Here is a 71,270-nt window from a genome sequence, read left to right as displayed (position 1 = left end):
CCCTTATTTAATCATAATCCGACATATATGTGCCCACGCTGAACCCGATTATCTGCACAGCCAATGGATCCCTCGACTTTTTCAACTTATGGGGATTTTGGTTTCTTCTTCGAATCTAATCTAATCTAATCTAATCTAATGATTTCTCACTTTTTTGCTTCTTTGTTGGCATATCATTTTCTATGCGGATTGACTCCACTGGACTTTGAGATTCAATTGTGGATCTCCGTTTTGGATCACATTATTTCTAAACGCATTGGAAGATTGGAAATGATCAATTATGACATTGCCCTGATGGGAAAGATGAATGATGCGGTGCATAGAAATTTCCATAAACACCATTTAAGTTCGTGATTCCGCGTGTGCATCCGAACATACCTACAGTACATGTACATATACATTTCAGGATTAACCGCCCCAGAATCCATAATATCGAAATCATGCGTGCTTCGTGACTTTCTTGCAGACAGCCAGCCCACCTTACACGCACATAGGTTTTGCCTTGATGTATTCTGTGTCGAACCCATACTGTTCGAGCAGACGTCCCTAGAGGTTTGAAAATACCCGGGTCGTCCGGATTCATGAGTCGGATTTGCATTTCAGTGTTCGTGCGTGTGATGAGACAGTGTAACAACGTGACATCAATCTAAGAGGGTTAAAGTTGGAGCAATTGGGCCACAACAACTTTGACTTCTGGGTGATATAATATGGAGTACGTGCGTGTGATGGGACGGACCCTTTTGCCTTTGGTGGTTGAAAGCGTTCTAAGCACCCAGTCCAAGACCCGTTCTTATCTCAAAATTTTTTTTTTTTTGGTCAGTAGATAGATAAAATTGTGAAAGTCGCTATTATCGTAATTCTGAAAAATTAAGCATTAAAAGTTATTTTTTCTCTCAATAAGCGCAATTTATAGGGTTAAAATTTTTATTTTTCTCCTTACAGGATTAGAGCTTCTCGCTAGTTAACCGACAATTTTTTCCCTAAATTTAATGTTGATTTGCACACCTTTTTTTCTTCAACATAATCATCACAAAAAGAGAGATTTTGCCCGAAATCCCGAAATCAAGGAAAATAATTGACTGAAGATAATGATTTGACTGACCCACTAATTAAATCAATAATCGTACTAGGGCTTACATCCCTAATTATTTATGAGAGCCTCCCTCTCCTTTTACTGGTGATCGTTCTTTCCGCGTTTGATTTTGATATACAATTGTTATATATGAGAGGTTTGGCCCGTGTCTTGAGATGATTGCAGGCGGCCAGTGCAGGCGCCTAGGGATCGATATGCTAGCTAGCTTCTTTATCGAATCCAAGCTAGGCTGGCCAGCCTTCCCGAAGCCTGAGGTTCAGATACTCTCGTCGAGTTCAGATACGTGCCCAGAAGCGTACATACGAATGGACATTAGGTAGTCCATAGACGTAAATGGTTCCTGTGCACGGCTTGATAATATAATAACACAAGTCCTGCAGGATTTGTAGAGAAAGAAATTACCCAAGGCCTATGTTTGGTCGCGCCAATTGAATAAGATTTATGGAAAGGATGGGATGGGAGATAAAATTCCAAGGATGTCGAATAGTTTGGGATTGGGATAAGAAAAGGAAACTACAAATAGGACAACAGTTTAATTATTTAAAATTTTTTCAGATAAAAATAAATTTCAAAAATAAATAAAAAGAGGGCAAATCAAAGTCGAAAGAATAGAGCTGAACGAAAAGGGCTGGTGGGAGCCAATGCCAGCGAACACTGCATCCGGCCAAGTCGCACGCAACACCATTGCTCCTTAGCGACCTAGATTGGATGATGGTGGCCAACGTTGGGCCTTTACTGCCCTGTAATCGAGCCCTTTCTACTATCTATCTCTCTCTCTCTTCGGGGAGAGGAGAGCTCGATTGCCGGCATGGACGGATCTAGGAATTTGATCCGAGTGGGGCGAAACTCGAGGAAATGGTCACTACAAAAAAGTTGGCTTTAGCCAACGTTTTGTCCTGACGCTTTGTAAAACGTTGAGATATATTGGCCCAGAGGGGCTTTTCCCAACTCTTTAGAAAGCGTGGGCATAGATCGGCTTTAGGCAACGTTTTCAAAAAAGTCGTCTTTTGTTTACCCTATTTCGATGTTTTTTGAGTTTTTCCAATCTTTTACAAAACGTCGGGCTAAAATTACTTATACCGACTTTAAACGTCGGCCCATGTCTTTTTAAAAAAAATCAAAAGTTGAGCGGGAAAAATTTCAAAAATTTTAGCCAACAGATTGTTATTTTACTATTAGATGTTGTCAAACATACCGTCAAGTGTCATTAAAATGCGTCAACAAATTATCATTTCACCGGCTGCATGTTGTCAAATGTGTTATCAAAGGGCAAATGTGTGAGAGTCAATTTGTTGTCATCTTATCACAATCTATTATCACTAATATTCGCGGCTCATAATAAAATGGGTGACATGTTGTCTCCTTATAAAAATTTGTTATCATGGATGTGAAATATTATTGATGATGATGTTGATGAAATAGATTTTTTGAGATTAATTTTACAATTGTCTTCAATAGTTGTCTCAAATTGAGAAGAGGGCAGCCTACCCCTATATGTTATCGATTGATTGACCCCAAATTTGTAGTAGCTCTTTATTAAAAGAACGATTCAAGAAAGCATTGTCCTTAAAAGTACAAGCTAGATGCATGAAGGGACTTAATTAGACCTGCAACTAGGATGGTTATATAAAACTCAAGAGTTAGACTGACCAATACACTACCTCCCAACTAGCTTTATGACCAATAGTTCACAGGGCTAGTAGTTTCGCATCAATGCTTGTGTATGTAGAGTTCTTACGGGTTTCCAACCCTTAGTTTATGACTCTAAAAACCACACAATGTATATATATAACTATATATATGACCAAGTAATGCAAAACAACTTTTGAATTCCTCATAGTCTAAACATCCACAAAATCGAAAGAAAACATCCTTTATAATCATGACCACATATTACGAGATCGAATGAATAATTAAAGGAGTACATATACTTATACCTCATAGGAACACATAAACTATAGGTTTATGAAACAGACTTAAACCTATTGAATTAATTACTTCTGGCTAATATAAATCCAACTAGGAATATTAGTTAATATTATGTTAATTGAATTAAACCTCAACAAGTACCTCAAGAAAAACACGTTGACGTTAAATTTATGGGAATGAGATGTCATAATAGTCTTCGACAAAACATTGTCACCTTATAACAATTTATTACCACTCGTATTTAAGCATCATAATATAAGGGGTAACAGATTGTCTCTATATAGGATAACATGTTGTCACTTGAGATTGACATGAGCCAATGTTTAAGCGTCGACCCAAGGCTGTTTGGGGTGACGTTACAAGAATATTGGCTAAAATTGTTTAAACCGACATTTCATAAACGTTGGCCAATGCCTTTAAAAAAATTCGAAGGCTGAGCATGAAACTTTCCCGCCCACTTGGAAATTTAAACCTTTTCTTCCCTCCTTTTTTTCTTCTTGAAATTTGTATAAAAATTCTCACGATTCCCTCCCTTGCCCTTTCCTCCCTCTCTCTTCTTTCTCTCTCATGGTGAGCGTTTCCCTCCGTCAGTCCTGAAGATGGGGTCCTGCGACACGAACCTCGTGAGCTTGGCACGGTTCGACTCGAGGGTGCCCAACTCAAAGTTGACGAGGTAGAAGCTGCCGAGGTGGTAGAGGGCCTGGAGGAGGTTGGTGAGCTTCACGAGGTCGCCCCAGGAGGCAGAGATGAGGTAGCCATCTCGCCTGTACTATTTATGCTCTTGTCGCCAACCACCCCCCCAACAATCAACCGACGCGTTTACCCCCGACCCATGCCATAGAAGTGATGCTCCCCAATCCCCTATCTCGTGGCTCATCCTCAACGAAGGTGATTGTCCGTCCCGTTCGATAAGCATTCAGTTCTTGCTCGATTCTCATCGATGATTATGTTTTCGATTGATTGTTTCTGCTATAGCTCTTCATCGTTCCTATTTTATATTCTCCCGGACTCTCAATTACATGTCTCTGACATTGTTTAGCTCCATAAGCTCAACTCGGTGTTCCCTTATGTAATTTAGAATTATTCTTCGATCACTGCTTAGGCGAATAGCTCTTCTTTGCGTATTCTCTCCAGCTTTTGGATTATATGTGATAGATTGAGTTAGGGTGCGCTGCTTATTCTAGTAGGCCACTTCTTTATGCTATGGTCTAGAGTTTCGTTGCTGACTATCAGGCTTATTACAGTTGTTGGCTTGGTGCATAATCAACTTATTCCTGATCGTTATGATGCTTTTTGCTACTATTCGGCCTCGTCTCGAGCTCCCCGTAGTGCCCTGTTGCTGCTACTTGATGTCATTCTTCCCTTTCTCAGCTCGCTACTGTTGTGCTGCCCTTCACCGAGCTGAGCTGCTTGAGGTTTCTAAGTTTGACAACAAATTGATAACTTCTTGTTAGTTTACACAACTGACAGCAAGTGTCAATTTGTTGTCTATTTTTTTTTTCATTTAATTGGCCTTAGCCGACGCTTTAAGCATCGTCTCAGGCCTTTTTTTTATTTAAAAAAAGGCTTAGGCCGACGTGCTTTGCGTCGACTTAGTCACGGTTTTTTGCGAATGCAATAAACGTCATCTTAGGTATGGTTTTAGCCGGCACAATAGACATTGGTTTATGCATTGTTTTAGCCAACTCACCAAACGTCGACTTAGGCTCAATTGTTGCCGACGTTTGCAATGTTAGCATAGACTTGGTTCTTAGCCGACGTCTTTGGAATGTTGGCCTAGGATGGTTTTTCCCAACCTTTCTCAACAAACGTCGGGAACCCTCTCGCAAAGGTGAAAAGGCCAACGTTATTTGAAATGTCGGGACAACATCAGAAGGGCTTTTCCCGACGTTTTTCATGTTGGCCAAGGTAAAAAAAAAATTGACGAAGACCGATTTTACTGTCGTAAAATTGAGGGGTGAAAAGAAATATAATTTCAAGAAAAATGACATATTGGACATAATTATATAAATAATTTTATAACTTTTTCCGACTCAAGGATCACCCTAATCCATCCTTGATTGCATGGTGATGGAGACCCGATACTAGCCACCACGTCCAGTCTAGGTCGCTGCTATCACCCCATCTCCATTGTTGCTCTACTGGGTGTCAAAGCAAGGGCAATAATGTCTTTTTGCATGAAATTATATCCTAACCCGGGATAACGCACTCCTGATTGAGATTAGTTTCTCAATTATTCCATCCCGGTGAAACTCATCAAAAATTTTATATTATATAATTACCAAATATGAATTTAGGATTTTAGAGATCATATCCTCCTCAATATTCGGTTAACCAAACATGGCCAATGAGAATGGAAATATCGGGCACTGACACCAAAGGAGCCAAAGCAAATAAAATAGAAAAGTGAAGAAAAGACCCAGCTAAGTTAAAATTAAATTAGCCCTTTTCATCAAAAGCATAAGGTAAATTCTTTTCCCTTTTCAGCAAAAGCCTAAAAGGTTAAAATGTAAAACCAAACAATGGAAAACTTTTGCCACTTCAGTCACTGACACGTTGCTAAGGCATCATAATTGTTTCGAAATTTATTTTGTAACAGTTGGATTCATTATGTATATAAATCTAAACAAGAATCAGTTCCTGACCAGTTTCAAGGTAATAGAAATATTAATTACCTTTTTATGGTGAAAGAGTTCTATTCTTTTTTTCTTTTTCTTTTTTATGTGCAACTTGATACATATTTAGAAGTCTGAAGAATTCATGATTAATTTGAATCAAATCGGCCTACTAAAGATAAATCCCTCCCAATAATATTTTTTTTTTCTATTTAAGAGAATGGAGAAAATAAAAATAAACATGACGAAAATAAATTGTGGGAACTGCAAGTACTATATATAGAATACATGCGGGAAATGGTGTATAAAAAAATATTAGAAGATAAGAAGACCTCGGCCCTCGCAAATGTCATAAATTACAAAAACCCAAGCTAATCATTATATCGCATGAAATGACATCTTTTGAAGCCATCTTACTTAACCTTCTGGTACATCGAGTGATTGTACACTTGATATCTAGGGAGGGAAAAGAAGTTCAGATATCAGTTTGGAGACATTTTCGATCGATTGAAAGAGTATATTTGCTGACTTATGCATCGAAGATATCGAGAAAAAAGCTATATTGATAAGAAAATTTTTGAATCGAATTACAAAATGGAAAAATTTGTACAAGTTATATCTTTCAGGTGATTTGAGAAACCAATCATGCTTCGGGAAAAAATATAATTGCTCGAAGAAGACTGACACATTCAGGAGTCAGAAATCACAAATCAAGTTGGAGAGATCTTGACAAATGACGGGGTCTTATCTAAAGGGAGACCCTAGCCAAGTTAACAATCAGGCCCTCCAATGACGTGTTTTGAATAAAACGGGTTAATTCGACAATTAATCAATTAATCACGACATCAAGAAGTGATGCAAAGGTGAATTATTGACTATGAAATGAGTCGACATGACATAAAATATTCAATCTATCAATGGATCTATCAACATTTGTAAGCTTAAGCACGTGCGCCCCAAGTAATTACAAGTAGAAAAAGGTTCCGTTATGGGTCAAGTGTGGACCATCCTACATCGATCCGCCTTTTTCTAGTCCACTCAAGATCTCGATCCCTCTCACCTTATTATTACCTCTTGCGCAAATTACAATTACGAGATACGGTGCACTTGACAAATTACACTTTTTATTTTTTTATATGTATCTTAAGATTTGAAAATCTAAGGCCTTATTTGGATTCAGGAACAAAAAATTTTAACTTTAACTTTAACTCAACATACTACACAATAAAAACACATATTTTCCAAGTCAAAAATTTTAACTTTGACTTTAACTCAACACACTACACAACAAAAACACACATTTTCCAAGTCAAATTTACAATCACATCTCATTTGTCCTTTTTCACAATCAAAATAAAAATAAAAATAAAAATTATTTTAACTCTGAATCCAAACGCACCTTAAGGATCCCAACTAGTCCAATTTAAGTAGGTTCAGTCGATAAAACTCTTTTATCATAAACTTTTCAATTTATTCACAAGCTAGTACTGCTTGAATCAATTCACCATTGGCTGACAAATTGCACTTTTAGAAGGGGAAATTGTGCTTGTGCAGGAGCTCAAATCCGGTGGGAGAACTGTATGCTAACGACAAGTCGATGCTTGAATAGGAATTAGTATCAACTGATAAATAGATGACATCTCGTGATTTCATAAGTGAAAAAAAAATACATATATGATTTTTTTTTCTTTTAAAGAGGTAGCTGTGACGTGGTGAACATATACAAAGCCAATAAAAAATTCGGATTCTTTTGAATTCATTTCTGTCAAAATTGACAAAATAAAAACAAAAATTATGCTAGTGATGATGGAGTTGGATTAAGTGTGAAAATCAATTAATTAGTAGACTCGGGCAATATTGTGTCATGTCATGTGCACTTTAATTTTATAACATATCCTAATTTAATTAAATTGAAATAATATTTTTGTCAAATTGATCTGATTCTCATCCAATCGTTCCCCTACAACATTTTCTTTTCCTTATCTAATATACTACCAAGATATTAAGATCGGATCATATTCATGTGATTAGATGTGTGTAATCTCAGACAAATTAAATAGAATTCTGGTTTGTTACACCATGAAATCTTTATAATAGTCGGACGTGTTATATTCTCCTTTGCACGATTGATTGTTAGAAAATTATTGCTACATTTTACAGCTAATTCACCTCCACACAGCCGAAATTCTACGCATTAATTAATTGCAATATGTTTTGGGGTTATATATTGCTTTTTCTTTTTGTTTAATCCCTTTGGAAGTTCTAACAAAAATTTATCAACTTCCTTATAAACAAAAAAATATATATATTATCTAATTTTAAATTTATAACCTGATTAAATCGTAATCTTGTCTGTATGCTCTTTGGAATTGGGATTGAACTGATAACGAACTACTACTCTCATATACTGCATCCATATTCATGGCCACTTTTCTAGCGGTTAGGGTTTCTTATTGAGTGTTAAGTTCGGTCTAATCCCTTGAAATCGGTTGAAACAAGTAATTTACACTAAACGTAATAACATATTAACATGAATTATTTTACGAATCCTCCCGATAAGTATCCTCTTTCATTTTGCAAACACGGATGATAATTTTCTGTTAAATCAGGTGCCTTTAGGCATTGGAAACATCCATCTATTGTCTGAGCAGGTGAACTTTGAAATTTTGGATGAGTGATAAAAGAAAGGATTCCTAGAGCGATGCATTCCAGGAATTATGAACCATGTAGGAATTTAAACGGATCAAGCCGTTTATATATATATATATATATATATAGCTAACTGGATCTAAGATCAACCCATAGATCTATATTTGAGATCTATAAGAATTGAAGTGGTCACCAGGATGTGCCACTGAGGACGAAGTGTCAGGTACCGTTTGGATTCAGAGTTAAAGTTACTTTGATTTTGATTTTGATTTTGATTGTGGAAAATGACAAATGAAATGTGATTATAAATTTGACTTGGGAAACGTGTGTTTTTGTTGTGTAGTGTGTTGAGTTAAAGTTAAAGTTAAAATTTTTGAATTGGGAAATGTGTATTTTTGTTGTGTAGTGTGTTGAGTTAAAGTTAAAGTTAAAATTAGATAACTCTCAATCCAATTCTCAGTTTCTCATTATCCGATTTCACGTTAATTAAGTACTTTAATTTACTACATATAAGTAATCTTGCAATAAAGATCGTTGTAAGCCATCTCAATCTCTTCATATTGTCTTTCTCTAGCTCTCGGGAACTGCTTGATAATTAAAAAATTAATTATTTATATTAGATATTTTATATTTTGTTACTTTCAATCTATCTATCTATAATATTTTTTCAAATTTTCTTTTTATAGTAAAATAATAAATATCAATAATTTTTTTTGGCTGAAATATCAATTACAATTAAAAATAAGTAAATCTAAACAAGATGTACTATTGTAAAATTGATAATAAGTATTGAGTAGATTATCACTGTCGTCCTCCACTTATTCATTAACAACCATTTTTGCCCCTAACATATTTTGCCACCAATTAGCCCCAAACGTTGGTATTCCGTTTAACATTTATATCCTTCCGTGACGGAAAAGTGACGGAAAACATAACGCCGTCAATGAATTTTTCGTCACGGAAGATAATGGAAGGGTATAAATATTAGACGGAATGCCAAAGTTTGAGACTAATTGGTGGCAAAAATATGTCATGGACAAAAACGGTTGCTAATGAATAAGTGAAGGGCGACAGTGATAGTCCACTCATAAGTATTCTATCATGATATTATATATAGACTCGGATTTTGATTAACTTGCTTAAAAAGCCACCAATACGAAATTATTTATTTGTAGAATCAAATAAAGTACGAATCAAAGTTCTTAATTTAAATGTTTCTCATCACCTTTCCAAAAATAATTTTAGAAACAACTCTAAAAAATCTAAACTGATGGTGAAAGTGCAAAAAAAAAAAAAGACAAATGTCAAAGTTCATGAAGTGACAAATTAATATCTATTAGGTTAAATATTAATTACAAAAGGAGTTTGCAATTCATCGCGTATATGCTTTTTTAAAATAAATGATTACTAAGAATTGTAGACATATAGAAAAATTGAATTTAAGAATTCCACATTTAAGAAAAAAAGTTATTTAATTTTTATACAAGAATATTAGAAAAGTATATAAAAATTAGGTATATCCCCACTTAAGAGTAGTTATTTTATTTTAATATAAGAAAAATTAGACAAGCATATAAAAATAGGTAGTTATTTTTTTTAACTTGCAAATATTATTCTACCTATGAATGTATTAAAATATATACTCTAACAATATAGTGTGAGAAATTATACTTTGAATAATTTATTCTTGAAATATTAATTTAGTATATCTTATTCGAATCCTTTTTTATAAAAGAAAAAAACTGTTTGTCTTTGGAGATAATTATTTTCTGTAAAATTATATAAATAAAATAATATGTTCTTTTTTATTCAACTATTAGGTCAGTAATTTTTTTTTAACTCTTGTTATCTTAACTATGGTATTTAAATATATGAATAATTTATTAATTTGTTAGTACCCCTATTATTATTTTTATATATAGAGAACTTTGTTTTAACTTATAATATTGAACTTGGTTTATTCGTACATAACATTTTTCATAAAATAACACATTCATTATTTATCATAAAATAACACATTTTGTAATATAAATAAATACATTAATAGTAACATGAATTTTATTAAATATAAATCAATTTTGATCAAATCAAAATATATGACAACCCATATATAAATGATGGTTGATATGATCCTAACAAGTCTTCAGCAAAGAATTTCATCAAAAAAATCAAAAATAAATTTCGCATAATGAACGGGTAATAGATTAGCTAGTTGATATAAAAATTGAATGTTCATGGAGCTTAAATGATGGTACGTGACTTGAACTTCCTTTTCATGATGTTTTTGTATTTCATAACTGTTTAATCATTGACCTGAAAACCTAAATTTTCAATGATTTATCTTGGAGAATTTATCATAATTTTTTAATGAATTGAATTAGTACGGAGGTAGAGCCCCCAAAAAATGTCCGAAGCATCCTACAAATCATTTCAAGAAGTTTTCAAGGTCTCACGTGATGATTATATATAGTCCCCTGCCCAATTAATTAATTTAGCACAGATTTGTAATTTTGCAAAGGAAATAATTAAAATATATTGTTTTAGATCAATCCCGTGACTTCATATTTTTAAAATTTTGGGGCACGACAGATCCATCATCTCTCCTGACCATTGGAAGAATTATATCTTGTTCCTTATGTTGGATTCTGACGATTTTAACGATAATAAATCGTGAAATTAGGAAAAAAAAAACCGAATCTATTTTCCTTTCTTCCCACTTTCCCCTTTTTTTTTGTCCCCTTTTATATTCGATTTAAAGGCCAAAAGTCACCCGACAGCAAGGCCAGATTTGCATATTATGATATTAATAATGTAAAAAAGAAATTGTTATACCCTAATTTAATTAATACATTAGCATATTCCTTTGCTCGCATGTGCACTTCACTTGTGTTATATAATAAGATAATTGGAGTGTTGTGTATCCTCGTAACAAAGCAATCGATCTAGATCCCCAGAAATGATATATTCATGCAACGGGCACGGAATATCGAAACCAAATTCGAGTTTTCAAACTTCAACCCATTGAACAAAAATGCAGTACCTTGAAGTTTACAATGGTGATTATTTATATTCAGAAATTCTACCATGTCATCATGTATTAAGTAAAATTTTCGTGCCCATTGTATATCAATCAATAACAAATCTAAATTTGATTGATCGAACGAACCAAAAAAAAAAAAGATCTCTTTTGAAAGATTGTCAAAGTGGTCGAACATATAATGTGGATTGACTCGAAGCTAACATATAAATTTTTGTGTGTGCATAACCCATAGATGACTTCTATTCGGAGACTTCCAAATTTTCTTTTTCATTTTCCTTCTTTTTTGGTGCTTTTTGCTATTTAAATTTCTTGTCAGAAAATAAGAAAATTGTTTTGTTAATTCAATATTTGTTTTTATCAAATTGGGAAAATGGGGGAAAGTTAATGGACCAGGACTGGGTAGAGCACACATGGCCAACTCACACTCTGCTGGCACATGAATATTAATGGACCACTTTTTCGAGTGAGTGTGTCTGTGTTAGTGTAGGCTCTTTTAGGTAGCATTGATAATCTACTTTTATAAACATACAATGGACCATGCCTTATTTTAACCATTAGTTAATCTTATTCCGATCGATAAAATGAAATCCGCTTCTCGATTAACAACGAGTCATGAAAAAATCTCGTTGCAACTCCGCTCGTAGTATCTTCTTCTGATGTCAGGCTTATCTAAGTTTATAGATCTTGTAACAACGCTACTCCAATCGTTAAGAGAGAAAGAAGCTTGTAGTTTTCACTTTGTAGAAATAATTTTTCACTTTCTAACATGTTTTCCAATACCACTGCAAATGGAAACAGGTTTTTCCAAATTTTGTCCCAGCAATCCTCTTGGAAGGCTGTTTTTTCACTTTTCCTTGTTTCCTTTTCCTTTTCTCAGAAGATTGGAAATGGAGAATATCTTCTTATTTTCATAATCTTTTCTGGTAATATGAGCAATATCAGAAAAACTGAAATGGAATGGGAGAGGAATCACTGTAGAAAAAAAAAGAATTGAATTATTTCATCGCATTGGACAAGGCCAAGGATTGAATTATTTCTGCAGTATGAACAATCATGATTCCGATATCGATTATATAACGAATTTGGCCCCGAGTCGAAAGGCTAAGCTACTGAGCAATCAACCCTTTTGGTCATCCAGAAGCATCCAAATTATGTACAGCGGACACAAGCTAACCAAAGATCATTCCATATGGGAACGAGGGTGAACTACATGCATAGAGACAAGGCTTTGCCTAGAACCAATAGATTATGTTTCGATTTTCGCCAGTGAAACTCTTCGAATTCATTTTTTTTTTCCCTAAATCTCTTTGCTAAGCTCATAAACCTCTCTTACAGCCGAAAGAAAAATTATCGTTTTCATCCCTAAGGGAGAGAAACCTATCTCCATCACCCAATGATATGATAGAATAGAATTTAGCGTCCATGCCCATATAGAAGTACAATTAATATTTAAATAAATAATGGGAAAACCAAGGTGAGAGAAGCATGCTGCTGTGCTCTGTTCATGATCTGGATTGGCCTGGATCTGCTGCTGCTGTGCCATTTCTATTCCTTGTAGTATAAACAATAAACATGGGGTTTCCCCCTCTACAATCCCAAAACTGATTCATCCCATCTTCTTCCTCTTCCTCTTCTCTCCCTCTCCTGCTTCACTCTCTCTTCCTTCTCGCAGCAATGCCTGCAGCTCTGAGCATAAGCAGAAGCAGCAGCATAAGCATCTTATCCTCCACCTTGTTGATACTGTCATTGAACTCTCTCTTCACCTACTTCCCCCTTGTCCACTCCATTGATGTCCAGGGCCAAGCCCTCTTGGCATGGAAGGACAGCCTCAACTTCTCTGGGAATGCGCTGGCCTCCTGGGACCCCTCGCACCCCACCCCGTGCAGGTGGTTCGGGATCGCCTGTGACTCCAAGGGAGATGTCATTGAGGTGAGCTTAAAGTCGGTTGACCTGCAGGGCTCGCTGCCCTCGAATTTCGCTCCCCTCAGGTCCCTCCGGACCCTCGTCCTTTCTTCCGCTAACCTCACTGGGACCATCCCCAAGGAGCTCGGGGAGTACCGGGAACTCCGGTTTATCGACTTCAGCGACAACTCTCTCACTGGGGGAATCCCGGTGGAGATATGCGGGCTGAGCAAGCTGGAGAGCCTGGCCCTGAACTCGAATTTCCTGGAAGGGGAGATTCCTTCCGATATCGGGAACCTGTCGGACCTCACTAACCTGACGCTCTTCGACAACCAGCTCAGCGGAGAAGTTCCTAGAAGCATCGGGGCACTGAGCAGGTTGCAGGTTTTCCGTGCAGGCGGGAACAAGAACCTTCAGGGTGAGCTGCCGGAGGAGATTGGGAACTGCACCGACTTGGTCATACTCGGCCTCGCGGAGACCAGCCTCTCGGGAAGCCTCCCAGCATCGATAGGGAAGCTGAGGAGGATTCAGACTATTGCAATATATACGACCCTGATATCAGGTCCGATTCCCGAAGATATCGGGGACTGCAGCGAGCTACAGAACCTGTACTTGTACCAGAATTCCATTTCCGGGTCGCTTCCCAAGAGAATTGGGGAGCTCAGCAAGCTCCAGAGCGTGCTTCTGTGGCAGAATGGCTTAGTCGGTCCAATACCTGAAGTGCTCGGGAGCTGCAGCGAGCTCGTGGTCCTCGACCTGTCGGAGAATCTCTTAACAGGCAGCATCCCGAGGACGCTTGGGGACCTCTCCAAGCTCGAAGAGCTTCAGCTCAGTGTCAATCAGTTGTCAGGTGCAATTCCTGCTGAGATCACCAACTGCACTGCGCTGACTCATCTGGAAGTCGATAATAACGATCTCTCCGGCGGAATTCCAGATTCAGTGGGGGAACTTAAGAGCTTGACTCTGTTCTTCGCGTGGCAGAACAGGCTCACAGGCGAAATCCCCGGGAGCCTCTCGCAGTGTCAGAGTCTCCAGGCGCTCGATCTCTCTTACAACAACATCTCCGGTTCGATCCCGAAGGAGATATTCGAATTGAAAAACCTCACCAAGCTTCTATTACTCTCCAATGATCTATCTGGCTTCATACCGCCCAATATAGGGAACTGCTCGGCCCTGTACCGCGTCCGGTTGAATCGCAATAGGCTCTCAGGCACCATTCCTTCAGAGATCGGAAAGCTTAAGATCCTGAATTTCCTCGATCTCAGTGAAAACAGATTCATAGGGGGGATTCCTCCAACAATAGCAGGATGCGAGAAAATCGAGTTTGTTGATCTGCATTCAAATGGTCTCACTGGTTCATTCCCCAATACGCTTCCGGTGAGCTTGCAGTTTGTGGACATCTCAGACAATAGGCTCACACGGGAGCTGAACCAGAGCATCGGGTCACTAACCGAACTGTCGAAACTCAATCTGGGGAAGAACCAATTATCAGGACCGATCCCGGCGGAGATCTTGTCCTGCAGGAAGCTTCAAATGCTCGACCTTGGAAGCAATTTCTTCTCGGGTGAAATCCCGAAGGAACTGGGCCTAATTTCGTCCCTTGAGATCTCTCTCAATCTCAGCCGCAACCAACTCACCGGCAAGATACCGCCCCAGTTCTCCAGCCTCACCAGGCTAGGAACTCTCGACCTTTCCCACAATAACCTCGAAGGAAACCTGCACATACTCGCAGGCCTTCAGAACCTTGTCTCCCTCAATATCTCTTTCAATGACTTCTCAGGAGAATTGCCCAACACCCCATTCTTCAAGAAGCTCCCTCTCAGCGATCTCACAGGCAATCGAGGCCTGTACATCTCTGATGAGTCCGGGGTCGTAACACCAGCGGACCCGGCCAGGGTGAAATCAGCCTCAAAACTGCTAATGTTGATCCTTGTCAGTGCCAGTGTCGTGATACTGCTGGTCACTATCTACTTCTTACTCCGACATCGCATCTCGAGCAAAGACCTATCAGAACATGAGACATGGCAGATGACGCTATACCAGAAGCTCGAAGTCTCGATCGATGACATCATTAAGAACCTTACATCATCCAATGTCATTGGTACCGGAAGCTCTGGGGTTGTCTACAGAGTGATGATCTCGAGCGGGGAGACGCTAGCAGTAAAGAAAATGTGGTCATCCGAGGAGTTGGGTGCATTTGATTCTGAGATTCAGACCTTGGGTTCAATCCGTCACAAGAACATTATTCGGCTCCTTGGCTGGTGCTCAAACCACAGCATGAAACTGCTCTTTTACGACTACCTGCCCAATGGAAGTCTTAGTTCGGTGCTCCATGGCGCTGGGAATACTGGGAAGCCAGGAGGAGGAGCAGAATGGGAGGACAGGTACGACATCGTGCTAGGAGTGGCGGATGCACTAGCCTACTTGCACCATGATTGCGTGCCGGCAATTCTACACGGGGATGTCAAGGCCATGAACGTCCTTTTGGGCCCAAGGAATGAGCCCTATCTCGCCGACTTCGGACTAGCACGGACCGTGAGCCCTGGCAAAGACCTCATGAAGCCAAGCCAAAGACCTTATCTTGCCGGTTCTTACGGCTACATGGCTCCAGGTTAATTCTAGTGACTTGGAAATGTTACTATTGACAGAAGTCATATAATGTGTCTTAACAAAAGTTTTTCCTCCTTTTTTCTTTCCATTTGATCAACAGAGCATGCGTCGACGCAAAATATCACAGAAAAGAGCGACGTGTACAGTTTCGGGGTGGTCCTTCTCGAGGTTTTAACGGGAAGGCACCCGTTGGACCCCACACTGCCAGGGGGGGCACACTTGGTCCAGTGGGTCCGTGACCACCTTGCTGCGAAGCGGGACCCAGCGGACATACTAGACACAAAGCTGCAGGGGAGGGCGGATCCCGCAATGCACGAGATGCTACAGACGCTCGCCGTCTCGTTCCTCTGCGTGAGCATGAGACCCGACAACCGCCCGATGATGAAGGATGTGGTCGCTATGCTCAAGGAAATCAGACACGTCGAGCCCACTAGGCCCGAGGCCGACTTCACCAAGGGTCTAATACTGTCTCCACCCGTCCGTTCGTCGCCCCTGCCCCAGCCTCGGGATAATGCGGCTTCTCAGGGATCGTCTAACTGCTCATTCGCCTTCTCTGATGATTCAATCTAAGCGATTGGAAACGGCATCTTAATGTTAGGAAGCGTTCCTTCTGTGCATAGTCATCATTTCCTACAGCCAACCAATTAGATTATCATAATGTCCTCCTTTTCTTTAGCAATTGCAATTGCCACTGCAATTCTCAGTCGATGTAGACCAGAATGGCCAACTATTGAGCCGAATCGACGATGTATCGTCACAATCAACAACTACACTGATGTAACAGTAATAATCACAATGTTCCAGGGATAATCATCATCAGCACTCGGCAAATGGGTGATCGGGAAGTTTGGATTCATGTAATTTAGAATTTAATGGGAGAAATTAAATTCTCTGTCTGTGTCTGTTTGTTTGGGTCACATGGTACCACGGCACGTTCCATGGCATGCATTACATCACGTGCATATGTGCTGTCTGAGAGAGACTTTCCAGCAAAGAAAAGGCCGCCCAGCGCCCCACCCCCACCCGTTCCATAAACAGGTTTCCCTAGCCTTTGCTAGCCCTGCATATAAACTCTGAAAATCCCCCTTCGCTCCTCCAAGTTCCGTAGCCTCGATCAGGTCTGCAATCCCGATCGTGATTTTCCTAACCACGTAGAAAAATGTCCCTCCATTTTTTGGGTCGGTCGTGGATTAGGAAGGATTTAGTCCCTAGACACCTAGGTACGTATGTAGTCACGTGCTCTAATCCTATGAGCTACAGTCCCCACTGAATTTGTCTACTATCGAAGCATTCTGAAGGGAAAAGAAAAAAGGGACTTGTTCTCTTTCCCTCGTATCAAAGAGATATATAAATACATGCATGTATGTGATGTCATTATTTGTACTAATGTATGACTCACATGTAAGAGCCGTCACTAAAAATTTCATGGTATCATCGACCTACATATAGCTTGATTTCAGAATTAGCTCTAAAAGCTCCTGGCAGTGACATCGACGGTTTTTCTCGTCTACAATTGTTGTCCATATCAGAAATAAGTGGAGGTGTTTTATCAAAGAAATCATACAAGGTGAACGAAAATAAACGTAATATAGTGGTGTACGTCCTCGATTCAGATTTAAGAGATATCATATTCAATTTACATCGAGGACTTCTTCACCTCTTTATTTCTCCTTTGTCTATCTCTTATTTTTTTTGGTAGGATTACTATCTCGTTCGTGATGTCATGTTTTGTTTTTGGAGGAAGTGTGGGAAAGATATTTAACATTCTCTAGTCTTTTGGTTATTCGATATCTGGTTCTAAATTGTTCCAGACCTATGATATTGTTGTCCTGGTTTATTCGAACCAAGCATCGGAATCAGTGTTGAATTGGATGCGGGTGGTGGGAAGCCTGATCTTGATCTTCACCGAGCTCAATCGTCGCGATTGCTTTGGAGGAGGCCTGACCTTGCAAGGTCATTGTACTCGGTCTCTAACCTTGAACACCGGTTCCATTCGAGTTATTTAGCTCAGAATGTTTTGGTGTGAAAGATTGGAAAACAAGACAAAACGATATTGCGATACTTAACCGTGGAGGGCCCTTGCTGTACAGGCATGTCCTGTTGGGCCCTTGCTATCCGGAATGCCTTGATAATTGTGGCCGCAGCGTGATTTTGGCATGGCAGAATGAACAATGGCATGAAATTAATATTGCTATGTAAAATTTGATCATTCTGTATGCCGATTGTGTAGTTTTATAGTGATGGAAGGACTTTGCTACTTCGTGGACTCGAAGAGAAATCTGAACAAACCACTTTGGAACTGCACACAAATGTTTACTATAACAAAACCGTTTTTTCTCGATATAGAAATCACATAAGTTTGTTCAATACATAGCAGGTTCCTATTTGGCTTGTCAGCACGAAGCAGCTTGAAAACAGACCCGACCATCCGCAACCCAAAGCAAAAGAAAACAAATACTCCTGAACTATACAAGTAATTAAGGAATTAACGTCTGCTAAAATTTAGTATGAAATCATCGAATCTTCGGAATGATGTGTGTCACTTGCAACTCGAAGGCTTGCATTCACTGTACAGTATACCCTTGGGAAAAGACCATATCACTCGTGTCCGTTTGTTTTCCCAGCTCTCAAGAAACACCAGGAAATTTTCCCCGAGGGGTGGACCTGCTCCTCCTGAATTCAGGCATAGATGGGGTGGCACCTTCTCTCGCATTGCGGATTGGACCATTTTGAGGCTTGTTTTCGAGTTTTTTAGTTAACAAGCCCTCCATCTCCAGCATCGGCTCCCTGCGGACATTTGAAATTTCTAAATATATATCTTGGGCATTTGCATGCTAGAAACTTCAGAAGATGTCGACTGACATGATTACCTCGATTCCACATTCTGGGAGCTCCTTGGAAAGTGCCGTTGTTGCTTCCTACCCAAGAAGTCGGCCACATGATCCTCATCTATCTTCCCACAAGTATCTGTATAAGAAAATGCTTTTGTTGCTGCATCGAGTGCTTGAGTTCTTGAAGGCAGCTGATGCTTGGCATTAATGCTAGCCTTGCTCTCAGGCTTGCTTTTCCGAATGCCACCTTGCCTAATGTTCAGGGCCTGCCTGAGCTGCTCATCTTCGCGTTCTTGGTGAATTTTCTTGCTGTTCTGGAGGCTAAGGAACCAATCGAACATGTCATCCTGCTTTGGCAGTTCTTGCGGGGTCAGATGGACTTTCGACAAGCTGTTATCTGCTGGTGCTGGTGTGATTGACGGCAGTGTTGAGGTGACGGATCTGCTGACAGGTACTCTTGCTGGGAAGGGCACTCTTGCAATTGGTGGGTTCTCTACTGTCTCGGCCTTGACCCTTGTTTTAATGGTGGAACCTCTATCAGTGGATATTGATCTCCTAACAGGAGGGGATGGCGACCTCGGCTTCTGGGCTCCATCCTTGTCCGAGGCAGCAGGCAGCCTTGACTTCCTCTGCTTACCCGAAGAGCAACTTCTCACTTGAAGCTGTAAATTTCATTAGATGGTTAAATCCTTGCCCGACTTTCAATCCGCATTTCCTTCTAGAAGACTGAAAGTTTGGAGCTTACCTCAGAGCTTTTAGCATCATCAATTGGTCTCTGACCATTTTCAGGCTTTAAACTGCCGTTGGAACTATACTTAGGCAGGCGGAAAGGTGAAACTGCTCTTGCCTTCTGCTGTTCCATAGCACTCCGAGCAGTTCCCGCTTTTGCTTGTTCCAATTCCGCCTCTTTCCGTTCCAGTGCCAGCTTTAAATTTGAAATCTGAAATGACGATGGGCACGCTTACTACCTTTGAATAAAAGTAATACCTGCTTGTACTTAGCTTTGAGAGAATAGATAGTGATGAACCTCATCTTTGAGTTCCCGGATTTCGCCGGTTTCTTTATTGGATCGAGCAGCTCCAAGTTCTATGGAGGCAACCCTCTCTGCAAACTTGAGAGTGCTGATGGTCTCTCCAAGTGCATTAACTTCAGGATTTATGTGGACAAACATTAACGTCTTCGCTTGTCCCCCTGGACGTAAAATGCAAAAGGGTAGGACAGTTAGGGGACAATATATCGTTCAAATATTTAGAAGACTGCATGCCAAAAGCATTTCCGGAAAATCAATATCTTTCAGCTTCCAAGTATGAGAAAGTTAAAATCTGCTTTCTTCATTCAAAATCAACTACAACCAAAATATTTATCGGAGATTATTAACTTGATAATCGAAGTAGATAATTTTCTTTTCTGGTTCGTAAAGTTATTATATTATTAATGAGATATCCCTTATTGAGCGACTCTGGAGCACCCTGCAACTGTAATGAAGTCTTTGCCACGAAAGATGTCTTACCCAAGGACTCCTGCAGCACTTGAGTAAGCTTGCTATTCCTGTATGGAATATGTGAACTCTTTTGTGCGAGAGCCGAGATGACATCCCCGAGTGCAGAGAGTGATCTGTTAATGTGCTGAGCTTCCTTCAGTCTCTCGCCGACTGCCTCGGACTTGTCTACCCTCTCACTCCCGGCTAAGTCCACGAGATGAAGGCAACCCCTGAGGATGGATCCTGAGACCAACTCTTTTCCTTGAACATGAACTGTTAATACACTGAGCAATAGGAAAGGGCAGATGTTTTAGTACACTTGTCTCGACAAGTTACAAAAACTTTCGAGACCAGGAAAGACACTGCACCTGTGAGAGCGGCTACTCCTCTCATTTAAAGCGGTAGCCCCCACAGCACGATTGCTCTGGCCGATCTTCATCCACTCAAGCACATCTTGGGTACATGTTACTGGGACAAGACTCGCATCAGGAACATTGAGTCCATTTAGCTGGGGGCTGTTTCTTATATCTAATGTGCAAAGTGGTTAAGAAGCTCAGTGTCCAGAAAGTAAAGCAACGTTTTCGAACTGATTCCCAGAAGAAATAAAGTAAGTTTCAAGGTCGTCTTTGTAGAATAGGACAGATAAGAACGGAATCACCAGACAGAATTGCTGAGTATTAAATTGAAACTTCATTACTTGAAGTGAGAAAATTTATTAAAGGATATCTTCTGCTGGATCCATCACTGACCAACAGATCTCTGACTTGTTCGTTGTATATCTCAATCATTTGAACTGCAACATCGTATTTTATCACATCTAATCTCACCTTTGATAAGTGGAACAGGTCCCTGAGGGCTCGATAGTTTACGCCCCACGTATCCTCGGAGGTCAGGTCAGGCCCACTCTACCAAAAAATAACCACACAGGGTAAAAACTACATCTCTAAGATAGCAGTACTGGATGACGAGTTTCAAATTTACGACGGGATGAATAATACCATTGTATATGTCTTCCCTGAGCCTGTCTGTCCGTATGCAAAAATGCAGACATTGTAACCGTCGAGAATAGACCGCACCAGCGGTTGAGTGTCGACATATATTTGCTCTGAACAATAAAAGAGTGAAAAGAGAATCCAGTTGATGCTTTTATAGAAGAACATGGAAAAGAAAGAATCCTTTTTCTGAGCAAAAGGGAGTAGTACCTTGTGTAGCATTCGCCCCGAACACTTTATTAAACGTGAAAACCTTTCTGGCATCCTTTCCCTGCTTGAAAGGGTTCACGATCATGATGTTTCCAGTCTCTCCTATGTAGTCCACAACCGATTGCCTGTTTGACTGCCCCGGGAGGAAAGGCCGCACGCGACAGTACACGCGAATTGTTCCTGCAAATAACAACAGTTTCATGAGTGATCCTGAAATCTCATGGTACATACAAGGTAAGGCTTTGAGATAAGAAGTGAAAGCGCATTTTGGCACCTTTAAGGTCCTGGACCTGATTATACAACATTCGGTTTTCCTCCAAGACCTTGTGGTAAGAAGATGATGCAACTTCAAGGCTCTTCACGTGATGATCTAATGCAATGCAAGCCTTATAGATCAATGGAACATAAAGAAAGTTAATCGAAATGAAATGAATAACTCCGCAGATTCTCACTGAGTCGTCTGAGATCTTCTTCCCAATTTGAATGAATATCTCTGACCTCGAGCTTCGTCTCTTGATAATAGAACCTGAGCTCCTAAAAGATAATTGCAATAGAACAAGATAAATGGACTTCATTACAACGGAGTAGTCGTGAAAAGAGAAAAAAAATTTGTAACCCCAAAAAAAAAAACAGAGAGAGAGAAAAATAATTGATAATTTGATACCTCAAGCTGTTTACTCTGAAAATGAAGCAGGTCAGCGTGTTCGCATCGGCTAATAAGACTAGGCCGTACAACCTCACGTTTTCCACCACAAGTACAAAATTCCGAGAAGTCGCTAGATGCCATGCTCGTCCTTTGCCGGAGATACTGTGAGATTGCCTCCATAAATTGAGATTTTGACAGCATTCCCCGCTCGCCTTTCAGAATCTTCTTCATGAACATGGCAAGCTGTTGAAAGAAGCATTTGAGAGGATATAAGACTTTAACTAATGAATGATGGAAAAATGAATACGCGATAGTCCAAGAGTTTTTGCTCACAAACCTGAGTGCCTTGCGAGACAAGCAACCCTGAGAAATCTTTCACAACCTTACTGAGTAAAGCATCAATGACCTGCGATCGGAAAGTCAGGTCAGAATGAGCTAATACTAAGGAAATGCAGAATCAATTAACAAATCGACGATAACATAATTTGAGAAGAGAGCAGATTAGGTCATACCTACCATTGCATTCAGAGGTAAATCGTCGAGCCCGTCGCTCTCCCTGAGGTAAGCCTGCAGAAGCCCGAGCCCGAAATGATCGAAAAGGAAAGTCAGAACATTGGCAATTTTGGACTCTTCGGTTGAGACTTCATTTGAGAAATGGATGAAGTCAAGCAGCTGATCATACTGCGATGATTCCGATTCATCTATTGACTCATCGGCACTTTCGCTGCCAACCAGGGAAGACGATGAGCTCTTTGGGAAGGAAGTGATCCTCACAGTGCCCCCGTACCTCCAAACCCCTATCCCACCCGCCTGCTTCCACTCATAGTATCCTTTTAAGCAGAGAATGCAATCCACAACTTTGTTTGATGAGCCACCCTGATACATATTTTGACCAAAACACAGAGATGACATTGCTTAGACTCCATCACGAACCAGCCGAAGAGAGATACTCATGGGCATTTTGTATGCTATTCCATGTCAAGTAATCGATAAAAAGATCGGACCTTCTCCAGATCAGATGCTTCAAAGGTCAACAGCTTCATATCCTTCACAGCAACAAGGAAGTTCCTCATGTTCTCAAAGTACTGAATCGCGGAATGTGCTGGCCCCTCAGTTGATTGTACATCCAAAATCGGACTTTCCACCACCTGCACATTCCACAAGATTAAGAAAAACTATAATTCGACACGCCACAAGTAGTTTACAAAAGCAAGTATAAGAAATATAGGGAAGCAAAACAGAAAGCAATGTCACCCGACGTAGTGTCATGGACTCATGCTTTTATACCTTGTGGATGGCGCCGGGATTGACTTTGTTGAGGACATTGCAAAGGACGAGGCCGTTCCGGAGGGCAAGGCAAAAGTCCTCCTCAGAGGGCTCTTTGGGCAGTGTCCCTAAGGCGCCCTGGTCCATTTGCCGCAGCCATTCTGCGGCTTGATACCTCCTTGAAGCTGAAAGACAAAACTGGACAATGTTAAAGACTTGAGTGTACAAAGTCTTGCACATAGCAATGTTTCTTTTCTCGTAGAGACGGCATTTCCATGCTTTACAATCCCGGGCCTATGAACGATTCCACAATCCCATCAACTTTCAAAAAGGAAAAAGAAAAATGTTATTCAGATTGATATAACCAACGTCATAAGTACCATGGTAATGAGTTCTAAATCACATATTCTATAATTCAGCAGATTTGTCATAAAGAGAGCAGGAAAGTGAGCAACACTTGATCAATCGAGTAAAGCTCTGTAAGAAGATCGGATGGATAACTCGATCGTAGAAGAAGATGAAAAGAGAGAGAAGAGGGGCAGGGGACCTGCTTCTTCGGCTTTTCGCAGGGCGAGTTCATTGTCATTGATGGTCTCCTCCGAGTAGTCGCTAGAGGCCAGAGCCTTGAATCCCCTGAAGTTCTTGGCAGGCGAGGTGAAGCTCGGGCAGTTGGAGTTGCCTTCTTGCGGCATTTCTTTGGTGTCTTCCCCCACCACCTCTGCTCTTCTCCTCCCCTGAAGACGAGAGCAACGGTGATCAACAACGACAAGAATGAATCAACTGCAGTAGAAAGAACTAACAAGATGATGACTTCATGCAGTGGACATACCTATGAAGACTAGTGACAATGCGGGGAACCTACTGAAGCCGAAGACGAACGTGCCAGAGGAGACTAGCCGTATCGGTTTCAGGAACGGAGCATCTGCCCATCAAGAAAGAGACCATCCGTAGGGTGAAGAAACTGAGGAGACTACTGCAATTACTGCAGACCTTTAACTGCAGGGAGGAAGAAGATGGAGTCGAAAGACGAACAGTTACGTCGTGATGAGAAGCAATGGATGGCTATGGCTATGGCAATGGCAAAAGTAGTTAGTAATAATGAAAAGAGGGATGTAATGCACTCAATCGAACGTTGGTGTCTCCGCCTTTGATTGAGGGGATGAGTTGATATTCCAAAATTGAGAAAAGAAACAAAACAAAGATAAATAGGAAAAAAAAAAACAATCTTATATATGTAACGACCATTGGACGGCGTCAAAACGGTGCGATGGAGTCTCTTTTTGTGATGGTCAAAATATGGTAGACCCCCAAAAGAAGAGAGGGAGAAAACATCGATGAGACGACCTGACCTACACAATATCTCTCTTTAATGTGATTGGAATCACATTGCATTTTGTCCGAAGTTGGTTGGGTATGACACTCGACTTTTTCTGTATCCGTCAACTGCTGTTGCACCCGCTGATCAATCGTATCGAGATATCGGTGAATCTCGGTCGCTTTGATTGCAAGCAAACCGTGGCAGGGAAGGGTCCTCATCGTCTTCCGTTGCAGTTCCGTGGTTTAGTATAGTCTAGTCCCAACTAGGGAGCAGTTTCGATTTGCCACTCATGGGTTGATGTGCCTGAAATCGATCCTAGAGTTTTTTTCATTTCAAGTTCTGACCTCGTATGTGTTTTGAGATCTGTCTAGATGAACTCAACTAGAAACGAGTTCAAAGTTTTGATAGGAACTATTGGAATCATTGTCACAAGACATGCAAAGTGGAAACTTTGATTAATCTATCTTTCATTTAGTTTGTACTTGAAGCTCAGGCAAACGACAACTTATCGATTCCCAAGGCTCGAGTTAGCAAATTGGTGCTTGAATTTCAACAAGGGTTTAACTGTAGTTTTGGAGCATTTTGACAATGAAAGGTTAGTGTTGCGTTTGGTTCTAAAATTGAGTAGGGTTGAGTTTTGGTTTTATTCGGTTTGTAATGATTGTATTGTTAAATTATGAGAAAAATGTGTGAAAAAGTAATGAATAATTGAGAGAAAGTAGTGATTATGTTGTTGAATTGTGGAAAAAATAATGAATAGTTGAAAGAGAGTAATGATTCGGTTATTGAATTGTGAAAAAAAGTAATGAATAGTTTTGAGAATTTAGTATTAAAAATTGAATTGAATGGTTAAAAAATTAAGAAAAATGAAAAAGTAATAATTATATTGTTGAATTGAAGATAAGTAGAGTAAAGTTAAAAACGAATCGTAAAACTAAACGGGGTAAAGGCACTGATAAGCTTATATATATATATATATATATATATGCATATGATAATCGGGTCAAGTCATGTAATGAAATGGACGTTTCAAACTGAGGGTGCAAAATTACAAATATGGAAATCAGAGGAACCATTACTATTTTTTAAAATCTTGTTTGGTTTACGAATATAATTTTAAAATCACAACTTTAACCTAATTTTATTAACAACAAAACAAAATAACTCATACAAAATCAAAAAGTGAGCCCCATTTATATCACTTTTTTTACAACAAAACAAAATAATTCATACAAAGTGAAAATGGTGGGCTTCATTTATACTACTCTTTTTTAAAATTCAAATCTAATTTTAAAATTCTAATTCGAAACCAAACGCAACAAATTACTTAGGGGGCAAAAATAACGAAATTGGCCCTACAAAACGCCAATGCTACAGTCCAGTCCTCCCTTCTTTAACGGAAACACATAGATAAAATTTCATAAATATTATTTAGTGGGTTCGTTAACGTTGGATTTTCTCGAGATAACATGATTAAATATTATTTATTATTTAGATATAAATTTCAACAAAATTCAATGACAGGAAATAACAAATCACACGTCACTAAAGTATCGCATCGACTCGACTACGTCCTCGGGATGTTCCAATGCATGGCAGTCGGTCAGACCAAATAATAAAGCCATGAAATTTGTAGTCACAGTGGGACCCCGTCGTCGTTTAGGCCGGACGGCAAGGTGTGGCCAAACCGAATGATAATATTTTATTATTGGAGTTCTAAAGCCTCATTAATTAAAAATAATAATAATCGAAGAGTTGAATGAGAATTTTGCCGGGGGCTGATGCTATGATGTGTTTTAGGGCACGGGAGGCCACTGCCATTATAATAACTCGAACCATCATTGATTGTTCCGGCCCCGTTAATGATGGATATCCCGGCCGACCGTCCATTACATATGCGTATCGAAATAAAGTCCGTAAGGCGGCCTACTTTTTTCTATGTTATGCTTTCACTAGATATGAACTTAGGAATTTGAGGACTGTCCAATCCCCCGAACATATGAGATTCAGAAAGTATATAATAGTGGCACGATGGTAATTCTTTTGAAAGTCGTGGGCAGTACAAATTAAATGACACGAGAATAAAAAGAAGCCAAAATAGTATAGAGTTATCATGGACATTCTATCAGTATAGGAATTATCAATAAGAAATAGTTTGAGACAACCATAATTCGTTATCGCATCCATGATAAGAGGATATAACGTGAACTTGTACATATTTAATCCGTTTAAACACGATACGATCCGATTTCACCAATTCTATAATTTGTCAATGCAAACAAAGTAGCGAGTGAAGATAGATTGACAATATCAATTTTATTTCTAACCATCAATAACTCATTACATGTTTTTTTTTTTTGGTTTCTTTTTGGGGGGTGTGGTAGGTGAGGATGTCGATTCCCTCTAGAAAATCATAGCACAATTGCAGCTAATAGGATGGCTTATGACCCTCCAACAACTGCCCCCATAATTTATTTTCCATGATATTAGGATTAACTTTTGAAATCTCAAAAAAAGAAAAAGAAAAAGAAAAAAGGTTTGTGGAAACGTTGGATTTTTGAAAGGAAGAAGAGCCAAAAGTAAAAGCCACCGAGGAACGTTGGATCCCGAATTCAAAATGATTGCAGAGGGAAGCTTTTCACTTTGTCTTCCTTCACTTTGCACCCCATTACTCGGACCACTTTTAATCGATAATCCTCTGTCATTAGCTTTTTCGTCTCGAGAAATTGTTGTCCCGCTAGACCAAATCGGTCGAACGATTATATCTTTCACAAACCCGCATGTTCATCACGCTATATACGTTCGATCAATCGGGGCAATCTGTTGAATGGATTTTCCGAACAGTGTTAGATCGATTATGTCGGTTTAAGGTGAGGTATTATTGCGGGACCTCCGGGTGAGGCTTCTCTCCCAAGCAATAAGCAAATGCATTATTACCCATTCCATGCGGTCCATCCCAAGTGCTTTCCTCTTTTTCCCTCGCATGACATTTCTCTGTTAGCCGCTTTAATTAGTGCCCTTTGACATCTTTTAGGCGCGTTCAGCTAATCACTAGTGTACAAAACCGAGAAGATTGTGAAATGGTTTTGTTGATTTTATTGATATCACGTCTCTGTACATATAGCCATAACCCGGGAGAAGAATAAGGCAAGATTGCTAAAAGTTACAAGTCAATATTCTGATAACTATCTATCCTATAATACAATATTATGTATAAGGAAATAGAGAGGTGGAAATCACGAGAGGATATCCCGGAGGATATCCCGTAATACGCCCCCTCAAGTTGGAGAATGAGGGTCCCGAATTCCCAACTTGCTGAGAAGATACCGAAAGCGATCACGTCCCAAAGCTTTGGTGAAGAGATCAGCAGGCTGAAGACGTGTGGATATGTGATTTGTAACGATCTTGTTGGATAGTAAGTGTTCCCGGATGAAATGGCAATCGATTTCAATATGCTTGGTCCTTTCATGAAAAACTGGATTAGCAGCGATATGGAGTGCTGCTTGATTATCACAGAAGAGCTGAGTAGGACTAGATAATGTGACACCAAGTGATGAAAGTAGACCACGGAGCCAAAGAACTTCACTGACGGTAGCTGCCATTGCTCTGTATTCAGCTTCAGCTGATGAACGAGATACAGTTGTCTGTTTCTTGGTCTTCCATGAAATGGGACTGCCTCCAAGTGTGATGAAGTAACCTGTGACTGACCTTCGCGTCATTGGACAACTAGCCCAATCAAAATCACAATAGGCTATTAGCTCCATGGATTGCGGTCGGAGAAAAATACCTTGTCCCGGTGATTGTTTCAAGTAACGAAGTATACGGATTGCTGCCATCCAATGGTCCTGACGTGGATCCTGCATGAATTGGGAGAGGATGTGAACAGAATAGGATAACTCAGGACGAGTGATTGTCAAGTAGATAAGACGACCAATGAGACGACGATATCTACTAGGATCAGACAACGGAGAGCCCGATTCCGAAGATAATTTATGTTGTTGTTCCATGGGAAACGAAGACGGTCGAGAGCCAAGCATGCCACATTCTGTGAGTATATCAAGAACATATTTTCTCTGATTGAGAAATAATCCGTTATCCATCCGAGTTACTTCAATTCCAAGAAAATATCGCAAAGGACCTAAATCCTTAATACGAAAACATGTGGCTAGATATTGCTTGAGTGAAGCACAGAATTCCGAGTTATTGCCGACAATTATCAAATCGTCGACATATACTAGAACAGCAAGAAAATTCCCATCTTTTTTCAGAGTAAATAATGAGTGATCGGAACCAGATTGTGCAAGTCCAAAATTGTGAAGTGCTGATGCAAATTTAGAGAACCAATTCCTAGATGCCTGACGTAAGCCATATAGAGATTTACGCAGGCGGCATGCATATCCTGGACGCCGAGAAGAAAAACCCGGTGGCATGCGCATATAAACCTCTTCAGATAAATCACCATGAAGAAATGCATTATGAACATCTAATTGGTGCATTTCCCAATTATGAGCAACAACCATAGATAAAAGTACCCGGACTGTGACTAGTTTAGCCACTGGAGAGAACGTCTCTGTAAAATCGATGCCTTTGACTTGAGTAAATCCCTTAGCTACTAAGCGAGCTTTGAACCTCTCGATACTCCCATCAGCATTTCTCTTGATTTTGAAGACCTATTTGCATCCTATAGGTTTCTTATCAGAAGGAATGGGCTCTATCGTCCATGTTTTGTTCATCTCCAGTGCTCGAATTTCTTCATTCATGGCATCACGCCATCGAGGATCTTGAAAAGCATCCTTGTAAGTCCTGGGCTCAACATCAGAGTCTAACGCAGCAGTATATGCAAAATGCCGGTCAGTAAACTTTGAATAGGACAGAAAGTGCTCAAGAGAGGTGAACTGACCTGAGGAGGACGAAGGAGTCGGTGAGAAGAAGTGGGGGGGGGTCGAATATTTGCAATATTGCACACGAAATCCTTCAGATAACCGGGTCGATTACGAATTCGTCTTGAATGACGCACCTGTTGTGGGGATTGTGTCTCCGTTTCAGGTAAAATCGGAGCCAAGAAAGACCTTTTATCCACATGAGAAGTCGTTTCAGTGTGTGAAGGCGCTGTATTGGACGGTAGATCTTCAGTAGGAAGTGCATGTGACCCATTCTTTTCCGTTTCAGATGAAATGGCAGCTGAAAGTTGCCTCTGGTCTGCAGAATTGACTGATTCTGTGATTTGGGGAAGAGACTCCCCTGTTTCGAGGATGATGTTTCTAGAAGGTTGAAGAGGTCTGTGATTCTGTGTGTTTGGACGTGGGCCAATACTGTTCGAGCTACGAATTGGGCTGCATATTGCTGAAGGAGGGTCAGCCCGTTACATAGGAGAGGGTTGTGCTCTCTCTCCACTAAAATGGGCTGTGTCTGGCCCAAGTGAATTGCCCAGCCCAGAATCAAACTCCCCTTCTTCCTCATGGTTCGGCTGATGCAGGAATAGAGGGGTATCCTTTGAGCTGAGGTCACGTGAAACCCCAGCATTTTGAGAAAATGGAAAAATATCCTCATAGAATTGCACATCCCTCGAAACAAATATTTCACTAGACTGTATATCATAAAGACGCCATCCTCTCTTTCCATATGGGTACCCTACGAAGAGGCATTTACGCGAGCGTTCTCCAAATTTATCTCTATTTCAAGGCCGATGATGTGCATAGCATAATGAACCAAATACTCGTAGATGTGAATAATCGGGTGTCTTATTGAACAACACTTCATAAGGAGATTTACCCGATAAGACTGGTGTTGGAGTGAGATTGATTAAATATGTCGTGGTGGAGACGCATTCACCCCAGAAGCGATTAGGAAGCCCAGCTTGAAAAAGAAGTGATCTAGCCACGTTGAGGATGTGGCGATGTTTTCTTTCCACACGTCCGTTTTGTTGTGGTGTGTCTGAGCAAGACGTCTGATGAATTATTCCATTCTGAAGAAAGAACTCCTGTAATTCCTTGGAAAGAAATTCTAAGCCATTATCACTGCGAATGATTTTGACAGATTTCTCAAATTGATTCTTCACTAAGTGACAAAAACCAATCAATTTTTGCTTAGCCTCGGTTTTATCACGTAACGGGTAAAGCCATACCGCTCGACTGAAATCATCGACTACTGTAAGGAAGTAATAAGCACCAGTAATTGATTTGACTCGATATGGTCCCCATAAGTCACAATGAATCAATTGGAATAAATGGCTTGCTTTATTAATACTAATAGGAAACGGAGAACGAGTCTGTTTTGCTCTATGGCAAATATCACAAACTTTATCTCTAGTTTTATTTGGATAATTTGCAAGTCCTTTGAAAATAACACCTTTTGATGGGTGTCCCAATCGCCTGTGCCATAATTCACTGTTCTCATTGATAGCTGGTGAAGCAAAGGCTGATGAAGACACGCATCTCAAATAATAGACCCCCCAGGACCGTTCACCCACTCCAATCGTCTTCCTCGTGGTTAGGTCCTGTATCAAGCACATATTGGTGAGAAATATCACTCGGCAATTTAAATCGGATGATAACTGAGCAACTGAGATTAAATTGCATTGGAATGATGGAATTACTAAGACTTCATTTAAAATGAAATTATCCCATATATGTATTTCTCCAATTTGAGTGGCTTGAACCGATTGTCCGTTAGGAATTGCAACCCAAAAATTATGAATGGATCGTCTGGACTTAGATAAAAGATAAGCTTGGCCCGTCATGTGGTGCGATGCTCCTGTATCAATAATCCAATTTACACCTGGATCAAGAGAAACAAAGTTTTTACCAACAAGAGGCTCGGTGGTTTCATTTTCGTTGTCCATCATATTCAGAAATTTCTGAAATTGAGCAAACTGGGCCGGAGAGAGATCAGACAGTTGATTGGGCTTCCCTGGTCGCTGGGCCGACTGTCCATTTGTCTGGACAACATTGACTTGGGCCTGACTGCCCATTGGGCCATATGACCTAGGATTACCGCTGCCTGCCCTTTTTATCTGCTTAGAGTCTGTCTGCTTCATCTTTCCTTTACCAGTCCAATTCACTGGTTTGCCATGAAGCTTCCAGCAGGTGCTTCGGACATGGCCGACGCGATGGCAGTGTTCAAAGAATGGACGACCACTTGATCGAATCTCCGATTGGCCTCCTTCGTCCCTTACAAGAAAAGCAGCCGCATCCGTTCCTGTCTCACTTACACGAGACACAATTTTCTGCCTCTCCTCGTGTATAATCATCGAGTAAATCTTGTTAAGAGAAGGGAATGGCTCCATACTCAAGATATTAGACCGTACCGTACCGAACTCGGGGTTGAGTCCCATGAGAAACTGGTAAGATTTTTCTTTCTCCCTCTGCGAAACATTGGACGCCGCCGCCGCACAGGTACAGTGAGTTATTTTGAGAAAATTCTCGAGCTCATCCCACAGCCCCTTTAACACCGAATAGTATTTGGAGACGAATAGCCCTTCCTGCTTCATAAGACAAATTTGAGATTTGAGTTCATAAACCCTTGTTTCATTACCTTGGGAAAACCTTTCTCTGAGTTCATCCCACAGATTTTTCGCATTTTGAATGCAGGCAACACTGGGCTGGAGCTCCTTATCTACAGAATTGGACAGCCAGGCTACCACCATGGAATTGCAAGTGATCCATTGTTGATAGTTGAGATCCCCTTCAGCCGGCTTCTGCATGGTTCCATCGATGAAACCTATTTTGTTCTTCGCCACCAGTGCCGTCCACATGAGTTTCGACCAGGTGAGGTAATTCTCGCCATTGAGAATACACGAGGTGAGTTGATTTCCTGGTCCATCTGAAGAGGACACGGTGTAGGAAGATGAAATGTTGGAGGCCATCGAGTGATTGATGAACAGGAACCGAATATCAACGATAATTTGGTCGATTTCGAGCAAACCTCTCTCTGATACCATGTACAAAACCGAGAAGATTGTGAAATGGTTTTGTTGATTTTATTGATATCACGTCTCTGTACATATAGCCATAACCCGGGAGAAGAATAAGGCAAGATTGCTAAAAGTTACAAGTCAATATTCTGATAACTATCTATCCTATAATACAATATTATGTATAAGGAAATAGAGAGGTGGAAATCACGAGAGGATATCCCGTAATAACTAGCTATCCCTTTGATTAGCATTGTGTTGTATTGCTATTGGGATCCATAGTTTTTATGTGCAAACTCGATATCCACATGATACACGAAAATTGATTAACATTATTGTGTAATATCAATTCAACGGTCGTTCTTCTCATATGTATGTATATATATGATGGACATAAATGATGCTCGCAACACACCACTGACATGCGACAACAGAGATACGTTTGCCGCATGGAGTTCCCGAGGATTAATCGAGGTATATTCTTTTATTATTTCAAGGACCTTTGTGAAGTGTCACAAAATTGATACGCGTGATAATATGGCTGATACCTCAATGGTTGTGGACTGGGCTCTGATCTGATTGATCGTCACCTATGCACTTCAGGCATTGGGCTGTCTTATCAATCATTCTGATCCACAGATCAGAGCATACGACAGGCCTTTTTCTAGTTGTGGGCTTCGGCATGGGCCAGCTCGCTCCTCCTGCTCCCGGAGGTGGGCCTCAGAAGATTATGGTCTTGGGCTTTTTGTTGGGCCCATTAAATGAAAAATGGGCCTTGTCACGTTCAACTTTTAATATGGCTTGGGGCTAGTAAAAAACGTTATGGTCCACACTCCACACTGACCATTGGCCATTTTTTTTTTTTAAAAAGATAAATAAAGTATGGTATGTATTTCTTGCAAATTAAACTATACTCTTCATATCATTATTCTTTGCAAATAAAAAATACACTCTTCACATCAAACTATGGTATGCAATCAAACTGTACCTTTTCATATCGATGATGCCGATGCATAAAGGAAAAACACGACGAACTCCAGCGATTGGCTAGATGTATAACCGAACGACTCCAATGCGGGATCATATCATGCTATCCACATCAATGAACGATGCACAAAAAGACACGGCTAAACCCCAACAAGCGGATGGATTTGGATTGAAATGAACGAGACGTTTTTCTTTTGTAAAAGAACAAGCTCAAACGCATCTTATAAGTTATGTACGTATATATATATATATGTTGTGCCAAATTACATGGCCAATAATGTTGCATGTTGTAATGATAGGACTCCGGAAAATGACAGGGATAGGACAAAAACTACACTGGCGAGGAACGGGGTGGGACCCATCAAACCATGTGGGTCCGCACGAGCTGTTGAGCATTTTTATTTACGACATTATTATTATTATTATTTTATTATCTGTATTAGTAAATAATTATTATTTATCAAATAAAGTAATAATACAATAATACAAAAAAAAGGAAGAGAGATTAACGGAACGATGATCCCCGCCACGTAAGCTTTTCGGTTGCTTTTTCCCGCTTTTCCACTGCCCCCACCACCGCGCCCTTTATTTTCGGTGCTATTTAGGAATATTTGTTACATAGCTTTCTCGTGGAATACCAAAAACATAGAGTAAAGAGAATCTTATACGTACATTCTTGACTTGACAAGATATGTCCAATGGAATTCCTTAATTATATACAAGTTTCGTGATCGCATCGATCGATATGTTTATAATCTCGTTTTAACTTTTTATTACAATAAAATTTTATCGGTAATTTTTCACGTATGTCGTGTAGCATTGAGGATAGAATCTTTTATGCATAAAATGGAATTCTTGTCCAAATATATCTCAATATAAGTCCTCGTAAATGTTGTCAGATTCATAAAGATACAGTTACGACCTGCAAATAAATTAAAAATTTTAAAACGGAATAACAATGTTTGGATGATCACAAAATCCGCACATCCATTGTACCTGACAAGACATACAGTCGAGGCCATGGAACACGCTACGCCGCACTCTTCACACGAGAAGTTGGTGCTTGGTCACTGGTCCCCGACTCTCTCTTCTCTCGCTTTTGATCCACGAGCTTTATCCATCGATTTATAAAAAGACCCACGGTTCTGAGTCAATACCATTTTTCATGTGAACACTCACTCAGCTCGTCTCTCTTTCCCCGTTGGATGACAGCTTTCGATGTCGCAATTTTATTTTTTTTTTGCTGTATTTTATGGAAGAATTTTTTTTCTTTATATTCTTTAATCTCAAATTTAGACAGAGTCTAGAAGAAGCAGAATATTGCACATTACGGCAACAAAATATTAAAAAAATCCAGGCTTTGTCGTGAAAAGAGACAGTGAGACTGTGAGAGTATGAATTTGGAAGGAAAAAATCGAAAATTGAAGGGGCAATCCCAGACTCTGCAGAGTTTGCTTTTGTGGGTCTGTCCGTCTCTCTCTTCTCTTCCCCACAGCAGCGCATCGATCAGTGAGAAGCTGGACCCCGAAAAAGTTTTCCTTCCTCACTAAGCTTTCTTGTCTCAAATCTCGTACCTGGTCTGCCCGCTTCCTCCATCACTCTCTTCCGGGTCGCTCTCCAGCGGCATTGTCAACGTTGGAAGCTTTCTTGGCAGCAACTGATCGGACCCATAAACTCAGCAAGAGTTTCTGGTTGCGGTAGGAGACGGACGGGCCGCCATTGGCGAGGAAAATGTTCACGGAGGGTCTTGACAGAAGTGCCCTCAGATGGGTCAGAGAGGTCAGATTCACTGACATATCTTGATTTTCCTTGCCCCATTTTCAGCATCTTATTCGGTGGATTTCACTGCTGACTTGTGTCATGAGACTCTGTCGGGAATGATTCTGGGTTCCGTTGTCGGGATTCATGCCTCTGTCTTAAGTTGTTTTTTCATGGTGGTTTTTTTCTATCTGCTTGCATTTGTGGAATATAGACTTGAAATGTCTCTGTCCGCTAGAAGAATAGGTTGAGCAGCAATGAGTGAGTTGCTGCCTTTCCTATCGAATTGAATCGATGTGGATGTTTTCTGTGGCTTTCCTTTTGTTTTACTGGCTTTGACTGGATAGTCAAATCATAGGACTGATGTTTGATCTCATATGACTCTGCGATGAAGTTCATTTTTATATTTCGACTTCGCTTTGCCAATTTTGAGGTCTGAACTCTGTTAATTTGCTTGCATTCTCGACCTCTCGCTGATAATGATAATCTGGTTTTGTCCCCCACCAGAAGGAAGGCGTAGTCCCTAGTTCAAATCTCAGACCGAGGATAGATCCCATCACTGGTGGGGTTAATGGCAGCCGCGGATTTGTGCTGCCCCCAGCATCGAAATTCCGCAGCGGGCACTTGCCGCCCAGTGCCGTCCCTGTCTCCCGGACGATGCCTGGTGGGTCCATTGATAGTAGGTCGGGATCGGACAATGATATGGATACTGGTTTTTCTTCTGAAGAAGAAGGAACGTATGGGGCCCGCTACTCGCATGAATCGTCCCCTCGGGATGAAAGGGTCCCTAACAGTTCAGCTTTTAGATATGGACAAAAGAAATATGCAGGTGACTATAGCTACTCAGATGTCAGTTCTTCACGAGAAACAATTGCAGGTAGAAAAGCCCAGGTGCCGATGGGGTCTGTTAGGGGAAACGGCGATGTGAGGTACTCATACTCAGTGGGGTCCTATGCTGACAAAGACTATGATTCCGATTCAGCTAGTAGTTCGGAGTTCTCCACAACACAAGCCGGTAGCACCAAGATCAATGGGACTGCAAGTCGAGCTAGAGGGAATACCCCTACTGGAATCAAGGCAGAAGCTGCTGCTCAGAAGGTTGGTTCTTTATATTTTCGGTGCTCTAAAGATTATTATTTTATGTCTGAAAATTGTTAGATATTTGGATTCACTTGCGAATGAGGCAAATGCCATTTGGTGGTGATAAGGTCCACCGAACCTCCTCAAAGTTACTGGCTAATCCTAAGCTCATTCTGGTAAAACTGTAGGTTCTTTCCTCAGTAAAATACAAATTAAATGATGTTTGTACTAGGAAACTGGGTGGTGGAATAATTAGTGAAATCTCTCTAGTAGTGCAGAAACTCTTTGCAAATTGCAAGGCATGGTTTGGTCTCATTTACTCTATTAGTGGCGTTCCTCTAGTTTATCTGGTATATGATGGAGGCTATCAAATAGATCAATACTACTGCCTCCATGGATTCCTCTAGCTGGAGAAATTTTGAGTATTGAACCATTTACAAAAGGAAGCTTCAACTTTTACGTGGTCTTGATTCTCATGAAATTTCTTTGGTTGCAGAATTTTTAGGAATTAGGTTGAAACATACATGCAAGTATATTTAAGTGCAGTCTCATTATTCCTTCTTTATATTTTGTATATCTTTTGGACTCTTTTGGTGGCACCATCAATGGATTTTTGTTGATCATTGAAAAAAATTGTTTCAATTGTAGCTGTCATATTTAACCTCTCCGATTTGAACATAGAGCTGCTGGCTTGTCACATAGAAGATGAAAATAAGAGCAATTTTACGAGAATGAGACAACATCAATTCTATTGTCACAAACTTACAACAGACAGTACTTCCTAATGATTAGGTTGGATAGTTCCGAGAAAGCGAGATGTATTGCTGGGAGTCATTTAGGCATATTCTTTTGCATGCGTGCCACAATGTTCAGGATCATATATATGATAATCTTCCCAGCCTGGCAGTTTTTCATTTTACCTTCTGATTTGAGTCCTTCTGTTTCTTCAATATTCACCATTGTTAGAGCCCATTACTGTACATTCCACCTCTTTGAACCACTTCTATCTGTTTCCCAGGAGCAGCTCCGCCTATATCTACATAGGCTTCTGCTGCCTTTAAATTTCTTCTCGTAAAATGAGCTTAAGGGAACCAATTTTTGTGTATATAAATAAACATATATGAAAGAAAAGCTGATGCTGAACTCTGAATGCCTTCAACTGGTTGAGATTTTCTATTGAAATTCTCATTTATTGCCAAAAAATGCATTGGCTTTTTGTTTTTGTTTTTGTTTTTTTTTTGTGTTCCTCGTGTCAAAATTTCAAGTATTATGGACCCCTAATGGTGTAGTGTGGGATGTATTCAAGGAAGTTGCCTAATTTGCAGGGTAGAATGAAAAATTTGCAATTGGATGAGGATATTGCTAGCGCACCTCCATTATACTGTTTCACTCAAGAACCTAAGGGGGGCACAGACATGGCGACAAGGGATGGGCCTCATATAGAAGGACCTCATACATCAGATGCCCGGACCACTTTAAAATCTGAATCTGGGATTAGGCCTGAGTCTGACGCTGGGAACAGGATCGAGGAGCCGTTTACCAGGTCTGTATTGCTGTTGGACTTCCCTCTGGTGATATGTCGAATGTTCACCCATTTAGCCTCTTTTGGAGAGAGTCTAATTAAAAACTTTAGAAACGTTTATGTACTTGTTCGCATTTAACAATTTTTGCATTATTTTTTACTCGTTGACAGAAATACAGCCAGTATAGAGGCTGGTATTCCTTCGAGTTCACAACCACCCCGTGTACCTGCCTTTCATGCAAGGTATCTTCTCACTGTTTCTTTTTCGATGTTCTGATAATCCATTTCCACTAGTTCTAATGGAACAACTTATCTATAATTTTATGTTCAAATCCAGTGCTCTTGGTCCGTGGCATTCTGTGATTGCATATGATGCCTGTGTGCGGCTCTGCCTCAACGCATGGGCGAGGGGTTGCACGGAAGCCCCAATGTTTTTGGAGAATGAATGTTCTTTGCTGCGGGATACGTTTGGGTAAGTATTATAGTTTCTCCTTGTTTATTGTGTAATGGAACCAAAAACCGCTGGCTTGCTCTTTCCATAATTTGGTGACCTTGAACTGATGTATGGAGCTTTATCTCCATTTGTTCATACTTAGTTTGCAGACTGTAATATACCTTCTTAATCATTTGGGTTAAAAAGATAAATAGTCAATTTGAGGCAGTTACATTGGAACCTATTACATGCAGACACATAGATAGATAGATATACACTCTGTTGCACCGTTCTACAACATTATTGGGTCATCACTGTTGGCTTTCTTTTTTATCGATATCATTGTAATTTATGTTTTCAATTCAGCAGCTAAAACCATGCTGCTCTATTGAAGTGGCTGTTTATGATGCGCCATTTTTGTTATTCATATGCAGGTTGCAGCAAGTGCTTTTGCAGTCAGAGGAGGAACTGTTGGCAAAGCGATCTTCAGAGCCTAGCAATGAGGGAGCTCTCACAAAACATAAAAAAGTTATTGGGAAGATGAAGGTGCAAGGTAAATTTAGAATTAAGGTTCGGTTCTATTTCTAGGTGTAAGTTTTGTTATAGTTTTGTTCTCCTGTTTGTTCTTACCTTGTTTATATTTTTCCTGACTTTTGCAGTACGTAAAGTGAAAACACTCTTGGACCCACCAACAGGATGTAGCATCCTAGCTCTTCCTTCTCCTTCCTCTTTAAGGCCACTATCCATCAAAATGGAGACTATTCGTGATCAGTTCTACAGCTTGCAGTCAACACTATCTTCTAGATGGCAAGCTCTTCGAAAAATTCGTGCCGTGCCTCGACTTCCCACCAATGGTTCCCTCTCCCGTCAGAGCATGGCATATGTACATGCTAGCACTCGGTACCTTAAACAAGTGTCTTCCCTCCTTAAAACAGGTGTCACGAGTTTACGCAACAGCTCATCATCCTATGAGGTTATGCAAGGTAAGACAATGTTGTAGTTGTGCTGCTTCTTTTATTTGTAAAAGATCTGCTCTTCCTAGGATAATCGTTGAGGGCATTTCGGTAAAGTTTGAGTAGGCTGGCCTAGTTTTCCTGATCAACAAAATGTGAGGGTTCCCACCTATTTAAAAATCAACAATTGAAAAGCATTGAATCTTTCTACGTTGTTAGCTGCTAATTTATAGAACTGATCAGTATTCAAATTTGCTTAATTTGCTGAGTCTTTCTCATTTGGAATCTTTCAGAGACGTATGCTTGCTTATTGAGATTGAAAAGTACATCTGAAGAAGATGCCGTGCGCATGCAACCTGGATCTGGTGAAGCTCATATCTTGTATGAAACTTATTCTTTTACCCATTTTAAGCTTTATCATGATTTGCTAAGACTACTCAGTAAATATTTTAAAAGCTCTTACAGCTTCCCAGATACAGCTGGAGATGATCTAATTATCGAAGTCCTGGACTCAAAAGGGAAGCATTTTGGGCGCGCTTTTGTTCAGTTGGCTACGGTTGCTGATGACCCGGTAATAATATCTCCTAACTCAATGAACCGTTTAAGAATAAGTAAGGAGTGAAACTTACTCCCTCTAGCAGAACAGAGGGGTAAAAGAAAAAGGATTTTGACTATTTTCATTGAGGGATAACTCGTATGCAAAGTTGGGTTTCAGGCTGACAAGCTACGCTGGTGGTCAATTTTTCGGGAGCCTGAGCATGAACTTGTGGGAAAGCTACAGCTTTATATCACTTATTCGACGAGCTCTGACGATAATAGTCATCTCAAGGTGAGGTTGATCTTCTTTTGCAACAAGACTCAGTGATTTATAATTAATATTTTCCGGGCGGCTATTGCTGTTGCGGTGTTTAGAAAGATATCAAATGTCGTAGTTGAAGAGTTCATCTTCTGAGTCTACATTAATTGCATTGAAACAATTTTAATAGAGTCTGAAGTAGACGGCTAATATTTTAGATAGACCTTAATTTCACGTGACAGGCCTTGGGTTTTGATTTATAGTTACCTGTTGTAACAAGAGAAATGCTATAGAATGGCTTAAACTTGAACAGAACTTGAACAGAATTTAGGCGTTTTGCATTGGGGAGGACATGGAATATCAGCTTAAAGGGTGTAGATTGTGAGCTCCAATTTGATAACTACTGAGTATATTTTCTGCCACATTACTTGGGACCAAGAAGTCATGGATGGAGATCTTCTGAATATAATATTTAAAATTTCTCCCTTAATTTTCCACTAAACTTGGGTTCTTTCTTCACTTCTTGTGCCAGCATGGCATTGTTGCAGAAACAGTCGCATATGACCTGGTTCTGGAAGTAGCTATGAAGGTGCAACAATTTCAACAGAGAAACCTGTTGCTGCATGGACCTTGGAAATGGCTTTTAGCAGAATTCTCATCTTATTATGGAGTTTCTGATGTTTACACGAAGCTAAGGTAATTGAAAAACAGTAAGCTTGGAATGCTTTTCGTTACAATCCTGTTCCAGTAATTCCATGGAACTCTATGCCGAGCAAGGAGCCACAGCTTAGAAAATGATTTTCAAGTGTTATTTTAAATGTATTTATTTGAATGTGTTTCCGAAATGGTTTTAAAATCTTGCACTGGGGACTGATATGGATGGCTGAAGATGGTAATAATATGACCTGTTGACAGTGGGAAGAAGGTTCTTATTTGTGGAAATCAAAGTCTTAACTTTGGATACCTAAATAGACTTGTTCGGATGACTTTGTTTTTCAGATACGGGCCATGGACCAATATTATTAACACTTTCCTAGACAAACTAAAGAGTTCTGTTCTTGACTGAATTCATTGGACAGGTATCTTTCATATGTAATGGATGTGGCGACCCCAACAGCCGACTGTCTTGTACTGATACATGACTTGCTGGTCCCTGTGCTTTTGAAGGGTAGCAAGAAAGGGACATTAAGTCATCAAGAGGTACTTTTTCATTCTATATGCAGGCTTATCGTTGGAAAATTAATGTGTCCTTTTCTTGAACATTAACACACGCACATGCACATATATTTTCATTCTGTATGTTTGATAGCTTAGATTCCCATAAGTTTCAAAAGCAGAAAAATACTTGTAAAAAATGTAGAAGAAACAAAGTTTTGAAGAATGAGGAGGGATGGAGGGAGAAATATGTTGATCAATTAAATCATAAGTCTGAAAGACCAACTAATGGATTGAGTGCTTTTTGACTTGACTCATCCTTTTCAAATTTCTCTTAACATGTCTCTCTTAGTTTTGGGTCCTTGGAAATATTAATTTTTTCAAGCATGAGCTAATAGTAACATTTCTGTTATTCAAAATTTTATTACTATAGGTGCACTCTAGGAAGAAGTTCGAATACGATAGCTGATATTCATGCTATATTTATTGGCTTATGCCCATTCTTCTTGCACACTCTAGGAAGAAGTTCAAATACGATAGCTGATATTCATGCTATATATATTGGCTTATGCTCATTCTTCTTGCACTCTTTCTGCTTCTAATTTCTAACATGTGTGCATTTTCTTCCTGCTGCTTTCCTAGAACCGAATCCTGGGAGAAACTAAGGATCAGATTGAACAAATCCTTGCATTGGCCTTTGAGAACTACAAATCGCTCGATGAATCATCTTTATCAGGCATTATGGACGTTTTCAGGCCAGCGACGGGAACCGTTGCACCTGCTCTTGGACCGGCTGTCAAATTGTTCACTCTTCTTCATGATGTATTTTCTCCTGAGGTGCAGACAAATCTGTGCCACCATTTCCAGGTTGAGAAAACTTCTGTCTTTCATTGCCGGTTTCCTTCTTTTCCTTGGTTAGTTGAATGACCGAATAGAATATTGTTTCAGGTGGCAGCGAAAAAAAGAGCGAAGCGACTCTTGACAGAGACCGATGACTACGTTGCAAACAATGTAGAAGGCACTCTGTTGGACGCTGATGCTATGTCTACTGCTTATCAGAAGATGACTTCTCTCTGCATGAACATCAAGAATGAGATCTACACTGATATCGAGATCCACAATCAGCATATACTTCCCAGGCATGTCTTTTGGAAGATATTATTTCAAGAGTAGCTTTTATAATTGGATTTTACCAGCAGATTTGTGTTTTCATAGGTTCGTCTGGGTCAATAGGTTCAACGGATTTATAACAAGTAATGCAGAATATGATTTAAAATATTAAATTGGTACAATTTAAGTTAAAATTACTCAGGAATTTTGGTGGGAAAAAGGAACTTAGGAGCATGTTGTAGCAGCTGGGAATCTAGCTCAGACAGGTCAACTGGCAGTCAATCTAAAGCTATGAAATAAGCTCTGCTGTACACACCTTGGGGCACTCAATCTAGTCTTTGGGGGAGTGGAGGTTCGGATTGGAGTCCTGGAACAAAACCAGGGCCTCAATTTCTTCTTTCGTTGTACTATACCAATAAAGGAAAAACACTTATGCAGCTGATAACACGGTTTTGCTTTTACTGTGTCTCGCTTGTGTGAGATAGGGAAGTTATTTCTGTCTAGAATTCTTTTGTCAAGGTCCTGTAGATGTGTCAATAGATCATCTTTAGTACTCTGTCTTTAGTTTCATCATCCGTGACAGTAACACACAAGCGATCAAATGGTGCAAAATCTTGACTGCTAGTTCTTTTTCCCCCCCTTTTCCCTCATCTGCAGCTTCATAGACCTTCCAAATTTGTCAGCGTCTATATACAGCACAGAGCTTTGCAATAGATTGCGGACCTTCCTCACGGCATGTCCCCCGGCGGGGCCTTCTCCTCCAGTAGCAGAGCTTGTGATAGTGACCAACGACTTCCAGAGGGATCTTGCTAGCTGGAAAATCAGGTGACTTTTTCCTTTTAATTACAAGTAAAACTTTTAGGTTATTTTTGTACTAGATTAGTTCTATGCCTGAATCTTACTAATTTCCTCTGCTTCCTCAGCCCTGTGAAAGGTGGCGTTGATGCAAAGGAGTTGTTCCATCTGTATATCTTGGTGTGGATCCAGGATAAACGCCTCTCCTTGCTCGAGACCTGCAAACTGGATAAGGTACCCTTTCAGTGGAATTTTTTCCCCATCTGCATTATATATATATCAGGAGATCACGATTAAAAATATCTGGTCTGAGATATCTTTGCTCCCGACAGTCTCATTATCTTAAAATTAAGCATGTGTTGCTAAGATGTTATTTTTCTGGAACATGATAAATATCAATGGCCTATACCCTCGAAGGGCAAACCACATTACTAAAAGGTCTTTCTTATCTTACTATTTATCAAATTCAAGGAATCGAGCCATCCAAGGAAAAGAAAAAACGTTTTTGGTTGGACGGGAATGAATGAAGTTGTCCCATATCGAATCTGAAACTTTGGTTCTTCGCAGAATTTGTCATTTATTATAATACATGTAGTGGATCATACCAAACAATTTAATTGAAGCAGAGCCAAAGAGTATGAATGTATAGATCCTTTAACTTGTCCAAATAGTTACCGAGACTCATCAGCTAGCAGTTTTCATTTTGATTTCTCAGTTTCCGTGTAGTTTGTGTCTTGAATTTTTCTGGATGGTTGCAGGTAAAATGGTCGGGAGTGAGGACTCAGCATTCTACAACTCCGTTTGTTGATGATATGTATGATCGCCTTCGGGAGACTTTAAATGACTATGAACTAATTATTTGTCGGTGGCCTGAGTACGTGTTTGTGCTTGAAAATGTAAGTAGAGATGGTCTAAAATCCCTTTTCTCGTTGTGATTTGGTTTTTGGTGAAAATTATAAATCATGTAATTGTTCATCGATGTGACCTGATTATGCTCTTACTTTTGGGGTTGAAAAGGCTGTAGCTGATGTTGAGAAAGCAGTGGTGGAAGCACTAGACAAGCAATACGCAGATGTGCTCCTGCCTCTGAAGGACCATTTGACGCCGAAGAAATTCGGCCTCAAATATGTTCAGAAACTTGCAAAACGATCAGCGTGCCCGTATACTATTCCTGATGAGGTAAATTAATATTTACGCCATGCTGATCTGGTCTCTTTCCCTGTTTCAAAGTTGAGTGGTTGATGAGATTTTTTTTTTTTTCCTTTCCCTCAGCTGGGAATTCTGCTGAATTCCATGAAGAGGATGTTAGATGTTTTGCGCCCAAAGATAGAAGCTCAGTTCAAGACATGGGGTTCCTGCATGCCTATAACTGGGAACACAGCTCCAGGAGAGCGTCTCAGTGAAGTTACCGTCATGCTGAGAAGCAAGTTCAGGAATTATCTGCAAGCTGTCGTGGAAAAACTCGCTGAAAATGTTAGTATTATTTATTAGTGGAGTTGTTTGGAGCTATCTTGCCCGTCTTTTCATTTAGTTTCAGATCCCATGCATGAAATGGTGCTAAACGTAAATGAAACGGAGCCTTGTGGAACTTTAGCATTGAATTTTATGATTGATTTCAAAGGAAGCCCTATTTAAGAGCGAGCCAGAGGTTCAACCAGGAACATCCCTAGCTCTTGGTTGCTTACTGCTTGACGAGAACCAGAAGAACTCAACTGCATGGACTGTTCACCTATGGAGCTGACATGAACTAGCAATTTCTTTCATGTCAATTTGGCTTTCAACAGTTCTTTCTGAAAAGTATAAATGCCGTTTTGAGGTCTGACTGTTGTTACAGATGAGGTTGCAGCCCTCCACAAAACTGAAGAAGGTTCTTCAAGATTCGAAAGGTATTGTGGTAGAGTCTGATGTAAGGGTAAGAATGCAGCCTCTGGTGGAGCATCTGTCAAGCACCATGAGCCGCATCCATGCCGTCTTTGAGACTCACGTCTTCGTGTCTCTCTGTCGTGGTTACTGGGACAGGATGGGACAGGTTAGTACCCTGTCTTGGTTAGTTCCCCGTCTTGTTTGGGTTTGAAAATTTACCCTTACAAAATTTAACTTAATTCTTCCCGCGCATTCTTTTTTTTTTTTTGGTGATGCAGGACGTTCTGAGTTTCCTTGAGAACCGGAAAGAGAATCGGTCATGGTATAAAGGTTCGCGGATTGCTGTCTCGGTAGGTGCTACTCGTTTTCATCTGAGCCGTTGATCAATAACATGAATTCTCACACATTGTGGCTTGGATGAAACGACCTATTAATCTGATACCATGATTTCGAGCATTAAGTCGCCCTTTCACTTGGTCGTTAATGTGTTTTGTACGATCAAACTGGATAAGATATAATACTCCACTACAGTATTAGATTACAGTTGGTGTACAAATTATTTCTGGGGCATACCATCATATTTCATATAACAGGGAATTAGAGGGAGACACTCGATTTTTAACGGTTCTCTCAGTATCTTGGAGGCCTCTGCCCGGCACTCAACAAATTCTTTTCAAATCATTTGACAACATGATGGAGATTGAGAGTTGAGTTATAAATTTTTATATATACTGCAAGATGATGATCTCTTCAAAATGATATTGCAGATTCTCGATGACACATTCGCGTCACACATGCAGCAGCTGCTTGGCAACACTGTCCAGGAGAAAGAGCTTGAGCCACCACGATGCATTATGGAGGTCCGGTCGATCCTGTGCAAGGACGGTCCCGATTACCAGGACAACACCTTTTATTATTAGTGGGAGGTCAGGGCAACTTTGTATGAGAGAAGAACTGGCAGGGACAGTTAACCGCCCGATAGATGAACGGCAGGGACAGTTGGTCGGTGACCTGTGGATACTTAAAAGGTAAAAAAGGGAAAATGTACATATGCTCGAGAAACTTGCTCCGGCCACCAGTTTTGTACCGCTGTTAGCTGGTATTCGTGCAAATATGTAATAGAATGGTACCTGGCTGGATCAACGTTCTTTTTGCTATCATGATAGTATTAATCAAATTTTGGTCCAATGCGTCGTAACTTTTCCCTGAAGGCAAATTTCAGTGTACATGATTTGCAGCTGATTGGTGAAATTGCATTCCTTCGTTATGATGATCCTACTTGTCGATGACATCAAAGTTTTTGACAGGTACGTAACGTTCTTATGGAGTGACAAGGTTCAGATCTGGCATATGCCATGGTAAGACTTGAAGGATAAAATAAAGATAAATATGACTTAAAAAAAGAAGAAGGGAAATTCAGCCCATATCTTTGATGTTATCTTATACCACGGACTCAAATTCATCACTTCCGCTGTGTCGTGTCCGGCCTAGTTAGGGTCAGATTGGGTTGCCAAGAGAAACACGACGGAAATTGGTGCAATGGATATGCTTTGCTAAGACCGTGGTAATACCTAGGGGTGTACATGGGTGGGTATGGGTGATTTTTCCTAAAAAGTTTCGGTTCCTTTTAGTTCGGACCGATTTTTTAAAAATAATAAAAAAAAAATCACTCAAAGACCATTTGATGGTAAAAAAAAACTTCACCATAATTTTCGGTTTTTCAGGGATCAAAAATAAAGAGAATATATATTTAGGTTCAAAGAACATAATCCACTAGTAGTCAATACAAAGATCCAAAACACCTACAAAGTAAATAACAAGTCTAAATACCGCATTGACAAGAACATTTTTTTGATAGGGTACATCGATAAGAACATAGTTTAATAAAAGTTAAGACAATCCACGCTAATAAGAACTTAACAACTCCCTAATAAGAACTTAACAACTCCAAGACCGACCAATACTTTTCATTTTTAGGGTTTGAGAGGAGATGGAAGGGAAAGGAAAGTGAAACTGTGAGTGAGGAGGCGGAAAGAATGTGGGAAAGGAAAGGGTGATTATCAATTTATAGGTTTTAAATTAAAATTTTTATGGAAATGTACATTTTTTTTGGAAGGAAATATACATTTTAAATATATATATTCAGGTGGGTATGCATACCGCCAGTTTACATCGGTCGATCCCCGATATTTTTCGGGTGAGTTGTTTTGCCCCTACAACGTGCCCAAAAGCTCTCTTAGGTTTCTTGGTTTCGGGTTTTCGGTTCGGTTAGGTTCAGGTTTTCGGACTTTTAGTTACGCCCCTAGTAAGACGGATATTTGCTTGGTCCAACAATGTGATCCTTTAGCAGTTGGATATGCATTGCTAAGACCGTGGTAATATGGATTTTTGCTTGGTCCGAATAAGATCCTTGCAGTTTTCAATCTCGTTAATTAGTACATTGTACATTTTTTTCCGATTATAAAGGGAGATCAATGGGCCTATTATAATGAAATTTTAATAACTAATAAAATGACACGAATAGTCCCACGACGAATATCGAATCCAGAACCTCTTGATTACCTAATTAAGATGTGCATCAATGAGCTATACGTTTGTTGATAGTGCATTCTACATTTTTCATCTAAGTTCTTCTTCACTCTATTAACGCGAAATTCAACGTTATATTAACTTGACTGTTCATTAACGTATAAGTTATTGGATCAACGGAGGGCTTGTCTGGGATTCATAGATGGTCCAATTCAGGGACCAGAGAATTTATAGATCACTGTTTACTTTTTCACCAACAAAAGAAAAAAAAAATTCACAAAAAAGAAGAAGAAAAAGTTAAGGGTACAGCTTAAAATTTTTGCGAGAAATTAGAGAAGTATTTGATAAGATAAAATAATATTTGGGTCAAAAGCCTGACAAATAAAAAACAAATCCAGCAAAAAAAGAAGAAGCTTGGGACACTATTTATTTTAAATGAAAAATAAAGAAGTAAGTATTTAGAGTTATGACGGCACTAAAACTATATAGCAATCTCATATTGCCATATCATCAAAATCTCAATAATTTATGTTAAGAACTCTTTTGATTATTAAAGAAATATTATTTATGAATTATTCTCATATATTATCCTAATGTGATATATTCATAATATTTTTTATTTTGAAAGATAAACATTCATAATATTTGGTTGATAGAAAATTTCTTTTCCCACATAGCTGCATTATTAAAATAGGAAATTTATGTTATAAATAATTCTCACATAATTGTTCTAATCTGACGTATCACAATATTTTCATTGATAAAAAAGTACTTTTGTAAACATTAGTATTTCTTTTTTAAATTATGATATGTAATATCCTAGTGTAATATACTCGGGGAATTTGTTTGCTATGATTAGGAATAGGAAAGTTTCCTTTTTATATAAATAATTTTCAATTATATTATCCTAAATGTAATATTTCATGATTTTCATAAGTAATATCTCGTTAATTGAATGAAAAAAATCTACCATACGAAAGTTTTATTTCTTAATGGATCAAATCGGCTTGAACTGCATTAGTTGAGGCCCTTGAATTTCCAGATATCGGGACAAAACAAAAATTAGTTAAGTTGAGGCCCTTGAATGAGTAAACTATCAAGTTTGTCCCCGAGATAATCGATTTACATTAATCGGGTCCCTTGCATGAAATCAACATCAGTTTGGCCTTTATCAACATTTATTTGGTCTTTTATAACAACAATTTGATCCTTTGGAACATCAATTTGGTCCCTGAGTATCAATTGGGTCCCCAAGTTCGTACCTAAGATAGTCGATTTGCATCAATCGGGTCTCTTGCATGAAATCAACATCAATTTGGTCTTTAGCAGTATCAATTTGGTCATCTGTAACAACAATTTGATCCTTTATAACATCAGTTTGGTCCCCTAGCATCAATTTGATCCTTTTGAAACATCAATTTAGTCTTTTTGGAATGTCAATTGGGTCCCTAACTTACATCAATTTGATCCATTTGTCAATTGTTAGTTTTGACGGTAAAAGTCGGGAACATCAAAATGGTCTTTTTGTCCCCCTTTTTCTCAAATTTCCCTTTCTTTTTTATTTTCTGTCTCATCTTTCTTCTTCCTCTCCCATTCACCTCTCTCTCTCTCTCTCTCTCTCTAAAGTAAAAGGTCTCTATATATGTAAGCTTTCCAAGTCGACGTTGTAATATTTGTTCTCATTGCTCAGACCTTAGATTCTTGCGTTTTGGTGGGTATAGAGAGCTTACACATAGAACTATAATTTCTGATCAAATTTGGAGCCAAAAAGCGAAGAAACGAGCTAAAAAATTACTATTGAAATTCGATTTTCATAACACAAAGCAGAAAATTCGAAGAACGATATTTCTCAAACCGTGCAATGAAATTACGAGCCGTCAAGTGTTCTAACTTTCTTACGACATGAGAAATCTGACTATTTAAAGTTTTTGCATAAAAATGAATCTATAAGAATTTATCATTAATGACGCACAAAACTCTCTATAAAACACGGGAAAATGAGAAGAGATGGAGTTAGACCTCAGCGAGCCTTACTTGCTGAGCACAAGGACGCCCTGACCGAACTGAAATCAGTCACTCCTCAAAGTTTTCTCCACCTTCCAGTTCGTTGGAGGAAGTTCTCGAGCCTTTGCTCTCGTTCACCAATAGAGAGAGAGCGAGAGAAGAGAGGGAAGGACCATAACTTCGACAAACCCATGATTGAGATTGATTGAGGTTGAGATCGAGGTCAAAGTCAAGGTCCAGGGCTCCATGGAGTGAAGAACAGAGATAAGTGACGAGAGAGAGAGAGAGAGGGAGGGACTAAATTGATGTTCCAAGAGCAAATAAAAGAAGGGAATAAAGGAGAAAGTTGATAATGATAAGTTTTTAAATGTTAACGGAATCAACTTCGTAAGGATAATATTGCTGTGTTTATATGTTATTTAGGGACAATTTTATATAGGGGAGCAAATTGATGTTCTAAAAGGATTAAATTGATATCGTAAACGACCGAATTGATGCTCGGAAATCAAACTGATATTACAAAGGACAAAGTGACGTTCATTTCATGGAAGGGAGCCGATTAATGCAAATGGAGGCGAACTTGACAGTTTACCCATAAGATAATTGGCAATCGAAATGACGATTTTGCCCTTCAGTGTCTGGGTCCACCATCCCCGGGAACGACAAAGCCTTCAGACGTCATTTCATTTCATTTCACGGGGAGACTGAGATCTCGCGGGCGACGTGTCCAACTGCCACATGTTAGGAGGGGCCCGCGCTCTTTGCCTTGACCAACCGAGTTTCCGTTGGACGACAATACATTACATACATCCATTCCCCGGGAAAAAAAAGAAGAAGAAAATAAAATATTCCCAAGAGAGAGAGAGAGAGAGAGAGAGAGATTGGGGGGAAGAGAGAGAGAGAGAGGAAGAAACAGTCTCTGTTTCCGTTCTCTCTCATCTCTCCGCCAAAAAAACTCTCTCTGAACATCGCTTTTCGTGCTGCCATTTCCCATTCCTTCCTTCCTTTCTTCCCCCCTCTCTCTCTCTGTGTCATCCCCGCACGTTCTCGCTCGTCTTCCTCCCTCGATCGGTTCTTCGCCACAAGGTAATCTCCACCTCCGCCACCAGCGTCTCTGCCGTCATTGCTTGTGGAGTAATCTCTGTGTCGCTCATTGCCAGTCTGATCAATGCCGGTCATTGCAGACGCTTGAGGTGCGTGGCTGCTGACCGGGCTGCTCGCTGACACGACGACGCCGCCGCCGCCGCCGACCATGGCTGCTCGCAGCAACGAACCGTCTCAGGTACGACTCCAAAAATCCTTGTGCATTGGTTTTGTCTGATTGGAAGGTGCATTGGGGAATTGCGTGATCATGAGCTGGTTTGGAGTCGTTCTGGTCCGTGATTTGGTTTCTTCTGTGTAGGGAGATGGAAGCATCCCTCCGCCTCCACCTGGACCGGGACCAGGGCCGCCTGATCATCAAGCGTCCTCCCGTGCTGGCAATAAGGTGAGTTCCTTTTCATATCATGATATTATTGACCAATCATCCATTTTTTACTGCGTCTCGTTGTTACAATTCTGTATTTATGTTGGTTGGTTTTACGCGTAGAGCAGAGACTTCTGGTGAATCATGAAATTAGAATGCCTTTGCATGAATAATTTATTCTGCTGGAACCAACATTTTTATGTTTTATATGGTAAATTGTCCAACGACTTTGATGGTTAGTTAAATTGTCCGAGAGATCTATAAAGTTTTATGACAGTTAAAGTTTGCTTAACTTTTGACATCTTTTGGTTTCATTATTAAAATGGAAATTTACCAAATATTTACTGTTTGCAGGTATTTAAGAGCGGGCCGTTGTTTCTGTCATCCAAAGGTGAGTGATACGAACACTTGTCGTAATCGGTGGATTCAGTCACCTCTCAGAAACCACCTACTCAATGCATGATTCCATCGCATACACTTCTGAATATGGAAAATAATCTACAGAATGCGATCTAAGAAATTTTCATGTGATATACATTATGCTAACTATCTGTTGGATTTTCTGATTCATTAGATTATCTAATGTCATTGCTAATATATACGTATATGGATCTTTTATCTTTTTTGTGGTAGGTATTGGATGGACATCATGGAAAAAGAGGTGGTTCATTTTGACTGGTACATCATTGGTCTTCTTCCGAAGTGATCCGGTTAGTGGCACTATCCGATCAAAACATCTTACATATGCATGCATAATTTCCCTTTTCCCTTTTCCTAACTACCAATTTGTATATCTGGCACTGTATAGATAGCATATTAGTAATGACCCTCTGGAGTATAACAAGCCGATAACATTCTGTGCAAACATTAATTGTATAAGTTCCTCATGATGCACTAGTGGTTGTCTTCTTCTCAAAAGATGATGAATTTTGACAGCAGCTGAACAAGAGATTTCCCTGTTGCATATCGACTCTTGTTTGAGATGATTTTGGGCCAGGGATTATAATACCTTGACCTTGTCTCTTCTGATGCTGGACTTTAATCTTTCCATATTGTCCTCAAGCATGATTCTTAAGCTTTTACAAAGTTCTCATATACTGTATTTCTTTCTCCAGAGTGCTATTCCCCAGAAGGGAAGTGAAGTAAATCTGACCCTTGGTGGTATTGACCTCAACAATTCAGGCAGGTTGGCTTGCTTTTTCATATTTTTTGCCCTTCCTCTATCCAGTTTCCTTAGTATACTTATGCATAAGAGATGGACTATGACAGTTATTAACCTTGTCAAACATTTTCCCAATTTGTAGTGTGGTTGTGAAAGCGGACAAGAAGCTCTTGACTGTGGCTTTTGCAGATGGCCGTGATGGAAGAGCCTTCACTTTAAAGGTGCTCCCACAAAATCTCTTCGTTTCTTTTCATTGAAACCTCCAACTGCATGCTTTTCATTTTCTTTCAACTCCCCCCCTGCCCCCAGTTTTTCCGAAAAGCTTGGGTATTTCTTTTAGGGGGATATCGAACAAATATCTCTCCAACTGAGGGTAGGTTCTCCTAGCACCCTTCTATACACATTGGCTGGCTAGTTAAAAAAGTTTGGAAGCTTAAAAATAAGTATTTGGTGTTCCTACGCAAAACTTCTCCTAATTAAAGGATTATATTCATAATTTTCTTTATATATGTGTTGCTATTTTCCTTGCGGAGCTAATTTCTTGCAATTATTGTATAGAGCACTTTGCGATTGTATGAAGAAGTTAAAGCAAGTATAGTATCGATCTTGTGCTGAAATGATCTCTTTGACAAAATGCTGAGCAACATGTTATCAACCGTACCCATCTCAGATGCTTTTATGGCATGACTTGACTTTTGCATCTTCAAGTGTTCAAATTAACAGTACTATTTGGCTCTATCATGTTAAAATTTTAGACATATCATTACTCCACTAAGCTAGCGAAAGCAATGTTTTTAGAATTCTTCTAGCTTAACTGAATGAACTGAAGATTGTATTAGCAATGGCTGTTAATACTGTTGCTATTTTTTAGTTGCCTGTGGAAACCATGCAAATAATGGAAGCAAAGCATATGATATGGAACCTTATGGTATTCTATTGTGGTGCTGCTTTCAAAGAGAAAAAAGAAAAATTACTTGATTCTAGATGAAAATCTTTGTTGGCTGTTTAGCACATTATCTGCAATGGATGTTGGATAAGCCAGGGATGACGACCCTTAGCATTTAGTTAACTTTAGTTTTTATTATTTTTTTCCGTCCAATTTGCTGAAAGAAGGAAAAATGTATGCCTCTAATTCATCACTTCTAAGCTCCTAGAGAGAATTATTTACAAGAATTCTACATGTGGATCGCAAAAGATGCATATATGGTTTCACTGTTTTCCCAGAAAGGAGAGCGTGGCCCATCTTTCTGTACTGATTGGCACCTAAAGCTTTCATTTAAACTACATGTAGACCCGAGCCACTTGTGGGACTTACAAAGACATTTTCCTACCAATTAAAGATTATGATATATTACAATAGTATAATACATATGAGAATTATTTATAAAAGAAATTTTCTATTTTGATAATGTAGTAACCAAAAAAAAAAATTCTATCAACGAAATAGTATGGATATATTAGATTAGGACATTATATCTGAGAATATTTGTAAAAGATATTTTTGTAATAATTATGAAAAGATATTTCCTTAATATAAACAATATAAACGATTGATATTTTGATGACGTGGCGACATGAGAAGGCTATGTAGCTTTGGTGGCATGCATGGCAACACCAGAGAGCTATGTTCAGTTCTAAGGACGTGGCGGCATGAGACACCAGTGCAAGAGCAGAATGCTGAAGTCTCATGGATGTGAAAACTTATGGAACATTCAAGTCCTTGACATTTTCACCAAATAATAGGCGTGCGTATCAGCCTAGCCTTCATATGCACCAAAATTCAAGTACTTTGTCATGTATGTCCTAGAAGGAATGTTTTTCAGACACCGAAAGAAACTTATCTAAAGAATGCCAATGATTATGGGTACAGGATCTACTGAAGTTACATCATATCTAACACACTAGTCACGCTGAGATAGTTCTTGCAGGCCCCGTGGTTTCTTCAATGATACCTCATTTAGTAATCTGAATGTTTTTTGTGCTCAACGACCTTGAGTTTGATGCCTATGGTGAACTGGAAATGGATAAGAAGATTGTGGGGAAATTTGAGAACTGATAATTTGTCTAATGATTTAGAACTGTTCCTCGGGGTAGCTATTTCACTTGTGATTCCAATCTGGTATTTGTCACTAGACAATTTTATTCTTATTTGCAGGCAGAGACTCTGGAGGATCTATATGAGTGGAAGACTGCACTTGAGAATGCGTTGGCTCAGGCACCGAGTGCTACTCTTGTGATGGGGCAGAACGGTATCTTCAGGAATGATCAGGCTGCTCCAGTCGATGGGTCTACAGAACAGTGTATGATCCTCCAAATACAAGTTGTTCTTATGCATTTACACTGTCTTGCTCTTCTGTATCTGAGCCACTGCCATAATGTTGTCAAACTTGTATTCACGATGAAAATAGTCACTTCTGATGAGCAAAATACTAGAAGTTGCACACAATGGTTAGGACAAGAAACTTGATTTGTTAACACATATTTAGATTTCTTTAGCATTTTGATTCTTTTTCATGATGATGTTTGCAGCCAACTACTTCCTTTGGAACATCACTATAAAGGTACAGAGACCAGTGAAAAAGTAGATAAAACTGATAATTTATTGCTTGACTGTTTGAGACAGTCATGGTAGTTAGAAAAAGAAATTCAGTCCTCCCTAAAAAACAGACTGCATTTGCAACCAGGAGATTCTTTATATTTAAATTTATGATGAGAGCTTCTCTGATCTATTCTATATTTTCCCTTTCTTTGTGCATCTATGTGATGTCAATCTCACAAATTGATCATACATGAAAACTTTGCTAAGGCAATATTATTCATATTTATGAAGAAAGTTTGACTTGCACACGGTGCTTGATTTTCTTACTTATCGCTTCAGGCATTGATTTTCATATTTGTTATTAGTGAAGGATAAGCAGCCTATGAAGTCAATGGTCATCGGCAGGCCAATTTTGCTTGCTCTTGAAGAAGTTGATGGGACTCCATCTTTCTTGGAGAAAGCCCTTAGGTTTATGGAAGAGTATGGTAAGTTCCTTCCCCCCATATTGGTTTCAAGCATTTTCATGAGAAAAAATTGGATCTCAGCCCAGCCAAAATACTTAAAATGTGATGACGGCATGACACAGACTGAGTGCCTACCGTTAATAAATCTATTCCAAGATAATTTGGCAAATGAGTCCTCACGTCTTAGTAAAGTCCTCTGTGATGAAAAATATAATTTTCGAGGTCCCAGTAATGATGCCTGATAACTTGAGAGGCTACGCATGAAACATGAAAGCATGAATTAACTAGATCTATCTGAACTTAAGTGAAGAGTTAACGAGCAGATTTCAGCCACCAAACAATCCATATGTTCTGAATTATGCTGAGGTCTTCAGACTATAAACTAGTGCACATTGAATTATACCTTAGACTGTTGACCTACTAATAAAGCATGTCAATTATAAATGATACCTTTTTCATTGCCCTCCATATTAATATACTGCATCTCTATTCTGCAGTATTGGCAACAGATTATTATGTCATGCAACAAATTGTTATTTCTTTTTGTACCTCTATTCTGAGGTGCATGTTCTATTTTGATTGCTTGGATGCATAACCTTACATCTTCATTTGATTTGCATGTCGCTGTTGATCTTGGTATTCTTTCTTATTTATGAATATATACCTTATTATTCTACGGTAGTGAACAGGAATCAAAGTAGAAGGGATCTTGCGACAAGCTGCGGATGTGGATGATGTAGAGAATCGAGTTCGGGAATACGAGCAGGGTCTGTTTTTCTGGTTCCCCTTTGTCATTTCTGGTTTCTCTATCTTTGAATTGGATCACAAGAAAATTTTCTCTGCACTCTTAGAACCTTCAGTACTTCGTAATTCTTGCACTAGAGTAGAGAAACTGCCGCATTTACATTGATTTCATTCTTTGACTAGAAAACCAATTTTACTATCAATTCCAACCGAAAGATAATGTTCTCATAGAATGGACTTAGAAGCTGCAAATCCAATCATAATTTTTTTGACACTTGAAATTAGATGATCATGATGTCCAATCTTGGCTCTAATTTATTTTCAGGAAAAACTGAATTTTCTCCTGAAGAGGATCCACATGTTGTTGCTGATTGTATAAAGGTAATTTCTTTAGTTTACTTATATGTTGTAATTTCTCATAAATACCATGAATGAGTTTGCTATTCTGCCTTTAAGTGATATCATGGGTTTATTCCTAACTTATGTCATTCGTGTGCCTTTCAATTCACCAAACATATGGAGCTAAACTTCAAACTAATTTTTGCAGTATATTCTTCGTGAGATGCCGTCATCTCCAGTCCCAGCATCATGTTGCAATGCATTGCTTGAAGCCTGTCGTAAGCTTTAAGACCTTTTAGTCTCATTCTTCATTTATGCTGGTTCATGCCATCTTAAATGTTGAATTTTAGTCTTCATTTAGATTCCTATTCCTTCATAATTGTGGTCAGGGCAGAGGTTCTGCCTTTACCAAATGACCAATATGAATTTGGATGGGTTCCAGTTGTTTGCTTATATAGATCAGTAGGAATATCTTTTACAGCCTGAATTGTTGAACATTTTAGTATATGTAATAGGGGACTAATTCCCTAAAAGGCCTTAGATTTTTGAGAATTTATATTGATTGTTATAATTTTTTTTTCCCTTCAGCTAATTTAGTTAAAACCTTTTAATGTTTAGGAGTTGACCGTGAACATCGAGTCAATGCCATGCGCACAGCAATATGTGAAACATTTCCAGAGCCAAACCGCTGCCTACTGCAGAGGTAGGCAGATCCAGTGCATTATGTTTCATTTGGAGCCGCTAAGGGTTTATCCAAATATGCCAGTGATTCGAGCCATGCATCTTTAACTAATTGAAATTTTGCATAGGAGTTAGTAAATTTCTGACAAGAATTACTAGAGCCTTACAGGCTTTAGCGGTTGCTGGCTAACCAATGATTAAGAATGAGAATTACAGATACTTAGGCTTCTTTTTACCAGCCTATTTGTGGGTGCATTTTTCAAAATTGATATTTCTCTCTTTTCTTTACCTTCAGAATCCTCGTTATGATGCAAACTGTGGCTTCTCATAAAGCTGAGAATCGAATGAGCTCTTCGGCTGTGGCAGCTTGCATGGCACCTTTACTTCTACGTCCTCTTCTAGCTGGTGATTGTGAACTTGAAAATGATTTTGATGTGGGAGGTGATGGTTCTATGCAACTTTTGCAAGCGGCTGCTGCAGCAAACCATGCTCAAGCTATTGTTGTAACCTTGCTGGAGGAGTATGACAAGATCTTCGGGGTTAGTTAGCTTCTTCCCTACGGTTGCTCACATGAGTTAGTGTTCTCCCTATCTGCTTGGTTTTGGTTCCCATACAACCTGTTGAACTGCGCTTTGGATTTTTTTTTTAAATAGTAAATAAATGAAGATGTACAAGATAAAAGCCCGAAAAGAAACTTAGAAAAGACTTTCATGAAAAAGGGCGTATAATCTGCTGTTCAAGAATTTCTTAAAACAAGCAACAAGCATGTCAAGCAAATGTTTCAATTGGAAGAAGGCAAGAACAGTTTGTCCTCAATGTTTTTCTCATGATTTAATTCAGATCAAGAGATCTATCTTATGTTTGCCATCAGTTTCATTAAATTTATTACTGCAGGAAGGTTCTATGTCACCTGAACTGTACTCGGAAACAGAAGATAGTGGAAGTGAAAGTGAGGAGGCAACTGATGATGATGAATCCTATGAGGATGAGGACCCCGATGATGGAAGCCAATATTCTGAAATATACACCGACGATGAAACTGAAAATGTATCTAGTCGAAGCAACAGTAGGAGTTATGATGATGAAGGCAGCACCCATACTGGCAAAACGGTTTGTCCCTATATGTCTAATTCTGAAATCTTGATTGTTGGACTTAGAAATTCCTAAAGCTGTTGCAACCTATGGAAATAAATGGGACCAACAAAACTGAAACATTGTCCCAGTAACTCAAGTATGAAGTCTTCCACCTATCCTCTTCTATTCAACGTAGAGCTCAAAGTGATCCTCTCACGGGAAAGATTTTTCCGATGTATTGTTTCCCTCTGTCATTACCATGTTTGATGAAAGAAATTGCTTTCCCTTTGTTCTTTGCTAGGATGGTGATGGTAGTACCTCAGGCTCCCACCACTCCTCTGTAGCAGTTGACCATTTCAAAGAAAATGATGAACTATCGCCAAGTGCACATCAGACGTCATTATTGCAGCGTGATCAATCACAGAAGACTAATAACCTTGCTAGTCATCAAGGGAGCAGGAGTCTAGAGGAGCAGAAGAATAATGAACCGACCGAAACATTAGGAGATACTCCAGCAACAAGCCAAGTCCAAAATTCAGCTGCTACTTCTAGCATGAGCAAATCTACAACTATAGCCAGCGGACAAATACCAAGTTCCAGGCGTCCAGCTGTTTGGGGGCGTACACCTGTAAGTATCTATCTTTCCGTTAAATCAGCTCTAATCTTTGTTTAACTATCAGTTGTGCTGGCACTTATTTCTCACCCTAAGCTTAAATCCTTTGAATGATGTGCTTGCAGAGTTTATTCTTTGATTTTCTTTCTTGATCTTTACTATAGTTGTTGATGTGATTCATATGCTTTCTTGATGCTTCTTTTTGGAATTAATCCAGGCAAAGAAGAACCTTTCTATGGAGTCCATTGACATTTTTCTCGATGATGAGTGAGTAATTCTGCACATAGTTTTGTTGAAGTTTTTTCCTTCTGAATTTACCAATGAGTGGTCTTCTGAATGCTCCACAATGACAGTGACGTCTAACTATGCTGTAAATTAAGATTGAACTTGATACTTGGTGAAACTTTGGCTAATCACATAGAATATCACCCTAGGAAATTTGCCAGGATTGACATGATTGTGTTTGTAACTTTGGTTAATTGGTTAGTTTATAGTACATATTAATGCTTTGGTGTAAGTAGCTGGTGCCTTAGGATTGCCCCTTGGCCGAGCCTCGCCTCCTTCTGCAGCAGCTGCACAGGGGGTTTTCTGTTGGAGATGTAGCATTCATCGGGTTTCCTGCAGTCTAGTTGAGCCTTTTCTTCACAATTTCACTTTTCTCTGTCAATAAATACATCATAAGATGAACCTGTCTATGAACACATGAGGTGCATTCGGCTTTGATCTTCTGAATTCTCTAAGTAGTTATAGTCGAAGTTTTATTCTACCTTCACAATTTTGGTGCAGTGACATACTAGATAGAATAAGCTGTTCTGACGTTTTACTGATCTTAATAATTCCTAATGCCTTTATATCTCGTAATCTTTGTAAAATATGATAATCTCAACCAATGTCCGTGAGCTAGCTTGTTTGTATTAATCATAAAATTTCTGAGTTGCTACCTGACCTTTTCACAGAGCTGAAATCCAGAAGCTTGAGAATGCAAAGGAGGACCTCAGGAACAGAATCACTGAAGAGGTACAAACTGAAGCATCCAGTCTGAGGGTTTATCATATGAATTACATTTTTGGTACTTTCTTTTGGAGAACTTAAATTCTTTTTTCCAAATGTAGGCTAAGGAGAATGCAGTTCTTCGTGCCAATCTAGAAAATCAAAAGATCGCAGTGCACGAGCGCCGCCAAGTTCTGGAGCAAGAGGTACATTCTACAGAGGGCGAAGTTACCGCTTACGTGATTTCAATGAAATAGCCTCCTTTTGCAACTATGAATGAGAAGAGTCAGAGCTCTTCCTATTTTTTATTGATACCGTTCGCTGGAATGCTTATTAGTGAATTACCTACTTTAAACTATCTAGACCCACAGCTTCTTTTAGATCACAATTCCAGTGATGCAATCATAAAGCATTAAATCTTAATACTTCCCAACGTAAGATCAGGCCACCTCAGCTGCAGCATTAATCCCACTCCCCTCAGAATTGTAATGTTCTGTGAAGATTCTGTGAGAAACTCTGTTCCTGATTAGAGGGATTGCTTTCTTGCAGGTGGCAAGACTACAGGAACAGTTGCAAAAGGAGAAAGATCTCAGGAGAGCCCTGGAAGCAGGGCTTAAAGAACCACGGGGACCTATACCTTGTTCAGCTAACATTGATGAAAAGGTCAGTGAATATGTGTGATTTTGGAATTGGTTCAAGCGATGTGTATCATCGATCTAATTGTGCAACTTGAAATACGAAGACAAAGGCAGATCTTGAGGATTTAGCTAAAACACAGACAGACATCAACAATTTAAAGCAAAAGGTGGATGATCTTGGAGGGCAACTTAACAGACAGCGTGATGAAAACCAAGCTTCTATTCGTGATCCAGGCAATCAACCACAACAATGTGGGGATGATCATGGGAAAGTGTAGGTCACATCTTGTCAATTAGTCATCCTGCATAATCATTTCGAAGAAATGAGTTTTTCTTCCTTTTATTTTTCTTTTTTCCCTGAGGAGGTTCTTCCTTACCTTTTATGCAATCTTTTGTCTACTGGAAATTGCTCGACTTTTGGATAAGTGAGAGAATATTGGTGCTTGATAACAGAAAGAGGCAAAGTGGAGGCTATCCTTTGGAAGCTTCACACATCTTCTCATTCGTTCAACTCATGCAGCTTCTTGTTCATATGGGTGCAGGATGAGCAAAACCGATGAAACAAAGACTGCGGACACTCCATGTCCTGCTGAAAGGTCAAACAGTAGTAAGGTAATTCTTCCACTTTTTGTTCATTGCAGGCCATAGGACTGGTAGGTGACAACAATCTCCCTCACATGCTTTTTATTTTCATGCTTATTTTTATTTTTCTAATTTTTGGTGGCTATTCAGCTCAGACAAAAGGGAAACAGAATTGGGGATAAATATTATTTAAGCAATCTTTGTCACGCTGCGCGATCTTAACTCCTTAATATCATGACTTAGCTCATCCTGAATAAGGAATTCATGTTGCTGATATTTCCACTTTTCTCTTCGATGATGTCATTACTTTTTTTCCTCCTTTATTGGTAACCTAGAGTCCTAATCGCAGTGGACGTTTCTTGCGTGACAGCGCTCAAATTCGGACGGAACGCAAACTGAGAAGAAGAGGATGGACCAACCTTCAACTCAGCAGCAGCAACTGGATTCTGTAGGCAGTGTGAAGTCCCGAAATATTGACCAATCAGCAAATTCTTCAGCTGCGGATTCTGGATCCGGAAAGCCCTTTCCTCCCCTTTCTTCGAAAAAGTCCGGTGCAAGGGGTGAGGTAAGACACATTACGAATAATCTGGATATTGTTTATCTATTGATAGCTCAAAATTTCCGAGTTACAAATCTAAAATGTATAGCATTTAAGCCACGCTCTACTTGCTGTCCCTTCCATTTGTTTCCTCAGTTGGGGCGAATCTAAACTTTGGAAAGAAAACTCAAATGAAGAGGCTCGTTAGAATGTTACTATATGAGCATATCAATTGCTGTAACGTATCCCGTAAATTCCTTTCTGTTTTAATAAGTAAAATCTTTTGGGGTTTGGGCTGGAGAGGATGCTTTAATGATGCAAAGGGCGCCATTCTTTGCTTTTCTTTATTAGCATATCTGTGCCCCTCAACAGCCAAAATTTGCCTCGAAACCTTATCTCCTTTGATGTTTATCTCTATTGGGCAATAGGGAACAAACTCAACAGCTTCTGCGCTGAGTAAGTTGACCAACCGGTTGAACTTTTTGAAGGAGCGGCGGACACAAATCACCAAGGAGCTCCAGAGCACAGACAAGAGCCAAAACTTGGATAAAGGCCGGAGCGCAGACATGTCCACTGGCTCAGGAAGTAGCAACCAAGAGGACAAGAGAGGAACTGAAGATACTCCCTCTAATCCCGACAAGTCTAGGAATCCAGATACCCAGGAGGAGCTGAACAGGGGACGAGCATCGGATCAAGGGCAAGCTGACAGGACTCTAGAACTGTCAATCCCTTCGAGGACAGACTCCAGATCATCATGACGGTCAAGCAGACGGGACACTTCCCGAATATCCAAATGTTTGAAATCACAAATTGGATCCTGGGATGCAACAGGGTCGATGGTCGCAAAAGGAAAGTTGAAAGTTTCTGAGATCAGCAAGCAACCGCCTCATTCATGTGTAATCTGCATACATGGCTTCAATCTCAAGGGCTATCAATCGATAACAATTCATAGTTCTGTTGAAGTTCAATTCTTGTCGTCTATCTATGCCACAGAAGCTGCATCTCTGCTGGCGGCGGCATTTTCGGGGCCAAATGCTCTTTCCATTTACAATTCCACGACGAGGAAAAATGTTAATGTGCTATCGCTTCGGTTCTGGATCTTACATTGATTTCTTTTCCCCATGCAATTTTTGCTCCTTTCGCTCTGTCTATGATGCACTTCTTGTATTTGACGAATCTGTTTATTGCCATAGAGGGGATGCCAGGCCCTATTTAACCCAAATGACCGACTACTACCTTACCACCTTGACTTTAGGAGGAGGTTATGGTGGCCATTGTGAGAGCAACTCGTCCCGCAAGCCTCTATATTGATGCATCCAGCCGTGACAGGTCGTCCCTGGTCTGCTGCTGGCAATGAAATACGAGGCTATGATGGCCAACCATGAATCGGTGAGACAGCATATCTTAAGACTGGGGCTTCATCAAGGACAGGATTGCCCTCACAAGATCGGCAAGGCCAAGTTCGATCAAGTCAGTCAGTGGCTACTAGCCTCCAGTTTTGGCCTCTCTCTAGTGGTCGTTGATCCTCATTTTAACCACTATCTAAAAAGCCTGTTTGAACCTGGCCATGGAATGGTACATTTTGCAAATAACTTTTAAAACGTGGGATAGTTACGGAACGTCAGATATTACTCTATCCTTCTCGTAGCTGAACCTTACCCAACCGGATTAATTTCTGCTAGTAACGTGGTCATCTTACGTACGGCATCATATGCAATTTTTGGGCATGCCTATGGATCAGTACGCGATGGCGACGGTACGGTTGAGTCATATATGGAGAAAAAAATGTGAATTTCTAGACGAGGATAGTCACTGGCGGTTGCTCTCTGAAGCCTGCAAGACTTCAACGTCAATTTAGACAATATATCGAATTCCACAACTCAAACCCAAAGAAAAAAAAAAAGAGTAGCATTTTGTCAATATATGAAAAGCAGTTTAGGTATACTTGTAGCTAGCATTTTCCCGTGCATGGCACGGATTTTTCATATAATTTCAAATATTTCAAAAGTCTAATTCATTATAATTAGGGAGTTTAGTTTTCGTATGTTCAAATTCAAGTATCTTTGGTTACTTATTAAACACTATTCACGATGAATAAAAACAGATTTATGATAAAAATACAATTCATTTTTTTTACCAATGATTATTCCTAAAAACAAAGCTTCTGATTTCAAGAACCATATTTATCGTGAAGGAGAATAACCTTTTATTCATCTCCAAGAATTGCGAGAACAATGTCTCCCATAACTCTTTTATTTTTTTTAATAAAAAACTTTTAGCTAAAAGAACAATAAATGATCTCCATATCGTAATACAACAAAGACAAAAATTTGAAATTATGACATAGATGTATTTATTTTTATTAAAGTTAGTTAAATAGATGAACTTACACAATGAGCCCCTTTAAAATGATTCTCTATATATTTTCATAGTAACAGTTATTAATAAGTATGTAATTTAAAGAGAATATATAGATATATACTAGAGATCATGATGAAAAAAATTACAGTAATATAAACCAACTTTAAATATGTGAATTTGCTAAAATAATTAATTATGTAGTTTTTGAAATTATTCTACTATGAATTATAAAACCAAAATTGATAAAATTATACTACACAATAATTTATTTATCAGTATATTATTGACAGATACTCAAATTGCTACAAATATAAATTCAACAAATGCTACGCACCACATCTAAATTTCTTTTTGTCGATTTTTTGGATTAAAAATAATTTAGAGCATAGACATATTGTACTGTTCACGATAGAAAATTTTAAGGATCTTTGTGTATGAAAATATCTTCCAAGAAAATAAAGTTAAAATCAATTAGATTTTTGACATAGAAGAATCCTTTTAATTTTAGAATTATGTATTTCAAATATTCGATATATAAATAAATGTACAAAGGAGCAGCAGCTGCTAGCACGGGTGTGGAGCAGCTAGCAGGCACGAGCAGGGGCAGGTTTCAAGCACAGATCGTGGAGTTGCATGAGCCAGGACCAGGAGCTCCTCGAGCAGCAGGTCGGGCGCCTAGGAGCTCGAAAGGAGCCGAGATAGCAGCGGGGACAGCAAGCAGCAGTAACAGAGGAGAGGAGGGGCGACTGGGAAAGGAGTTCAGCAACAGAGCAGCCACTGGGAGTGTTTAGTAGCAGCAGCAGCGGGAGTGAAGGGAGGGCAGGTCCGGTCTCTGTGTTCCTGCAGACTCGAGAGAGAGAGAGAGAGAGAGAGAGAGAGAGAGAGAGAGAGAGAGAGAGAGAGAGAGAGCAGGAGCAGGTGATGATAATGGTTTCGGAGGTCAAGGGGGGGTGATCAGCAGAGGATGGCTGCTGTAATTGAGCAAAGAGAAGAGAGGGAAAGAGAGATGGTGGTGATGGAACTGTGAAGGAGAGGAGAAGATGTCATGGCACTGCAGAGGGAACGGGGAAGAAGAAGAAGGAAAGAAAGGAGTCACAGAGCTGGTGAGAGAGGGAGCCAGAGGGTGAGCCAGCTGGAGGATGATCAAGAGGAGGAAGAGATGAAGATGGTGATGTTCAGTTGCTATGTGAGGAGCATTCTGATGGAAAGAAGAAGAAGAATTCGAGGATCGATATTATGCTTGAAAAGTATTTTTCAGTCATAAATATAATCCCGAATTTTGATGAAATTAATGCACGTAAGGTATGAAATTATCGTTTTTACAATCGGATATCCGAAAAATGATCCAGGACCACCATTGTGTTTAGAAAAATTCGTGGATCAATATTATGCAGAGAAACATTTTTCGGTCCCGAATATAATTCTGAGTTTTGAAAGATAGGAATTGATGTACGTAAGACCTGAAAAACGCCTTGTAGAGTAATTTTTTTTTCTAAAAATGTAAAATTTGGAGTTAAGTTAAAAAAATGCCCCGAGTTCAAAAGCCGTGAATGTATTGAATGATAGTCAGAAGCAACTTCCTCAATAAATGGGAAATGTGGTCGTGTCCTCCTCAACGGTCCCCGATCGCCGGTAGACTAAAACGGGGTACTAACAGTTATCCCGAAACTATGTACCATAAGGAAGCACCGGCAGAAAACGAATTGATCTCAAAGGGTTTAGGATGCCAACCTGACGAAGGATTAAGCTGCCGGCCGGGAAGTCCTTGTTGCCAGTGCCAGGAGTTTCAGTTATACTCCTTCAGGAAGACTCTCCCCCGTTTGCTATTCCCATCAAGGTATCCATGGATGAGAATGGCAATCGAGATAATGCACTTCTCAATTGCTTGTCCATACACTCCATTAACTCGGGAAAAAAAAAAGATAATAAATGTTACTATTAAATTTCTATTGGGTTTATATAAACTCGGGCTCATATTCATTTAAAAGCTCAAACTGATAAGTGTTGATATCCAAATCTCATATAAATTCATGGTTATTCTATTATTTTTTCCATGTGGGATAATAATTCTCAACATCCATCCTCACGTGCAATGGCCTACATGTTGTCATGTGCCCTTAAATATGCGTCCTCAACAATTGACCTTGAGTCGGACTCATATTCCGTGCTCGGGCGAGAGAACTAACACGAGGCGCTCTTTTGACTACTCTTGATATTTGGTCGATGTACCCTTAAACACCAGCCCTCAACAACTGACCTCGAGTTGGACTCATCTTCCGTGTTCAAGAGCTAACACGACATGGATGAGCCCACATGGACACGTGAAAATGTAACCTGCTATGATACCATATTAAATTTCCATTGGATTTATATGGAATCGGACCCATATCCACTTAAAAGTTCGAGCTGATAAGTGTTGATATTCAAGTTTTATATAAGCACATGGTTATTCTATTATTTTTGACATGTGGGATTATAATTCCCAACAATTACTTCTTACATAACAACAAACTATTACTTGCAGTAGAATGAACCATTGGTAAAAAATCTTTTAGCATTTTTCACATTTGGTACAAAATTCTCCAAATTATACTCAAGTCATATTGAGAGATTTCACATATTGTCCCACCCAATTATAATGTTTTAATATTAAACTGATTACTTTATTTTGTGAATTATAGTTTTTTTTTTCCTTTCTCAAGAATATAGTCTTCATAAGTTACTATGAGTTGATCTTGCGTGTTTTCATCTATGGTCAATTACGATATATATCTAGATATAGATACTCATATATATAAAAAAGAAATCCATTGTTTATCATTCTTTTTGTTGCGTCTAGACACTTTTTCATGATTCACAGTTAAGCTCTTAGCATATGCATTGAGAACTTAGCTATGTTGCGATCATGCATATGTTCAACACAGGATTCTATCGTGTGAGATAATGTGCTAAATCGTGGCCCTCCTGCGGCTTATTCCGGGACTCGTCCCCCATGTGTTACATTGAAATGGACTGACATAATAACATTCTGGTTAATAAATTGATTGTTGATTTTCCCCCATTATAGTTCCCAGCTAGACACGACCAAGACACGGTGACAACTTACAAATGAAAAATCTGGCATTGTCTTGAGTTGTAATCTCATGATTTTAGGACACTGAAAAACTTGGGTTTTAACCATAACCACCAGACAGATCATCAACAAACATAAGCCTCCGAACGTTGTCGACAGGCCTAATTAAGCAAGGGAAATAGAAAAAAGAGCAAAAGAAACCAGAAAAAAGCCATTTTGCCACCTCATAAATGCATCCAAATGAAACCTCCGTTTAGGACAAACTCAAATTATATATAGGAACCCTAAATCTCTCCAATTGCCAACTCGAACAGCCTCCTTTCTTCCTCGTAGATATCCTTCCATTAGAGATTAGATCTTCGGAAACCCTAGCTAGGAACAAAACCCAGGGAAAGATACATAGAGATATACACATGAAAGAGGACAGATGATTAGGGTTTAGATGTGTGTGATGGTTTCTTTCCCAAGTCATATGTATGGCTTCCCAAAACCATCAAGATAGGTGACACACAAAACCCTATTGTGATCTGGCGGGGGCCTTCCGTAAATATGGAAGCTCAACGTATGAGGCAGTTGATGTTGCTGTGGTGTAGGATGCAAAGCACTCGTGTCGCTCTTGTGGGTGGAAACCACACCGCTGCCCGGTTCTGTACTCGCTAGGGTTTCCTGATCATCCCACCTCTCCTCTCCTCTCTCTCCTTCCTCCTTTGTTGATCCTTCCTCAATTTTGGATTTTCGAGCGTGCCAATCCTTTTTCCTCTCTTTTTGGGTTTTCTTAATTAGTCAGGAAGTTTCGGCTTTTCTTTATGTTTTTCTCAGCATTCCTGCTCCTGTGCTCATCTTCTGATAAGATACCACCTGATTTGGTCCACCTTTGATAAAGTTCCGCCGATCAAAGATTTTTTTCTTTTTCTCTCGGCCCCCATCGATTATGGGGGACAGAAAGGTCCCGAAGATCATCGCCATGGAATCATTGCCGCAGTTTCACTGTCACCAAACCAAGCGCCAGAAGGTGCTCAAACGCTTGCTAGCCAGTAAGAGCATAACTTTTGAAGGGAACGAGGGCCGTTACTTGATCGGCAAGCTGCTACTTCCCCGTTACTTGAGGGTTATGACGTTTCTGGGTCAGTTGGTGGCCTTCATGCTTGTGGTTGTTTCCTTCCCTCGACTGAGGCCGATGTTCGACTCTTTCCTATCAACAGTTGAGGCCGAGTACAGGTTTGACCCTGTCAAATTTGAGGTGTTGCCGATGCTTTTCCGTGACCTCGCGAACGAGGGCCTACTGCGAGGAGGCGAGAAGGCCGTTTTCCTCAGCAACCAGGCCGACTACGAGGCCATGGACGGATCCCGCATGATCCTGTTCGATGAGGTGATGGATCATATCTCCACTGCCGATTTGGAGCGGCAGAGTTCGATTCAAGACAACACATTTGACTTTGCCTTCACATACGAGTTTCACGATGCCGCATCTCGATTCATCGACCGGACTCTCAAGGTCGGTGGAATTGCAGCGATTCATCTGGGAGGTGTAGACCCCAATGATGCCGGTTCCTTTCATATACCGAGGAACTACAAAATTGTTTACATAAGGCGATTCGACTCGCCTGTCCTCGCAATCAAGAAGACCAGCGAGGCGGCAATGGAGCCCAGCCAGACGAGAAGGCAACTCTGCGGGTTGACATCCCAGAAGAAGAAGGAAGCATTGAAGAACCTCGAGGATGTGCTCCTCGAACCACCTAGGGCAGCCACGGGTAGGTCGAAACGATACCTGAAGAAGACCAGATACCTGCCCGATCTAATGGGGGACACTTTGGAGGGCTACCCACGTCGGGTATTCATTGACGTGGGCCCACCGGAGAAGGACGGTGAGAGTACCGGCACAAAGTGGTTCATCGAGAATTACCCCACCAGAAACCTCGACTTTGACATGTACAAGATGGAGACTGTCGCATCTGAGGGTGAAAAATATCCCGTATCCTCCCTATCATCGAGCATATCAGACCAGCACGAATCAGAGGCGCCACAGATCGGGATGTCGGAGTGGCTAAGGAAGAATGTGAAGGAGGAGGAGTATGTGGTGATGAAGGCCGATGCAGAGGTGGTGGAGGAAATGATGAGGGGCCGAGCAACGGGGCTCGTCGATGAGCTCTTCTTGGAATGCAAACCTAAAGGGAAGAAGAAGCCGACCGATGCCAATGGCAGCGGCAACAAGAGGGCTTATTGGGAGTGCCTAGCCTTGTATGGAAGGTTACGCGACGAGGGCGTGGCGGTGCACCAATGGTGGGGCTAATCAATCGTCGAAGTGTTACGTGGATCGCAAATGATATAATGACATCTGCAATATTAAGCAGTGATATTTGGTGGTATTTTATCAGTTGATGAGTTTTTAATGGAGAGGCATTGTATCAACTTAAAGCAAAAAGATTGTATGTGCAAAACCGATTTTTCTGGTACTTTAAACGATGCAATGTGTATATTATGTACCTTTATTGCTTTCTCGGCGATAAATTACGAGGCCTACGCATACGTAAATATATATCATATCGATAATATCAAACTGCCTGACTAAAGATCGAAAACATGTAGTTATGTACATAAAGGTTAGTAACTACATAGGGCTGTTTCTAAAAAATTTCATGAGAAATAGTTACTGAGTCTTAATAATTCATTTCATATCAACTCTCTACTTATATTGGGCGCGATGCTTAAAATAATGTCAAATGTGTCTTGGATGCATCCAAAAACAATATAAAATACTGTATGATCTTAGCCAAAAGCAATCCTTATTTATATACAGTGCGGAAGACTCCATGGCTATGTTTGGTCGTCGGGTTTTGATTAAAAAAAATTAAAATATCAGATAATAAAAAAAGAAACGAGAAAAATAAGAATTTGGGAGAAAAGTGGTGAAATGGAGTGGGCCGGGTTGCCGCACAGGCATCTTCTCCGATCAGCCTCACCGGCGCATGGACTCAATGACGGTGGATCAAGAACACACTTATATATGAGAGTGAGGCTAACGTTTTCATCCTTGCTTATATTATATAATATTGTGATTATCTTGTCATCTGATAATAGACACATTATTCCGAAGCAAAAACTATGCAAAAATTAAAATGAAAATAAAAAAGTATTATAAGAATAGTTTTCAATATTCATACCCCTAAATTGACTCAAAAAATCATGATTTCACCAATTTATGAGATTCTGAAGTTACAAAGAAATTAAGATAAAGAGTTTTTGTGATTTGAGATTTGTCATAAAAAAAAAACAAATGCAATTATTTGGTTAAGAATATCTAAAACTTTTAAAATAATTAATTTTTTAATAATCAAAATTGCTCACCATAATTAAAATCAGTTTACTTATCAAAATAATATAGAATAATAATTTTTTATTTTCAAAATAAAATTATTTCAAAAAAAAAAAAGGGCAACGGCAGAAGATGAAAAAGTCTGTCTGCAACTGCAATTCCCCACCTCACCTAGAAAGAAAGATCCGAGAGAGAGAGAGAAAGAGACAGAGTGAAGATACAGAACTGAAGTAACGGCGGGCTTGCAGCAGTGCTTTTCAGGAGGCAGGGCTCCTCAGGTCTTGTGTGGGACGACAGGTTCCTCTTTGGGGAGCTCAACCAAGTCAACAACGATGCCGGCGACGAGGCTAACAAGCCGAAAGATCCCTGCAGCAGGCAAGAACCGTCCCGCGATCCTGAGAACCTGTCGAGAACCGCCTGCAGTCCTCCTCTGCCAATCGAGACGGCAGCCTAGGAGAGGAACCGGTCCATGGGGGAAGGACGGTATGGGACGGGGCGGGTATCCCCCGCCATCGAGCTGCCATCCCCAAAGGTATCGGTTGCGGGTTCTGCGGGGCTTTCAGGAGGCAGATCTGGGTCCGTCGGCGACCTCGCCGGGGCAGTGGAGGCCGGTGTTTGGGTCCCACCACCACCTCTCCCGAAAAAAAAAAAAGTTTTGAAAATTTCAAATAGGGGGCAGGGGCATTTTCGTTTATTCCAGCAAAATATTATCATAATTCACCCTTAACCCACCCCTCGCTGAGATTAGCTCCTTAATAGTTATATTTCAATGAGTCCCAAATACAATCCATATCCTAACAGTACCAAACATGAGTTGGGGATTTTAAAAATCCTATCCTACTCTATATTCCGACCATCAAACGTGGCCATTTGCATAAGTATGTTCATTAAATTTAACGTCATGTAAGTTGGTATAAATAAATCACGGTAAATAATAAAAATAAATAAAGATCTCTATGCTGTGGTTGTATCATGTATGTGTAATGTAGTCAATCAATGAAAGTTGAAAAGGCCAAATGATGGGGATTTATCCTCCCATTGAAGAATTATTAGTTGATTGTCAACTATAAGGTGGGGTACGTATGATTATCGATTGACATGATATATGGTGGTGGTTGACAACTTCGAATGATTTGTCCTTTGGGATTAATACAGGTGAAAGGGGTACAAATGGATGTATATTGTGATACATTTAACTGGGAAAAAAAAAATCATA

At 39.7% G+C, this 71,270-nt stretch overlaps 5 protein-coding genes across 8 annotated transcripts; 4 read left to right on the top strand and 1 right to left on the bottom strand.

Moving 5' to 3' along the window:
- The first annotated feature begins 12,726 nt into the window (after nt 1-12,726).
- On the top strand, nt 12,727-16,734 carry LOC116192843 (LRR receptor-like serine/threonine-protein kinase). The gene is made up of 2 exons (XM_031521515.1): nt 12,727-15,839; nt 15,939-16,734. Exons 1-2 carry the CDS (start codon nt 13,001-13,003, stop codon nt 16,406-16,408), a joined length of 3,309 nt encoding a protein of 1,102 aa, XP_031377375.1. The 5' UTR covers nt 12,727-13,000; the 3' UTR covers nt 16,409-16,734.
- A 1,396-nt stretch (nt 16,735-18,130) lies between these two features.
- On the bottom strand, nt 18,131-24,424 carry LOC116192950 (kinesin-like protein KIN-14F). Its single transcript, XM_031521664.1, has 18 exons — nt 24,093-24,424; nt 23,811-23,997; nt 23,285-23,448; nt 23,002-23,145; nt 22,514-22,873; nt 22,335-22,403; nt 22,016-22,240; nt 21,804-21,885; nt 21,626-21,721; nt 21,352-21,531; nt 21,148-21,254; nt 20,876-21,054; nt 20,518-20,682; nt 20,180-20,433; nt 19,697-19,860; nt 19,415-19,609; nt 18,709-19,331; nt 18,131-18,625 (listed from the first exon to the last, which is right to left on the bottom strand). Exons 2-18 carry the CDS (start codon nt 23,953-23,955, stop codon nt 18,466-18,468), a joined length of 3,312 nt encoding a protein of 1,103 aa, XP_031377524.1. The 5' UTR covers nt 23,956-23,997; nt 24,093-24,424; the 3' UTR covers nt 18,131-18,465.
- A 10,266-nt stretch (nt 24,425-34,690) lies between these two features.
- LOC116201048 lies at nt 34,691-46,155 on the top strand. The gene is made up of 22 exons (XM_031532159.1): nt 34,691-35,259; nt 35,746-36,336; nt 37,644-37,861; nt 38,012-38,083; nt 38,178-38,312; nt 38,708-38,826; nt 38,933-39,256; nt 39,520-39,607; nt 39,692-39,797; nt 39,942-40,055; nt 40,555-40,718; nt 41,102-41,222; nt 41,820-42,044; nt 42,126-42,316; nt 42,945-43,112; nt 43,211-43,316; nt 43,841-43,978; nt 44,100-44,261; nt 44,355-44,555; nt 44,917-45,111; nt 45,224-45,295; nt 45,713-46,155. The coding sequence occupies exons 1-22, from the start codon at nt 35,212-35,214 to the stop codon at nt 45,863-45,865; spliced, it is 3,711 nt and encodes a 1,236-aa protein (XP_031388019.1). The 5' UTR covers nt 34,691-35,211; the 3' UTR covers nt 45,866-46,155.
- Nucleotides 46,156-50,331: 4,176 nt separating this feature from the next.
- LOC116201122 (rho GTPase-activating protein REN1) lies at nt 50,332-62,456 on the top strand. 4 transcript variants are annotated; one of them, XM_031532278.1, is made up of 24 exons: nt 50,333-50,564; nt 50,663-50,760; nt 50,881-50,964; nt 51,298-51,334; nt 51,577-51,653; nt 52,059-52,129; nt 52,248-52,326; nt 54,261-54,405; nt 55,010-55,129; nt 55,798-55,875; nt 56,178-56,233; nt 56,400-56,469; nt 56,810-56,894; nt 57,168-57,411; nt 57,767-57,982; nt 58,248-58,574; nt 58,777-58,826; nt 59,516-59,576; nt 59,672-59,755; nt 60,099-60,212; nt 60,292-60,461; nt 60,730-60,799; nt 61,140-61,334; nt 61,736-62,456. In XM_031532278.1, exons 2-24 carry the CDS (start codon nt 50,731-50,733, stop codon nt 62,063-62,065), a joined length of 2,793 nt encoding a protein of 930 aa, XP_031388138.1. In that variant the 5' UTR covers nt 50,333-50,564; nt 50,663-50,730; the 3' UTR covers nt 62,066-62,456. The 4 variants fall into 4 exon arrangements, with proteins under 4 accessions (XP_031388358.1, XP_031388138.1, XP_031388204.1 ...); XM_031532344.1 differs by having other exon boundaries at nt 50,639-50,760; XM_031532498.1 differs by having other exon boundaries at nt 50,332-50,760; nt 61,796-62,456.
- Nucleotides 62,457-67,672: 5,216 nt separating this feature from the next.
- LOC116203134 lies at nt 67,673-69,031 on the top strand. The gene has a single exon (XM_031534796.1). The coding sequence runs from the start codon at nt 67,673-67,675 to the stop codon at nt 69,029-69,031; it is 1,359 nt and encodes a 452-aa protein (XP_031390656.1).
- The last annotated feature ends 2,239 nt before the right edge of the window (nt 69,032-71,270 follow it).

The sequence above is a fragment of the Punica granatum genome, chromosome 1, assembly GCF_007655135.1.
Source record: "Punica granatum isolate Tunisia-2019 chromosome 1, ASM765513v2, whole genome shotgun sequence".
NCBI lineage: Eukaryota > Viridiplantae > Streptophyta > Magnoliopsida > Myrtales > Lythraceae > Punica > Punica granatum.
The sequence above is the reverse complement of the archived record's forward strand: the minus strand, read 5'-3'. Positions and strand labels throughout refer to the sequence as shown.

Bases quoted from the DNA above. Each gene is read 5' to 3' on its own strand.
- LOC116192843 (XM_031521515.1), top strand. From the start codon at position 13,001: ATGCCTGCAGCTCTGAGCATAAGCAGAAGCAGCAGCATAAGCATCTTA. The intron at 15,840-15,938 runs GTTAATTCTAGT...TTTGATCAACAG, and splicing joins TTACGGCTACATGGCTCCAG to AGCATGCGTCGACGCAAAAT.
- LOC116192950 (XM_031521664.1), bottom strand. From the start codon at position 23,955: ATGCCGCAAGAAGGCAACTCCAACTGCCCGAGCTTCACCTCGCCTGCC. The intron at 21,886-22,015 runs GTATCAAATTAT...ATTATCTTTTAG, and splicing joins TTCAGAGTAAACAGCTTGAG to GAGCTCAGGTTCTATTATCA. The intron at 18,626-18,708 runs GTAATCATGTCA...AAATGTCCGCAG, and splicing joins TCCCAGAATGTGGAATCGAG to GGAGCCGATGCTGGAGATGG.
- LOC116201048 (XM_031532159.1), top strand. From the start codon at position 35,212: ATGTTCACGGAGGGTCTTGACAGAAGTGCCCTCAGATGGGTCAGAGAG. The intron at 40,056-40,554 runs GTGAGGTTGATC...TTCTTGTGCCAG, and splicing joins ACGATAATAGTCATCTCAAG to CATGGCATTGTTGCAGAAAC. The intron at 43,113-43,210 runs GTGACTTTTTCC...CTGCTTCCTCAG, and splicing joins CTTGCTAGCTGGAAAATCAG to CCCTGTGAAAGGTGGCGTTG.
- LOC116201122 (XM_031532278.1), top strand. From the start codon at position 50,731: ATGGCTGCTCGCAGCAACGAACCGTCTCAG. The intron at 52,130-52,247 runs GTTGGCTTGCTT...CCCAATTTGTAG, and splicing joins GACCTCAACAATTCAGGCAG to TGTGGTTGTGAAAGCGGACA. The intron at 52,327-54,260 runs GTGCTCCCACAA...TCTTATTTGCAG, and splicing joins GAAGAGCCTTCACTTTAAAG to GCAGAGACTCTGGAGGATCT.
- LOC116203134 (XM_031534796.1), top strand. From the start codon at position 67,673: ATGGGGGACAGAAAGGTCCCGAAGATCATCGCCATGGAATCATTGCCG.